The 72,089-nt window shown below is 44.9% G+C and overlaps 1 protein-coding gene and 1 pseudogene across 1 annotated transcript; one reads left to right on the top strand and one right to left on the bottom strand.

The window, feature by feature from the left end:
- Window positions 1-15,905: 15,905 nt before the first annotated feature.
- On the bottom strand, window positions 15,906-60,203 carry TGM3 (transglutaminase 3). Its single transcript, XM_068987009.1, has 13 exons — window positions 60,153-60,203; window positions 47,185-47,352; window positions 46,609-46,851; window positions 45,877-45,995; window positions 44,370-44,498; window positions 41,160-41,337; window positions 40,917-41,052; window positions 28,741-28,844; window positions 26,709-26,951; window positions 22,668-22,976; window positions 20,240-20,397; window positions 16,904-17,037; window positions 15,906-16,538 (listed from the first exon to the last, which is right to left on the bottom strand). Exons 1-13 carry the CDS (start codon window positions 60,157-60,159, stop codon window positions 16,391-16,393), a joined length of 2,076 nt encoding a protein of 691 aa, XP_068843110.1. The 5' UTR covers window positions 60,160-60,203; the 3' UTR covers window positions 15,906-16,390.
- A 9,820-nt stretch (window positions 60,204-70,023) lies between these two features.
- The window catches only part of LOC138091132 (small ribosomal subunit protein eS4-like), a 5,434-nt pseudogene continuing 3,368 nt past the window's right edge, over window positions 70,024-72,089 (top strand).

The following is a 72,089-nucleotide window of genomic DNA, read 5'->3' on the forward strand; positions in this document are numbered from 1 at the left end:
GAGAAAGAGAGCCAGGCAAGAGCCATATTGTCTTTTATGCTTTAGAAGTCACATAATACTACCTCTGCTGTATTCTGTTCATCAAGGTGGTCTCAACGGATAACTCTTTGACAAGGGGAGAAATTAGATTCTACTTTTTGATTTAGTCTGCAAGAACACGTGAAACTATAATTGTGGTCTAGTTTGGAAAATATTATCTGCCGTACTGTTCCTCTCCAACTCTACCCTGCCAAGTTGAAATGAACTCTGGCCGGTCAGAGTCAGGCTTTTCCAAGTCTTCATCTACTTGCCTCTCCAGCCTCACATCTGTCAAGTTTAGCAACACATCTTCCCTTCTCATGTCTCCCTATGCCAAGGTCCAAGGCCTCCTGCCTAAATGAGAGGAAATCCCAACATCTTTCAAGGTCAATTCATCTGAGAAGTCCTTCTTGATTGCTCCAGTCTCCCATCTGCACCTCAAGTCTTTTCTCTCTGAAACCTGCTCTTCCTTCCAGGACTGCTCTGGAACTCTGAACACCTGGGACATCAATCAAAGAAGATGCTTCCTGTGTTTAGGCCAGGGTCCCAGCACAGTGGGTAGGGAGCTAGACACAGAGAGGTGGCCAGTGGGGGGGTCAGAGTGAGCCTGGAGGGAGAGATAAAGAGCTTCTATTTTACAGTCCCCCACAGCTCACCTGGTGGTTGTTCAGTCACTCAGTCGTGTCCGACTCTTTGCGACCCCATGGACTGCAGCATGCCAGGCTTCTCTGTCCTTCACCATCTCCCAGAGTTTGCTCAAACTCATGTCCATTGAGTTGATGATGCCATCCAGCAATCTTGTCCTCTGTCATCCCCTTCTCCTCCTGCCTTCAATCTTTCCCAGGAAGGGCAAAAGAGCTTGCTCCATAAGACCTGGAATCACTGAATTGCTCAGACTAATAGATGTTGGTGTCAGTTACATGCCTCCTTTCTTCATATCCCACATCTTACCTTTGGGATGTGTTACGGGTTCTGTTTTCTCCACCACTCCTCAGTCAAGGCATTGCTACCACCTCTGAGCTACCATCACCTGGTCTGAGCTACCATCACCTCTCACCTGGGTGGTTACAGTAACCTGATTACTGGACTCCCTGCATCAGCCAGAGGGTTTCTTTTGAAACACAAGTTAGATCCTGGCACTTCTCTGCTCAAGCCCCTTCTGGACCGCACCCCCCATCTCACTTAAGATAGAAGCCAAAGTGCACCGATGGTCTCAATGACCCTGTGGAAATCTGTGCCCCCCACCCCACCTCTCTTTCTTCATTCTGATTACACTCACCCCCCGCTTCTCCCCTACCAGAGTATTGCTTCCTTATGTTCTGATTACATACCAGGGATACTCCCATCTCAGGGCTTTGCCCTGCTGTTCCTGGCACTTACCCTTTTAGATCTTTACATGGCATTCCTTCACAGTTAATTTTAGGTTTCTGTCTAAACATCATCTGTCAGAAGGTTGTCCCACCCAGTCCCTCCCCAACCCATACCCCCATCCTGACTTTTATTCATTAGTGTACTAGTCGTTACTTAAAGATATATTTATTTATTGGACTGTGCATTTTATTATTTATCTTCCCACATCTACTCCCATACCTCTGTCTCCCCATGAAAACAAACTTCCATAAAACACAGATGATCATCTGTGCTGAGTCCCTAGAGCCTGATCACAGTAGGGGTTCATGAATCATCTATGATTCAATAAAATCTTGGAATTTAATGGCTTGGTGACCTGGGAGTTTACTCACATCAGGTGACATGGATTGCCCATGTTATAAACAAAAATGCCAAAATCTTGTAGAGTTATGCCCCTGGTCTCCACAGGCGTATCAAGATTAAACAGATGGTGGGACTTTCAGTCTGAAGTGTGGACCATCAGATGATTTTACAAAAGCCTGTAATTCTCACCACAGCACAGTAGGAGACTTTAACTTCCCTCCCTCAAGAGCCCAGAAATTGGAAGGTGCATGCTCCAAACTGACAACTTACGTGTTTTCTGGAAAAAAAGAGCAGAAGAGTGGGGAAAAGAACTATTTTCCCACTCTCTTACTTGCTTAAGCATTTAAGGAATTTTTATACTGTGACTATATCTGTATGAAATATTTTAATAAATGTATCTGTATATGTTAAATATATAAAAATGTTGAAGCTGAAGCTCCAATACTCTGGCCACCTGATGCAAAGAGCTGACTCATTAGAAAATACCAGGAAGCTGGGAAAGATTGAAGGCAGGAGGAGAAGGGGATGACAGAGGACAAGATCACTGGATGGCATCACTGACTCAATGGACATGAGTTTGAGCAAGCTTTGGGAGATGGTGAAGGACAGGAAAGCCTGGTATGCTGCAGTCCATGGGGTTGCAAAGAGTCAGACATTACTGAGCAATTGAATACCACCATCAACAATTTACTACAGGTTGGCCATCAAGTTAAAATACATAAGCAATATTACTTAATTTTACTCCAGATTGAGAGCACTTGGTTATGTCTCCTGAAGCATGCTAAAGCTGTGGGTTTATTCAGCGAAAGTCGGAGACACAGTTCACCTGGGAAAGCATGCAGGACTCCTGGAATTGCTGTGTTAATGCTTTAATTTCACTGCAGTTTTGCAGAAGACAAATTATGCTGTACAATAATTCAAACATGTTGAACTTATGCAATGTCACTGAATAGATCGTATATTATAATATGATATAAATAAATCATTTTTATACACATTTGCCTATGTTTCTACCTTGCATAATGGCAACTATTGACAGATAAATGACTGCAATAAAGGTGATCATAAAGGTGTGTGAAGGCTAGTATGAGAGCAAAGAATGGAGAGAACTTGCTAAACCTCTGTTTCCATACTGGTATAAGGTGGGGGGAAATAATGTCTGCCTAAGAAAGCTGCAAGGAGGAGAAATGACTTAATGGCAGGAGGACCCCTTACTTATGGGGTAGGTTCCAGGAGATGCTGGTCGAATTCAGCTGTTTGAAGTTTGCTTCTGAGGCAAATGTGATCAAGGTTGGGAGGAAAAGTGGCCTGGAGCCAAAAGCAGGGCGGGTGAAGAGGCTGCTTCTGGGAAGAGGGACTCTTAGCTCCCCTGCTAATGGCATGTATTCAATGTGGAAAGAGAGAGCCAGGAATCAAGTTGTTGCAGGAAAGTAGCCTGGGAGCAGGCATCCAAGGATGCCTCTCCAGGGCTGGGTTCTATGGCAGAGGCACACTTCCTTGAGTTTCTCGTCTTTTACCTCCTTATCTCTTTGTAAACCTGTGATGGCATTTATTACTGGATACCTTTTCAGAATTTGTGTAGGGAGTACAGCATAACATAGAGGTTAGGCATTAGAGCCAGCCTACCTAGGCACTAGCACTGCCACTTACTAATTCTCCTGTGACCTAATTAAGTCTTGAAGTCTTGGTTCCCTTATCTGTAAAGTGAAGATTATTGTTACTCCTTTCCTCAAAGATTTGTTGGGAAGCTTAAATCAACAAATACCTATAAAATGCTTATAACAGACTTCTAGCTTCCCAGTCTAGCATGTAAGAAGCTTAGAAGTCACCACTCTGTACTGTCAACAAGTAAAAATCTGAACAAACTGATAAAAAAACCATAGATCCATAAGAGATGTGAGGTCACACGGCAAACTGCTGTCCCCTAAATTGGAGAGACTGGTGAATACAGAGAAATCCATGAGCACAACCTCTATTGGAACCAGTGTCAGAACAGGAAAACCTGAAATATGTGACTGTTTTGTTCTTTTTTTTTTTTTTTTTGCTTTGTTTATAAGATTTTAAAGGTAACTCATCTTAAATGAAGTTAGTTTTTACAGGATTAATCTAAAGTAAGTAGCTACTGAAGGAGTGCTGTTCATCACAGCACTGTTTACAATAGCCAGGAAATGGAAGCAACCCAGATGTCCATCGGCAGATGAATGGATAAGAAAGCTGTGGTACATATACACAATGGAATATCACTCAGCTATTAAAAATAATGCCTTTGAACCAGTTCTAATGAGGTGGATAAAACTGGAGCCTATTATATACAGTGAAGTAAGTCAGAAAGAAAAACACCAATACAGTATATTAACGCATATATATGGAATTTAGAAAGATGGTAACGATGACCCTATATGTGAGCAAAAGAGACACAGATGTAAAAAACAGTCTTTTGGATTCTGTGGGAGAAGGCGAGGGTGGGATGATTTGAGAAAATAGTATTGAAACATATATATTATCATATGTGAAATAGCTCACCAGTCCAGGTTCGATGCATGAGGCAGGGTGCTCAGGGCTGGTGCACTGGGATGACCCTGAAGGATGGGATAGGGAGGGAGGTAGGAGGGGGGTTCAGGATGGGGAACACATGTACACCTATGGCTGATTCATGTCAATGTATGGCAAAAACCACTACAATATTGTAAAGGAATTAGCCTCCAATTAAAATCAATTAATTAAAAAAAAACACTCCAGGGGGACCCAGTCATAGAGGATCCCAACACTTCTGTGGGCTTTCCCTCCAGAAGCCTTACCAAATTTTCTTGGTGAAGATCAGAGAAAATTCCCCTAATGATTTTATTGTTTTTATTATTATTGATTGATCTAAAAGATAGTAGTTTATTCAAAATAATAATGGCAATAATATATTTGATTGTGTATTTATTTATCATGTATATATATATATATGCTTGCATAATAACAAAATGAAGGATAGCAGTGATATGAGGGACAGGAAGAAAGACTTTGGATTATTATTATACTAAGGTACTTGCACTTAAAAAGAACAAAGGTTATGCTATACCAGGAGATAAAATGGAATAATACAAAAGGATCAATTAAAAGCACAAGAAGCAGGAAAATAGTGAGAGAAAAAACTAGGAACTATGAACAAAGAAAACAAATAGAAAACAGTAATAAATATGGTAGATAGTAACCCAACTATATCTAGTTACTTTGAATGTCAATGATCTAAATACACCAATTAAGGCAGAAATTGTTAGAGTGGATTGAAAAACAAGAGGCAAATATACTTTGTCTAGAAGAAATCCACTTTAAATATAAAAATGTATATAGATAAAAAATGAATGGAGAGAGATACACTATATTAACACTAATCAAAATAAACTGGGAGTAGCTATATTATTTTCAGGCAGAAGAGATTTCAGAACAAGATAAGTTATCAGAAATGATAGGGGGCATTATATAATGATAAAGGGGTCGGTTCTCCAAGGAAACATAACAGTCCTCAACATGTATGTGCCTGTCAATGGAGCAACAAAATATGTGAAACAAAAATGGATAGAACGTGAGGAGAAATAGATAAATCCACTATTATAGTTGGAGACATCAGCATGTCCTTATCGAAATGGGCAGATCCAGCAAGCAGAAAAGCATAAGGATTTTCAACAATGCCATCAATCAACTGGATATAATTGGCAACTATAGATTAATATACCTAACAACAGACTACATGTTTTTCTCAAGCTTATATGGAATATTCACCAAGATATAACATATTCTAGACTATAAGATGAGATAGATCATATTCTAGACCATAAAACACCTAACAATTAAAGGAATAGAGATTGTGCAATGCATGCTCTCAGACAATACTAGAATTAAATTAGAAACCAAAAACAGAAAGATAACTGGAAATCCCAAGATGCATGGAGATTAAACAACACAATTCTAAATACATGAGTCAAAGAGGAAATTTCAAGAGAAATTTAAAAAAATTTTGAGCTAAATTAAAATGTGACTTAAAATTTGTAAGATGCAGCAAGCCAGTGCTTAGCAGGAAATTTACAGCACTGAATGCATATATTAGAAAAGGAAGATCTATAATCAACAATCAAAATTTCCACTTTATGAAACTAGGAAAAGAACAAATAAAATCCAAAGTAAACAAAATAAAGGAAATAAGACTTCAAGAAACTGAAAAATAAGAAATCAAGAGAGAAAGCCAACAAAACCAAAAACTGGCTCTTCGAAAAGATCAGTAAAATCAATAAAACTCTAGCCAGGCTAAATAAGAAGAAAGAGAGAAGACACAAATTACTAATATCAACATGAAAGAGGGGACATCATTAAGTCCCATGAGCACTAACAGGAAAATAGATAAATATTATGAATAACTCTATGCCCATAAATTTTATTAATATAATCTAGATGAAATGGACCAATTCCTTGAACACACAATCTGTCAAAATGCACAGAAGGATCTGAAAGGCTTATATGTATTAAATTTCATCAAAGAAATTGAATCAGTACAAAATAAAATGCAGCAGTCCAGATGGGTTCACTGGTGAATTCTACCAAACATTTAAGGAAGAAATTATACCAATTCTCTACAACCTCTTTTGGAGAGTAGAAGCAGAGAGACTACTTCCTAACCCATTCAATGAGGCCAGACAAATACCAAAACCAGACAAAGACTTTACAGGAAAAGGAAATTATAGACCAATATCTCTAAGGAACATAGATGCAAAAATCCTCAACAAAATAATAGCAATATAAATCCCACATTGTGTAAAAATAATTATGTACCATAATCAAGTGGGATTTATCCCAGGTTTGGGAGGTTGGTTCTACATTCAAAAATCAATTAATGTGGAAGGGATAAATTGGGAGACTGGAGTTGACATATACACACTGCAGTATATAAAATAGATGACTAATAAGGACCTAGTACATAGTGCAGGAAACTCGACTCAATACCCTGTAATGACCTATACGGGAAAAGGATCTTAAAGAGTGGCTGTTTGATCCCTGTGTCAGGAATATCCCTTGGAGGAGAGAATGGAAACCCACTCCAGTATTCTTGCCTATAAAATCTCACGGACAGAGGAGTCTGGTGGGCTACAGTCCATGAGGTGGCAAAGAGTTGGACACAATTCAGCAATATGTATAGGTATAACTGATGCACTTTGCTGGGCAGCAGAAACCAACACAGCATTGTAAATAAACTATAATCCAATAAAAATTAATTAAAAATCAATTAATGTAACCCATTACATCAATAAGTCAAAGAAAAATCACACAATCAAATCAATAGGTGTAGAAAAGGCATCTGACAAAATGCAATGCTCAATTCAAAGCTTCAGTAAACCAAGAATAGAGGGGAATTTCCTCAACTTGATTAAAAAAAAAATCTACAAAAGCCTACAGATAGCATCATACTAAAAGTGTTCCCACTAAGAACAAGAACAAAGCAAGGATCATACTATAAGCTTTCCCACTTCTTTTCAATATTGGAAGTTCTGGCTAATGCAAGAAGAAGGAAAAAAAAAAAAGAAATATATACAGATTGGGAAGGAAGAAATAAAGCTATCTTTGTTCATAGATAACATTATTATTTACGCAGAAAATCTGAAAGAATCAGTCACAACAACTGCAAACTCCTGGGACTAAGAATCTATTATAGCAAAGTTGCAGGATTTAAAGTTGATATAAAAGTCAATCATTTTCTTATATACCTTCAATGAAAAGCTGAATTTGAAATTTTAAAAATCCATAATATTATTTAATTCACCACCCTCCAAAATAAAATAGATAAAATTCTAAGAAAATAATACAAGGTCTATATAAGAAAAACTATAAAACTCTGATGAAGAAATCAAAATACTAAATATAGGACACATAGTCCATATTTATGGATAAGAAAACTTAATACTGCCAAGATGTAAGTTCTTCCCAATTTAATCTATAAATTCAAAGCAATTGCAATCAAAATCTCATTGAGTTATTTGGTCTATATCAACAAAATGATTCTAACGTTTATACAGAGAGGCAAAAGACCCAGAATAGCCAACACTGAAGAAGAATAGCCAGCATTGAAGAAGAAGAAGAACAGAGTCAAAGGACCGACACAACTCAACTTCAAGACTTGCTGTAAAGCTGCACTTATCAACACAGCGTGGTAGCGCTGAAAGAATAGACAAATAGATCAGTGGAATGTAACAGAGCCCAGAAATAGACCCACATACATATGGGGTCTGTACACAAAGCTAACCTTTGACAAAGGAGCAAAGACAATACAATGGAGAAAAGATCTGAAACAATTGGACATCCACATGTAAAAAAAGCGAATCTAAACACAGACTTTATACCTTTTACAAAAATTAACTCAAAGTGAATCACAGACCTATATTAAAGATGGAAAATGCTAAAACTCCTAGAAGATAACATAAGAGAAAGTCTATGACCCTGGGTTTGGCAATGGCTTTTTAGATACAACTCCAAAGGCATGACACATGAAAGAATTAATAAGCTGGACTTCATCAAAATTAGTAGTTGCTCATCTACAAAAGACTGTCAAGAGAATGAGAAAATGGCCACAGACATTAACAGAAAATATTTGCAAATGTTATATCTAATAAAGGACTATTATCCAAAATATACAAAGAACTCTTGAAACTCAGCCTTAAGAAAATAAACACTCTGACTAAAATACTGGCCAAAGACATTTACCAGGCAGTATACCAGGGAAAGTATATAGATGGTAAACATGCATATGAAAGGATACTCCACTTCATATGTAATCAGGGAAATGCAAGTTAAAACAATGAGTTTATGGAGCAACAGGAACTCTCATTCATTGTTGGTGGGAATGATAAGGTATAGCTACTTTGGAAGAGAATTTAGCAGTTTCTTATAAAAATAAGTATACTGTTATCACATGATCCAGCAATTAGACTCTTTGATATTTGCCCAAAAGAGTTGAAAACTTATGTCCACACAAAACTCTGCCAATGGATGTTGACAGCAACTCTATTCATAATTGCTGCAAGTTGGAAGTATCCAAGATGTCCTTCAGTGGGTGAATGGATAAACAAACTGTGGCACATCTAGACAAAGGAATATTATTCAGCAGTAAAAATAAATTAGCTATCAAGTCATGAAAACACACAGAGGAAACTTAAATGCATATTACTAAGTAAAAGAAGCAGGGCTGACAAAACTACCTATTGTATGGTTCCAACTATATGGCATTCTGAAAACGGGCCAGCTATGGAGACAGTAACAGGATCAGTGGTTGCCAGCCATTAGAAGAGATGGAGGGAGCACAGAGGATATTTAGGACAGTGAAGCTACTGTGGTACTACAGTGGTAGACTGTACCTCTGCATTCTAAAATTATCTGAACCCATAGAATGTACAACAGCAAGTCCAGTTCAGTCACTCAGTCGTGTCCAACTCTTTGTGACCCTATGAACCGCAGCACACCAGGCCTCCCTGTCCATCACCAACTCCTGGAGTCCACACAAACCCACGTCCATTGAGTCGATGATGCCATCCAGCCATCTCATCCTCTGTCGTCTCCTTCTCCTCCTGCCCCCAACCCCTCCCAGCATCAGGGTCTTTTCAAATGAGTCAGCTCTTGGCATCAGGCGGCCAAAGTATTGGAGTTTCAGCTTTAGCATCAGTCCTTCCAATGAACACCCAGGACTGATCTCCTTTAGGATGGACTGGTTGGATCTCCTTGCAGTCCAAGGGACTCTCAAGAGTCTTCTCCAACACCACAGTTCAAAGCATCAATTCTTTGGTGCTCAGCTTTCTTTATACTCCAACTCTCACATCCATACATGACCACTGGAAAAACCATAGCCTTGACTAGACGAAAATTTGTTGGCAAAGTAAGAGTGAATCTTAATGAAACAGTGGTCTTCTGTTGATAATGATGTGTCAACATAGGCTCATCAGTTGTAACAAATGTACTATTCTAGTTGTTGTTCAGTTGATTAGTCATGTCCAACTCTTTGTGACCCAATGAACAGCAGCACACCAGACTTCCCTGTCCTTTGCCATCTCCAAGAGCTTACTCAAACTCATGTCCATTGAGTTGGTGATGCCATCCAACCATCTCATCCTCAGTCATCCCCTTCTCTTTCTGCCTTCTTTCCAAGCATCAGGGTATTTTCTAATGAGTCGGCTCTTTGCATCTGGTGGCCCAAGTACTGGAACTTCAGCTTCAGCATCAGTCCTTCCAATGAATATTCAGAGTTGATTTCCTTTAAGACTGACAGGTTTGATATTCTTGCAGTCCAAGGGATTCTCAAGAGTCTTCTCCAACACCACAGTTCAAAAGTATAAATTCTTTGGCACTCAGCCTTATTTATGGTCCATCTTTCACATCCATACATGACTACTGGAAAAACCATAACTTTGATTATACAGACCTTTGTTGGAAAAGTAATGTCTCTGTTTTTTAATATACTGTCTAGGTTTGTCATAGCTTCTCTTCCAAGGAGAAAGCATCTTTTACTTTAATGACTGCAGTCACCATCCACAGTGATTTTTGGAGCCCAAGAAAATAAAATGTCACTGTATCCCCATCTATTTGTCATGAAGTGAAGGGATCAGATGTCATGATCTTCACTTTTTTAATGTTGAGTTTTAAGCCAGCTTTTTCACTTTCATCAAGAGGCTCTTTAGTTCCTCTTTGCTTTCTGCCATAAAGGTGGTGTCATCTGCATATCTGAGGTTATTGACATTTCTCCTGGCAATCTTGATTCCAGTTTGTACTTCAGCCAGTCCAGGATTTCCCATGATGTACCCTGCATGGAAGTTAAATAAGAAGGGTAACAATATACAGGCTTGACATATTGCTTTCCCAAATTTGAACCAGTCTGTTGCTCCATGTCAAGTTCTAATTATTGCTTCTTGACCTGCATACAGTTTTCTCAGGAGGCAGGTAAGGTGGTTTGGTATTCCCATCTCGTTAACAATTTTCCACAGTTTGTTGTGATCCACACAATCAAAGGCTATAGCGTAGTCAATGAAGCAAATGTTTTCTGGAATTCCCTTGATTTTTCTACGATCCAATGGACATTGGCAATTTGATCTCTGGTTCCTCCGCCTTTTCTAAATCCAGTTTGAACATCTGGAAGTTCTTGGTTCACAGCTGTTGAAGCCTGGCTTGGAGAATTTTGAGGATTACTTTGCTAGTGTGTGAGATGAATGCAATTGTGTGGTAGTTTAAACATTCTTTGGCATTGCCTTTCTTTGGGACTGGAATGAAAACTGACCTTTTTCAGTCCTGTGGCCACTGCTGAGTTTTCCAAATTTGTTGGCATATTGAGTGCAACTCTTTCACAGCATCATCTTTTAGGATTTGAAATAGCCCAGCTGGAATTCCATCACCTTCACTTGCTTTGTTTGTAGTGATACTTCCTAACACCCACTTGACTTCTCACTCCAGGATATCTGACTCTAGGTGAGTGATCACACCATCGTGGTTATCAAGATGTTTTTGATCTTTAAAAAGAACATCAAGATCTTTTTTGTATGGTTATTCTGTGTATTCTTGCCACCTCTTCTTAATATCGTCTGCTTCTGTTAGGTCCATACCATTTCTGTCCTTTATTGTGCCCATCTTTGCATGAAATGTTCCCTTGGTAGCTCTCATTTTCTTGAAGAGATTTCTAGTCTTTCCCATTCTATTGTTTTCCTCTATTTCTCTGATCACTGAGGAAGGCTTTCTTATCTCTCCTTGCTATTCTTTGGAACTCTGCATTAAGATGGGTATATCTTTCCTTTTCTCCTTTGCCTTTTGCTTCTCTTCTTTTTTCAGATATCTGTAAGGCCTCTTCAGACAACCATTGTCTTTTAGCATTTCTTTTTCTTGGGGATGTTTTTGATCACTACTTCCTGTATAAAGTTATGAACCTCCGTCCATAGTTCTTCAGTCCCTCTGTCTATCAGATCTAATCCCTTCAATCTATTTGTCACTTCTGCTGTATAATATTAAAGGATTTGATTTAGGTCTTACCTGAATGGCCTAGTGGTTTTTCCTACTTTCTTAAATTTAAGTCCGAATTTTGCAATAAGGAGTTCAGGATCTGAGCCACATGAGTTCATGAGCTGAGCTGATCTGAGTCAGCTCCTGGGCTTGTTTATGCTGACTGTATAGAACTTCTCCATCCTTGACTGCAAAGAATATAATCAGTCTGATTTTGGTATTGATCATCTGGTGATGTCCATGCCTACAGTCATCTCTTACATTTTTGGAAGAGGGTGTTTGCTATGACCAGTGCGTTCTCTTGGCAAAACTGTTAACCTTTGCCCTGCTTCATTTTGTATTCCAAGGCCAAACTTGCCTGTTACTTCAGGTATTTCTTGTTTTCCTACTTTTGCTTTCCAGTCCCCTATGATGAAAAAGATGTCTTGTTTTTGGTGTTAGTTCTAGAAGGTCTTTCAGGTCTTCATAGAACTGTTCCACTTCAGCTTTTCCTGCACTAGTGGAAGGGGTATAGACTTGGATTACTGTGATATTGAATGGTTTGCCTTGGAAACGAACAGAGATCATCCTGTCATTTTTGAGACTGCACCCAAGTACTGTTATTTTGGACTCTTTTGTTGACTATGAGGGCTACTCCATTTCTCCTAAGGGATTCTTGTCCACAGTAGTAGATATAATGGTCATCTGAGTTAAATTCACCCATTCCGGTCCATTTTAGTTCACTAATTCCTAAAAGGTTGATGTTCACTCTTGCCATCTCCTATTTGGCCACTTCCAATTTACCTTGATTCATGGACCTAACATTCCAGATTCCTGTGCAATATTGTTTACAGCAATGGACTTTGCTTCCATCACCAGTCACATCCACAACTGGGTTTTGTTTCCACTTTGACTCAGCGTCTTCATTCCTTCTGGAACTATTTCTTTGCTCTTCTCCAGTAGCATATTGGGCAACTGCCGACCTGGGTATTCATCTTCAGTGTCATATCATTTTGCCTTTTCGTGCTGTTGATGGGGTTCTCAAGGCAAGAAGGCTGAAGTGGTTTGCCTTCAGTAGGAATATTTATAATGGGGGAGGATATGCATATATGGGACCAGGGGATATGTGAGAAATGTCTGTACTTTTTGTTCAATTTTGCCATGAATCTAAAACTACTCTAAAAAATAAAATCTATTTAAAGAGAAAGGAAAAGAACAAAAATAAGAATAATAAGGATTGCTACTCAAGAATGGTATATAGGATTCGGTAAGATAATGGATGTGAAATATTGAGCACAATATCTGACAGATAACAAGCACTCAATAGATTTTCAAGAATCCTTAGAACAGTGACTTACAGATTTACCCTCTCAATGAAGGTTAGATATTACATTTTTTTTTTAGTGATTCCAATTGGTCACTTCATTCATTCATTCATTTATTCATCTACAATACCATTCACTTCTTTGGTCTTTAGTGAATATATATGAGTACTTCATCTACACCAGACACTGCTAAGTGTGGAGGACGCAGGGCTAAAGGAAACCTGGTTTTTGCCCATGACAAGTTCTAGTCTAAGATGGGGAGAGATGACCCAGATGACTTTAAGCCAAGTGGTCTAAAAAGACACAGTGAAGGGAGTCATAGATGAAGGAGACGCCAACTGTGTTTGGGTGCAGCAAGTTGGGAGGGAAATGAAGGTTTCTCAGAAGAGGAAACATTTTTCCTGGAGAGCACATAAATGTATGCATGGAAATGGGAAGAAATGGATCCTTTCCTGTATAACAAACTGCAGGAAAACATACTGACAAAACAACCACCTGCTCTGTGGCTGGTTAGGCTTCTGAACGGTTCCTGCTGGTTTTCACTCCAATTTCAATTTCTTCAATAGATATAGGGAATACGTACTTTTCTTGAATGAATTTTGATATTTTGTGTCCTTTAAGGAATTCATTTTATCTAAGTTGCCTGATTTATTGACAGAACGTTGTTCACATATGCCTCCATATGCTTTAAATAGCTGTAGCTTTTCTCATGATATTTGTAATTTGTATATTGGTTAATTTTTCCCAGTCAATTTGGCTAGAAATATATCAGTGTGATTCATTTCAAAAAAATCACTTTTAGCTTCACTGGCCAATGGGATGTTTGCCGAAGTGAAATGTATAATTTCAACTTTTGACTTTCAGATTGTCCCCTCAATGGGAAAGAGGGTGCCCATCGATTTGCCTTTTCTTCCTTCCTGCTGGACAGCCTGCGGCTTTTGCCTTGAGCTGTAACAGTCACCTGGAGCCGGTAGGTGGAAGCTACACGTGGAGGATAACAGTGAGGTAAGACAAGGAAGCCTGTGTCCCTCTGTTTCCCTTGGCTCTTATACAAGAGCAACTAACGCCCATCCTGTTTAGGACCCTGGCCGTTTGGGTTTCCCTGCTGTGGTCGCTGAGCATAGATCCTAACCAACGGAGCAAGACCACCTAATTTTGGGGTTCAGTCAGCAGGCTCACAAGTCAGTACCACCTCTAACTTTAAGTCTACCAGAAATAAATGTGGTGCTGAGGCCTTGGCCTGCTATTACTTTGTTTTATTGTTAAATTCTTCAGAAGCCAAGTTGCAGAGGGGTGTTTAGCTATAGCTCTAAGACACATGTGCTTGGGGTTGATTAGAAATTCTACATGGACTTTTCCCATTACACGTTAGGAGATTTCCCTGAGGATGGAAACCCAAAGGCAGGGTCAAGCTCTTGTTGATTTTTCATCTCCCTGAGAGAGACTGGCAGAAAGGACGCACTCAGGAGACACTGGCTGATGCTTGACAGAGTTAAGGTCTGGGACAGGCCTCATGGAGATGGGAGGAAACGGAAACCTCTGGATTTCCTTGTTTCTGATAGAAACCAGAGCCGAAGTATGTCTATTTAACCCTGCCCCTCCTCACTCTGACCTGGAGCCCAGCCCCAAGGGGCACTTGAGAGAGGGGCAAAGCTTCAAGAGATGAGACAAGCTTCCCCCTCCACAGCTCAGAGCCTGCTGTCCTGCAGAGAATGGGAGGCCCAGCTGCATTCAGACACCAGAAATGGACCCTGGTGAGAGCTCCTTGACACTGGGAGCAAACATGAACACAGATTCTGATGCTGACTGCCCACCTGGGGAACTTGAATTGGGCAGTTGAGGCTGGACCAGGTTGAAATGAGAAGGGAGAGAGGAGGCAGCTGGGGCAGGGCAGTGGAGCCCACAAACGGAACTGGCCTCAAGCCATCACTATAGAACCACACTTCCAGTGCAGTTCGAGGTAGGGGAGAACTCTGGGGGCCCAAATCTGGGGGGACACACAGTGCAGAAAGTCTGCATTATCACTCCAGCCATGCGGTGGGCTTCCATGGCCAGACTACATCAGCACCAGTGAAATGGAACTTCATGGTTTTTCTCTAAATTTCCTCTCTCCCTGCTCCAACTCTAATGGATCCAGCAACAAAAGAAGGAGGAAGTAAGAGGAAGGCATGGACAGTGCTTCCTACAAGCCTGGGTCAGGCCTGAGTTGAGCATAGGGAAGAAACTTCGAGCTGGATGTGAGGCTGAAGCTTCTGTTTAGATGGGACTGGTCCTTTATGTCCCAACAGTGAGGCATGGTCGCCAAAATGAGGTTAGTCAGCACCGGTGACGGAAGGCTATGGGATCTGCTTGGGGCGATTTCAAGGAACCACAAGAGCATGTGTGAAGGTAGAGGAGGTTCCTGTGGAGTTAGCATTGCTTTGGCTGCAAGAGGAGGAGTGTGGCACAAGTTGGGGTGAACCCAGTGTGAGCAGAGACCACCACCCACAGCTGCTCTGCAGAAGGTTCCAGTGAAGACTGAAGTCCCTTCTCACTCTGATGCCTGTAGAGGGTCCTGGAAGGGTTCACTTTGCCCCACAATATCTGAACCTGCCTAGACAAGTCACTCCCTCCCAAGGCAGTCAATTGATTTTTGGACATCATCTTAGTGCAGTTTCCTAAACTGACTTGAAATGTCTCCCTAGTTTTGCACCTGGAGCCACAGGGAACCAGCCCACTCCTTTTGGATATTGGGACGTGGGGAGCACGGCTTCCCCAATGCCATCCCTCCTCCAGAAGTATATGGCCCCAGCCCCACGGTCTCCTTCTCCACCACCTTAGGTGAAGCAGCAGTCTTGTAGTCAGTGCTGTGTGATCACACTCTTTTTAATATTTATTTTGAGGGTAGTTGTGAGTGTCACAATGGATAGCTAACCATCATACCCCCCACCTCCACAATGACCCGGGGGAGGAGCAGGAAAGTGCCAACTGCAGGCTGGGGATCAGCACACAGTCCAGACCACCTTCTCCCCCAGTATCCATTTGGAGAGTCGCTGGGTCAGGTGCCACTCCGTGCCCACAACATTGAGGGTATGAGGGCTGAGCAGGGCCATGGGGCTCACACACCAGGCAGCATCGGGGGAGAAGCTCAGGGAACGTGCAAAAGTGATCAAGTGATGGGCCAGGGTGGAACCAGCCCAGCCTGGCAGCAAGGAGGGGGTGTGTGCTGGAGGCTGGAGTTTCGGATCCAGGCCACCTTGGGGGACAGAGTGAGTTTCCCAGGCTGGATAATGAGTATGGCAGGGGCTCACTCCACAGGCAAATCCTGCCTGCTCCGTGTTCCCAAGTTTGTATGGGGCTCCCTGGGCCCTTCACTCAGCCACATCAACGGACAGCATGGCCTTGATCGCGGGAAACTTGTTGCAGGAGAAGTTGGCGAGGAGCTGCTTGGTGCCACTCCGGGTAGGCAGGATCTCAAAACGCACACGGGACCGCTCTTTGGGGCGTAGCGCTGGCACGCTGATGGGGAAGGGCAGGAGTCAGTGTGAGGCCTCAAGTCCTGCTCTGGTCAAGGTCACTGCTCCTTCAACTCCCTCTAGCTGCCACCCTGGGTCATCGAGCCCCTTCAGCCCTGGGACCCCTCAGTGGGGAAGGTAGGGGTCCCGTGAGCTCCCAGATATAAGGACCAGCTCCTAGCACTGAAGACCTGGACTTCTCTTAAGTTCAAGTTTGGTGAACCCCTAAACCAAATGCAAGTGTGCATCCTATGGGCAGAGTCCCAACTTCAGAGGCTAGCAGAGTTCTGTCTACCCTGCCTGGGGTTCCAGGGAGGTCCCTCTGACCCCCTCCCGCATCCCCTACCAGCCCTTCAGTGTGGGACTCACTCGATCTTGAGGCTGCCCAGCAGCAGGCCGCTGCCCTCCACCATCAGCACGCAGTCCTTCACCGGCTCATCCAGTGGGTTGGAAAAGAGCATCTGCACATTCACAGGCTTCTGCACCCGGGCCTCGTCCAGCACCTGTGGGGAGAGGGCTTGACAGAGTCAGGCTAGAGTGCTCATCTCATCTGCTCTTGAAAGCCGATGAGGTGGTGCCTGAGACTTGGTCATGGGAAAGATATCGCTGGGGACAAAGGAAGGGAGGACCATTTGGTTTAGTCCTCCTAAGTGCCAGTGCCATCCATACAGGGGGTTCCTAAGAAATTGCTGTCATCCCCAGGCTACAGACAGGACACCCAAGCCCAGAGGGAGAGGCGGCAGGTCGCAGCAGCTGAGAGCACTTAACTTCCCAGCTGGGTTCGTGGGCCCTTTCTCAGTTCATCTAGGGAAGGGCAGCCCCCACTTCCCAGACATGTGGTCTGCACAGGGTCCTTTATCAAGGGCCTGGTCAGAGAAACAACCTGGACTATCTGTTTGCTCCCAAAGATGAAAGCTTGCACTCCTGCTAAGAAGCAGCTAAGCCTGGGCAGATGTGTCATCTCCCCGGGCCTTGACCCCCTCCCCGATAAAGAGGGCTCATCCCTCCCCTCCTCCTTCCTTGGACTAGAAGGGAACAAATGAGATCATGGATGCAGAAGAGAGCACTTTGGAAACAGAAACCGAAACTAGGTGGTGGGTGGATTTTTCTTTTGAGGATCTCTAGAGGTAGCTGCTTTTTGTTCATTTGGTGTTCCTTTTTGTTGTCACCGATTCTTCCTGCCACCCTGTTATAGTAATAAATCTGCAGTTCAGATTGACTCAATAACTGAGAGATTTCTGGTCCCAGAGCAGTTTTCTCTTCTTGCTAGACTTTGCAATGCCTGCCAATAATTTGTGCGTAATTGCAATGTTTTAGAGACCACGGTCTATATCACAATTTCTCCCATGGAACTCATTTAAGTGTATGACATGATTTGAAGGGTGAAGCATAATTTTATGCCATTGGGACCCAAGAATATATATAAATGTTGTCATATTTTTCACACTGATATTCAATTTGAGACTTTCCTATATTTGTTTTCCTTTCTTTGTGGCTGCTTACCACTCTATCCTATTGACCTAAATCTATACATACACCCAAAGAAGAGGATAAGAGCCACCCCAGAAACCTGTGTCTGTTATTGTCAGTAGGCCAATGTGAAGGACCTCAGCCTTTGAAATAAAGTTCAGATTGTATGATCTGGTTCAAAAGTCCTCAATGCCTACTCCCAATCATAAATAAGGCAACAGGGTGTTGCCCAAATTATTATCTTCTCATACAGATCACCCACGTGCCCTGCTCTGAGTCAGCTATGCATTAATTCATTCGGTCATGATTAGATCGTCTTGATTCTCTGAAGGCTAAAGTAAAGGAGAAGTTGTGTTAAGGGCAAATTCATACAAAGATGTCCAAGAGAAGAAAGGGCAGATATTTTTTAAAAGGATTAAATAATTTCCAGGCTGCGTGTATTCTGATTTCCTTTTAAAAGATGTTAGATTCTCTTGAAAGATGAAGCTGATTTGATCTAAAAGATGGAAAGCAAAATTTTGAAAAAAAGAAAAAGCTATAAGCAAGTTTGAGGATACAGGATAAGGGAATATAATGGTGGAGAAACTAACTTTATCAAACACCGATAACTTCCACTCAGAATGTTTCATTTCACAGCCTCAAAAATGGCAAACGGCACTTGCTCCCTGTCATTCTACAGGAGTGGGGCACGATTCTTGGAAACACCCTAGGGAACAGGAGAGGCTTCTACAATCATGGATGAAAACTTGCTGGGTGGGAGAGAAGGCAAGCCCAGAGCCCAGAGGCTCTGTTTGGTCCTACTCATGGAGAAGCCTCTTTCTGTTTCACAACCACTGTGATGGGCCTAGAACAGGCGTGGCTCCATCTCCCTAAGCTTGGAGAAGATGGATCACTCTGGCCCCCATTCTGAAGCACAGCCCAGACTAACAGGACAATGAGAGAGCTCTATTTCAGGCTAGTGTCAAGGAGCAGGCCCTGGGTCCCCCTGCCCTCTGTCTGACATCAGGAATCCCCGAAGCTGGGGTGTAGCTTAGGGAGGGTGGGACGAGGGCAGTCACAAGTTACTCTAGAAATCTGGGGCTAGGGACACTAGTGACATTGTGATGGAACAACAATAACAAAAAAGGCAATTGCTGTCTAGACTGCTGGGGCAGATGGTGCTACAGACTTGTGAGGAGTCTGACCCATGAAGTTCCCTATGGGGTCCCAAGGGAAGGCCCCATCTCCTCATCCACTCATCTGCCTGTCCTTGCCTGCCAGCCCCTCATCCCTAGATTTATGCCGTCTGGCTCTGGCCGCCTCCACCCTGGGCTGAGGTTGGTGTGTGTAGGGACAGGCTTGGAGTCAGCCCCATACTTCTAGCACCAGTGCTGAGGAAGGGACAGAGTGGCCCCAAGTGCCTCCCACAGACCTGTGAGAGCCCACATCCCTGCATTCCTGAGAGGGAGCCTGGGAGCAGAGCCTGCTGCCAAAAAAATGAAGCATCCTCATTGTCAACTACTGGGAAGATGCTGCTGCTGGGTATGGACTGGCCAGATGTCCTGGAAAGGGCCTGAGGTCTAGCCCTTGCTCTGGTAGTATTTGGCAATTCTTTTCTCTCTGGATCTCAGTTTACTCATGTGTGAAATGGAAGGGCATGAAAGCTTGAGACCAGGTTTCTAAGAGTCTACACTTCTGTAACTCTGGGGTCTAGAGTCAGGAGATGCATATGAGTTATGACCATTTCTGATTTGCTCTACAAATGTGTCTGGGGGCTGGGCTGTGGGTTCCCTGAAGGCAGGACCCAGCCCTTGAGGTCTTCTGTGATTCCTGAGCCTAACACAGCCCAGGACACAGCAGATGTTCAGAGCGAGTGAGCTGAAGAGCCCTCCAGCTGCTCCTCAGCTGGCACCCCCAATGGGTCTAGAGCTGCAACCAAAGAAGCCGCAGGGCAATGTGCCCGTGGATCCTTCCAGAGAGGGAGCAGGGGCATGCTGTGCTGCGCCACTGGCAGGATCTTAGTTCCCTAACTGGGGGTTGGACCTGCATCCTCGGCAGTGACAGCATAGAGTCCTAACCACTGGACCACTGGGATCTCCCAAGGACACTGCTCTGAGCAGAACTCTTGGCTGATCCTTTTGGCAGAGGCTGGATCCGAGCTGGACCCTGTGCTTGGCCTGTTGGCAGAGAGGGCTTTCCCTGTGGTCTGGGAGGGCTGGGCTAGCATGGAGCAGTGCCCCTTCAGCATCCCTTTACCTCAAGGGTCAGGGTGGGGTTGTCCAGGATGACGTCCCTCTCCACCACCACCTCAGGCTCGTCAGTGACCTGGCACACGGCTGTGGCCCGGATCATGTTGTCCGCCTTCAGGTACTTCTCGTACTGAGCATATGTGATCTTTACAGGGTGCTCTATTTCTGGAAGAAGAAAACAGGAAGCAGTGTGAGAGGAGGGGTTGGCTTCTGAAACCTTAAAAGCTGATGCCAAGCCGAGTCAGTGTGGGCTGGCTGGGAGCACCTGAAGCCCAGGCTTGCCTGAGTCCTCCCTGCTGGGCCCTGGGGGAACACCTGCCTGCTCCACACCTGCTGCAGAGCGGGGGCCCTGAGACCAGGATGCCGGCTGGCTGGGCGGATTCCAGGAGGAGGAGCTCACGAGGGCTCAGACTTCCTCCCTGTCCTGGTAAATATCAGAGGGCAAATTTCCATCTAAGGGGCAGGGAAGAATATGAGTATTAACTCATTGCCAAGTAAAGAAAACAGTAATGATGGCAGCATGATAATAACTAGCAAGGGAAGCCAGGGCCTGTCTACATAAGAGCTTGGTCCTCTCAGGTGACCGTATAGCCTGGGATCCTATTGCCACAGCATCTGAACCACCACCCTGCTTCTGGTCTCTCCAGCTTCTAAGTCACACACATGCACCAGTCAGGTGGGCTTTAGAAGCACTTTTCCCCCAAATCATGTCACTCTTCTTCTGTGTCACCTGAAAAATCTCCTGTGGTCCCTCGCTGCCTCAGGAATAAAGTTCAGACCCCTCAGTATGGCCCTGTGTCTCTCTCTTCCTCAAAAGAATGTTCCTTCCCACAGTTCTCTTTGTCCTTGTGACAACACAGGTGCCTTACCACCTCCATGCTCTGAGTCACAAGGTCCCCTCAGATGGAAAGGCCTTCCCCAGCTTTTCTCCATTTCTCTGGCTCCTCTCCAAACTTCAAGGTCCCTCTCTGACTCACTGGGCAAGCAAGGGGGGGCCTTGGCTGCCTTTGGGTGCTCTCCCCCTTCCTCGTGCAGTCGTGCTAGGTGGTTGGGTGGTGCCCGGCACCTACAGGTCACACACTCCTTGAGGTGAGGCTGTAAGGAGGGAGCTGTCTCTGCTTTCAGCACTGGAGGGATTTACCCAGCCTGCTCCAAATATGGAGACAACAGGCCCTGGCATCAGCTGGTCCAGCTCCCTTGAACAGTGAACCCTGAGGCTCAGGAAAGGAGGGAGACTTAACAGGGTCATCCAGAGAGTAGGTGATGATGTCAGGGCTCCAAGACCACTTTGCCTGCTTCCTCCTGCCTTCCCATTTAACTCTGTTGCTTCTTGCAGAAGTACAGCTTTTTAAAAAAGCATTTCCCTCACATAAATTATTTTTGGCCTACAAAAATAGCTCTTCCCTTGAGCTTTGAAGGTAAATAACAGCCAGCCTTTGTTATAGGGAAGATTTCTGCTCAGTTCTGCCAGAAGACAGGTTGCTAGGGGATGCTGCCTCTGACAGGTGTGACAGCTCTCAGTTTCTCTGCAGACAAAATCTTTTCAAGATGGGCTGTATAAGTAATCAGTTTTTATTAGTTCCTTATGTGAAGCAAATAGCCACCCCACCCTTATTAATCTGCTTTGTAAGTCCAGACTTTTCATAACAGCTTGAAGGATTTTGCCAACTTGGGCAACACCTGCCTTCTAATCCTTCCACAGCCCCAGCCTCTCTCTGCTCCACCTTGTTCCCCTCCCATCTGTGCTATCCAGGAGAACCAACTCACTCTTCCTCCCAGAGGCTCAGGCCTCCAAGAAAACCCATCACTGTCACTGGAAATCAAGGAATTTCACCCACCCACTGGCAGCTGTGGGGGAACACTGGTGGGGATTCAAGCCCTCGTGGTATATTGCAACCCTTCTAGGGTGAAACCCAGAAAGTGATTCATTGTGGGATGGGGGTAAGGTAAGGTGGGAGCTGGAAAGAGGAAGGGGTCGCAGCAGTAAAACCGAGAAAATGGGTGGTGGCACTGGATTTCACATCAGGAAGTCCAGGACCAGGATCTGGCCACCTACTAGCTATGACACTTAATCTTTTAAGTGAATCACAATCTCTCCAAGCCTCAGTTTCTGGCTCTGCAAAAGGAATGCTGAAATCTGTCCTTGTAGAAGGTCAAATGTGATAGTACATAAGAGTATATGAGGAAGCACTCTGCACACTGGGCAAAATGGTAGGTAAGGGATACTGTGGTTTGTCTTTAACTGCCAAAGGCCTTTTCCTTTCTCCTCCAGGGCATGAAAGTATTTTGGTTGGCACACCCCCACTTGTACTGCTTACCATGTGCTATTTCCTTCCTTAATCAGTTGATTTGGTTCCAATAGGAGCTCTCCAACCCCAAGAGGATGCCAGCTACCATGAGTGTGTGGCATCCCAGCAGCCTACAGGTTGAATTACCTTCTTCGGGATTCAGGGATTTAGCGACAGAGTCCTTCCACACCTCGTGTACGAGAGTGCCGTTATAGACGATGGTCCAGGCTGTCATATTCACTGTCACTGTCTTTGTATCGCTTGTTAGGTTTTTGAGTATTAGGATCAGGTTGACTTCTTTGCCCACGGCCAGTACACCAGCGACCTTGAACCTCCCAGAGATGCTAGGCTCCTGTTCGTCTCTTGCCAGGCTGCTTGCAGATGTTGCGCTAAATGATGCTCTGGGTTTAAGTTTCCTCAAAGCCTTTTCAAATACTTGTCTTTCCTGGCTGGAACCTGTGTGGTGGGAAAAGAGAGAAGTATCTCAGAGATGCAGTGGCAATGAGAACAAAGAGCAGTTCCCTGCCTGGAAAGGCGGCCTGGAACTAACCCTGGTTCTGCTGCTTGCACAATGATTCTAATCCAAGCAAGGGTCTGACCTCCTCCAGGTCTCCATTTCACCCTCCTTAACATTTGTCTGACCTCCAAGCAAGTGTCTGACCTCCCCCAGGTCTCCATTTCATTCTCCTTAACATGAGGCTCACAGCCCAGCTCTTCCAATCAGCTCAAATTTCCATTAAGCTTAGGGAAAGCTGCATAAAATACATAGCTTGATGTTTTGCTTAGGTTAATTAGGTTAGATCCCTTCCTTCCTTCACTCTCTCCAGCTCTCCCTGCCTCCCTTCCTCCATCCCTTCCTCCTTCCCTCCTTTCTTTCTTTTAATAAAATGTCCTTTGTGAGACTTAAAGAACAAAGTGTGTGTTAGTCGCTCAGTCATGTCTGACTCTTTGCAACCATGGACAGCAGCCCACCAGGCTCCTCTGTCTATGGAATTCTCCAGGCAAGAATACTGGAGTGGGTAGCCATTCCTTTCTCCAGACTATCTTCCTGACCCAGAGATTGAACCTGGGTCTCCTGCATTGCAGGCAGATTCTTTACCATCTGAGCCACCAGGGAAGCCCAAAGAACAAACTGATAATTTAAAAAATAACAAGTCTGAGCTTAAAAAGATTAGAATGAGTTCATAAGTGAGAAAACTATGATTTAGAATTACCTCACTGAAATAAATTCCAAACCACTTTATCATGTTATTCTGCTTTATTTCTAATGATGCTTTGAGAATCGGAGAGTGGAACTTTTGTCTTTGTCTGTTGACAAGAACTTCCCACAGTTGGTATGGTTCCAGGTTATGACTAGTTTAAATTGTTGAGAGTTCAGTTTTCAAAAACACAAAGGGTGAACCACAGGATGGGTTTAGCCTTTGTTGCCGGTGCTGCTGAATGTGATACTATAAATAGTCCCCAGAAAATGGCCAAGATCATGGCCAAAAAACCACAGCTCTTGGGGCACTAAGAGCTGATAACCAACTCCAAGCCTCTGAGCCAGGGTAGACCACACAGGGCACATAAGTCTCCTTGTCTTGACCAGAAGATAGACCCAATAACAAGGAGAAGATGTTGACCTTCCAGTAACATGGACAGAGAAACACAAAGAAGAATGACCATGTTTACGCTCCTGCCCCTAACCTCCCCAACAAACCTGTGAAATTTTAAGATGAGTTATTAGAAGCACTTTATCATTTAGTGAAATCTTTCCTATAAGTTACATGTAACAACTGGCAGAGACATCTAAGCACATCGCGTTGGAGTTAAGGTCCTAAAGAGGAGGAGTGTCTGGACCAAGTGGTTGGTAATCTGAGACTTAGGGGTGCAAAGAGGGCCAGTCCCCAGAAGCCTAGACCTGAAGTCTAGTAGTTTCTCCCACACACCCTACTGAAAAGAAGGCAGGCAGCCAAATTACCCGAGTTGATAGCTCCTGGTGGGCTGGGTTCCTTTTGGTGCCTTCCCATTCTCTAGCCGAGCTGTAAATCCACACCCAGGTCTGATGGCTGAGCAGGGAGCTGAGCCTCTGTGCCCAGAACCTTGAAGCAGTTGTGTTTGCACAATGAGGCTCAGAGCCTAGATACCTATATAGGTCACCTGCCAGGCTTACTCAAGACTAAGCTTCCTGCTACTGTTTTTTCCTTTGGTGTTGCTGTTGCGCAAATGCTTAGCAACCCATTTTATGGGCTTTTCCTCCCTCAGGCCATCAGACACAAGCTAGAATCATTAGGTAAGGGAGAATGGGCAACAACAGGTGGGGTGATCAGTCCTGCTGTCACACAAGGGCTGGGGCATTGCCAGGGGTCTGGCGGGGATCTCTCCACCTGGCTGGGGCCCCTCCTCATTGCTCAGGAGGTTTGGCTGGGACAGCCAGAACCCCCAAGAAGTGGAATTAAGGTGTGACACTCAGATAAGGGGCCCCACAGAATCACACAACTGTATAGGCAGTGCGTTTTAAAAGTCCCTTTGGGAGGTCATTCTGATGAGGCTGCAGATGTTCAAGTTGATAAAAATCATCACTATTTATTAAGTCCTCACTATGGGCCAGGCACTGCTCTTGATACTTCCTATACACTGCTGCTGCTGCTAAGGCGCCTTAGTCGTGTCCGACTCTGGGCAACCCCATAGATGGCAGCCCACCAGGCTCCCTTGTTCCTGGGATTCTCCAAGCAAGAACACTGGAATGGGTTGCCATTTCCTTCTCCTTCTATACACTAGCTCATTTAAATTCCATTGAAGAGAGGCCTTGCTCTTCTCATTTTACAGGTGAGGAAGTGAGGGATCAGAGTTGCTAAGAATCGTACTTGAGGTTGCACAGCTATAAGGGGTAGGGCAGAGTTCACCTCCTGCCTGGGGTTATCAGTTCCTTGGCCCCTACCCTGGTTTCTACATCAGAACACTGTTGAGAATGCTTGTCACACTCAAGCCTGACCTCCAGCCTGTGAGCTCTGGAGGGGCAGGCGCCCATCTGCAGGGTGCTTCCTGGCCTCCTGGAGTTGAGCAAGAATGGGCACTCGGGGAGGTCTCAGTACATGTTTACTGACTGAGAGAAAGGCCATCTGACCCCAGCGGGAGGAATGGGCTGCAGAAGTGCACTGGGGTCTAACGGAAAGCACCAATCTCATTACTCTGGTGCCTCCAAAGGACCCACACCCAGCAGCTCATCCACCTGGAGTTGGAGCCTACCCCCCTGCTCAGCTTTCCTCTTTTGTATACGGCAGCCAGCAGCAGCCATCCAGGGCACCGAACTGTGGGGTTTACTTTAGGGTGCACATGGGTACCTTCTCAAGAGCACTTTTCTTGACATCTCAGAACCAGCAGTGAGGACCCGCTAAAGTAACTATTTCAAAGCGTTTAGAGTGACATGTCGATCCCATTAAGGAGTGACTGGCCTGCTAGAGCAAGCATTAATTCACTTTGGCCTATTTCTAAAATGAACATCACCTTCAAATGTAGAATTTTGTCACTATTGAGATTCCTCAGAGATATTAATTTGCTAACACTGAAAGCAACTTCTGAAACAGAGCAACACTCGTAATTTGTGTTAAAGGTAGCCTCCTACCAACTAGGCTTCTAGGTGACTTTAGGGGGATCAGCACTCAAGTGGATGGTGACAATTTCAGGGACTTGGGCATTGTCCTCATGGTGTAGGAGGTGTCCCCACCTCATCTGGCTTTCAGGGAGCCACTGAAGCAGACAAAGCAGTCCCCATGTCTCTGGGGACTGTCCATTTCTTTTTTCAGAGGATGTTTCCTGCTTGCGCTTCTTGGAGGCAAGGGGAGTGGACTGACAGAGACCCCTGGGGGTCTTCTGTGGGGGCCATGTTTCTCCCTGTGATGCTCAGTCATGGTGCTGTCACCCTAATGGTGCAATTGGCAAAGGGACACAGCTGGAGACGAGCTAGACTGACAGCCGCCTGAGTCCTTCAGCGCATTTCCGCTGGCACTGTGTCTGCCCTTGATGGTTTTATCCCCACAGGAAACAGTCTGGGGAACTGGGCAGTAGATGCTAGGGAGCAGTCCTAACATTCAGGCACAGCAGGCTGAGAAAGAGGGAGGAGCATGAGCAAGTTTTCCTTCTGCCGCCTCAAAGCTGTCTTCCCACCGTCAGGCCCTGGGTGGCACAGCCCATCCAAGCCCCTCCTACCTTCTGGATACTTGTACTTTTCGGTGACATCCACGCGAGAGTTGCTGCCCACCGCCTTGGTACTGATGTACTTGCCGACGCTGTGAGTGTCTGAGGAGTTCTTCTTCAAGGCACCACTCGACTCGTAGATCCACGTGATGCGGTCGGCATTGACCTCCGCAAAGATGAAGGGCATGTCGAAGTCCCAGTCGACATTACCCTCTCGGATAGCGATCACCGAAGCAGGGCCGCACTGGAACACCCCTGGGGGCCAGGGTGCAGAGGTTGGATGTGTGCCAAAGCCAGACCCCTCTGCAACAGCCCGCCTCATGGCCTGCTCCTCTGGGGGCCGTCCCCACCGCCCAGCTCCCCTGCTTCTACCCCAAACTCCTTCAACCCTGATTGTCTGCTCTCCTCTTTGGGCACTCAGCAGGACCCTCTGGGGCTACTGTTATCTTGTCCAATAGCACTCTGGTCAGACTCCAGCTCCACAGAAGACGGCCCACTCCTGCATTCTGTAGGTGCATAATTTGTGCTAACCCCCTGCTTTCAATCTGTTTCCTAAAGAGGAAAGTCTGACTGTCTTGTGCTCAGGGCTGCTTCTTTTCTACTCTGCAAATCATTCTTCCCAAATCATCCGCCTATTTTGGAAGGCTTCTCTGCAAACCCAGCCTACAGAGATGTCCTGCTTCTTTGGGCTCCCAAGCCCTGACCATCACCTCCCTTCTTGAGCACTCAGCATAGCTAGCTCAGACAGATAGGTAGGTAGGTGGGTGGATACATGGAGAAATGGACAGATAGGTAGACAGATTCATAGGTGGATGGGTGGATGGAAGGACATAAATGTAGATGCAGGTATAGATACACAGATACAGCTTCCTTCATGAAGTGCCCAGACGATAAAAAGTAAGTTACAGCAGAATAGAAGAATATTATTCCATGTGTGTTTATAAAACAAACACACGCACTTTTATATGCCTGAAACAGTGACAGTGACTTTCAGCTTTTTTTTTTTTTTTTTTTTTACCATGATCTCTAGAAATGTTTTTACATCATGGCACATATGTGGTCCTGAAACAAAAATCCCACAGGAAAATTCTTATTCTTAATGTCCAATACACTCCGATAGTTTCTTTTTCTTTCCTTTCCTCACTCCTTTCCATGCTATTCTATTTCATTTCTTAAAACAATGGTCACAACCCATTAACTTGATTTTATAACCACTAATGAGTTGCAGTGAGAAGTTTGAATAGTGGCCTAGAAAATATCTGGAAGTTACCCTCCTCACACCCAAGTTCCCCGAATCTCATTGCCTCTGGTAGAGATGTTGCAGCAAGGGAGGGGGTAAGACTTCATTTTCATTGTAAATCTTTTAGGAATGATTTGAATTTTTTTTTAACCATTTTTAACCATGCATATATGACTTTTATAATTTTTTTGTTTGAAAGAAACAATTGAAAATGAAGGTAATGGATAAGAATGCTCTGGAAATCAGGGAAGGGACGAGGAAAGGTTCCCGGAGAGCCCAATGCCCGAGATCTGATGGGAGAGTGGCCATCAGGGGCGGGGAAGGGCCAGCCTGTGAGAAGGAGAGCTCAGCCTGGCGGGGGACACCCAGAAGGTGAGAGGGGTGCTGGGGACCGTGACCACAGAGGCCTGAAGCTGAGCCAGGGAATCTGGACTAAATCCCAAGGCAAAGGGACACGGAAGGTTTCTATGCTGGGAGGGATGGGCTACTAGAGGCTGTGTGGGAGAATCAGTGTTGGCAGGGACAGTTCCCTTCCCTATTGCCGGCCATGGGCCAGGGCCTTTGCAGCAGTCATGTGAGAGCAGGGATGGCAGTCATTTAAACAGCAGCCTGAACTAAGCCAATTAAGAGGAAAATCTACTTTGAAAATGCTTCTGTTTTAATCCCTCTCTGCACCCCCAAAGGCAGAGAAGATTTAGGTGATCTTGCTGTGCCGCTTTCCACCATTGTAAAGATTGAGAAGTCATGACTTAGAGCCAAACCCAGAGAAGGGGGGCACCGGCAGGCTGATGGAAGAGTGGTTACCTTGGCTTCTCTCCTGAGGGGTGGCGTCCAGAACCTGCCATCCATTGTACGAAGGGCTCAGGTCAGGCCGCACAAACCAGGCTTCATTCCAGACGTGGAAATTCCTGCAGACAGAGCCACACACTGCAGAGTTTGGCCAAGGCCACACAGCAGAGGAATGGCGAAGCGCCACATCTCTGACCTGGCAGGGCAGCGCCCTCGCACTCAAGTGAGTTTACTCTGGGCCAGCTATTGTGCTAGACCTTGGCAAGCACTGTCTCCTCAAATTCTCACAGCATGGTTAGATGGGTACTGTTTTTATGCTCATCTCATAAAAGGGGAAACTGAGGCTCAGAGAAGTCAAGCAGCTAACAATGCAAAGTCAAAGTGTGGCCCCATGTATGCCTAACTCCAAAATCACCATGTTCTCCTGCTTTTCTGAGGAGCAGAATGGATCTAGGTTAGAGCCAAGACCCAGTGAGCAAACCCACACAGCTTTCTCTTGCGCATCCTGCTGAGGTACACTACTGTATTTCATGTGGGATGAAAGTGAATGGGGTGCAGCAAGAGTGACAGGTCTGGCTAAGAGCCACAGAGCCCTGAGGTTGAGGTCTGGATAGAAGAATGCACATGCCGGTCCTAAATGTTCTAAATCAGTGGCGCCCTCATCTCCCAATCTGCAGGCTCTCAGTCATTGGTCCCCACTCTCACCAGGTGTAAACAGTTATCCAAAGCTTTCTTCATTCTTTATTCTGCCCTCTATTCTCCTCCTCTCCAATACCACAACAACCACATTAACGTTGGCAGTTTTAGGTCCAACTTGGAAGAAAATGTAAGTCTGACATAAATTCAAGTTCTATTCAACTTGAAAAAAATTTTTTTATATTCCTGAGGTGGAAAAGATAGTTTTAAGCAGAGAACTGACTTCAGAATGATACATATGGCTAGGTAAAAATATTAAGCTTTCATATACCAAGTAAACAAAGAGACTATAGTTCTGTTTCCAGCATGGAAGAATAAGCTCATAATGGATAGTCTCTTGTGCAAAAACAACAAACTGACAAAATATAACTATCTGGGAGTACAAAGTAGGAGGATTTTGGAAGGGTGTCAAAACTTTGAGGAAGAGACTAGCACGGAGCGAGTTGTGCTTTGGTGACCTTGCTCCTAAGGACAAGCTGCAGTAGATGGACAGTGCAGGGCAGTAAAAGTTCCAACAGACAGTCCACTTCTTTCTGACCTGAGGAGTTAAGAAACAAACTCTGGGTTAACTAGAATCACTAGAGGGTGTGGCAGAAGTCTTGGAAAGGAGAGTCGGAAAGTGGAACATAGATTTGTATATTAACTCTGCCTAAGCTTCTGGATGACCCCTGAGCTAGGCATATACAAGGCAAACCACAAACAGTCCAGATAAAAATTTAAAAAATGAACTGAAACTTGAGCTGCTGCCTACCGCAGGTGAGACAGAGTTTGCAGTTTGAGTCTACCCCAGGTAGGCTCCTAAGACAACATGCAGAATCAAGACATAGCCAATGACCAGGATACAATCCTCAATTAATGAACATCCAAAGAACCAGAAAAATGTCACTTATCCTCAAGGCAAAAGACAATCAACAGAAATTAACCCTTAGATAGCCCAGATGTTAGAATTACTGGGTAAAGACTTTAAAGCAGTTATGATAATTATGATCAATGGAGTAAAGGGAAATATGCTCATAACAAATGAAAAGAGGAACCTCTTAGCAGAAAAACAGAAAATATAGAAAAAGAACCAAATGGGTAATTTTAACTGGAAAAAAGTCCAGTATCTGAAATTAATTCAGTGGATGGCTTACTAGCAGGATAGAGATAACAGAGGAAAGAGTAAACTGGAAGTCAGATCAGTATAAAGTATCCAGTCTGAAGAAGAGAGAGGAAAAAAGGTTGAAAAAAATCAATAAAATAGGGAAAATATATGCAACATGTATACTAGACAGTTACTATAATGAATATTATAAAGTATTTACAAATCAATAAGATACAAAAGAACCTGTTCCCAGGTGGCTCAGTGATAAAGCCAGATTCTCCTATCTGCAATGCAGGAGACATAGGTTTGATCCATGGGTAAGGAAGATCCCCTGGAGGAGGAACCCACTCCAATATTCTTGTCTGGAAAATCCCATGGACAGATAAACCTGGTTGGCTGCAGTCTTTGGTGTTACAAAAAAGTTAGGAACTAAAAACAACAAGACGCAAAAGAAGTCAAACATGCCAATAATGGACAATGAACAGGCAATTTTCATAAGCAATAAAAATGATCACTAAACATATGAAGATAGTTTTAACTCCACCACAATTAAAAGAAAATTAAGGCTGATTTGTGTTGTTGTATGGCAGAAAACACAATAACATTGTAGAGCATTTATCCTCCAATAAAAAATTAAAATGACAAAGAGATATTATCACACCTATTAGACTGACAAAGATGAAAGCATAGGATGATACCCATTGCTGCGTGGGCAAACAAGCACTGTCATATACTACTGGTGGGAGTTTAAATGTGTATGACATCTGTGAAAGACAATTTGGTAATCAGTGTGAAAAACTTTTAAAAATCTACATACCCACTGAACCAGTAATTCCACTTCCAGAAATTTCTCCTATAAAAACCCTCACATACATGCACATGGATGTACGTGGGAAAATGTTCACTAAAAGATTGTTTGTAATAGCAAAAATAATGGAGGAAAAGTTTACCAATAAGGCGATGGTTAGATAAATTGTGGCACAACCATCCAACAGAATATCATGCAGCTGTCCAAAAGAATGAGCAAAATCAATCCAGCATTTACACAGAAAGACGTCTAAATTATATCACCAAGTAAGAAAGATGCAGACGGTGACTGCCGCCATGAAATTAAAAGACGCTTACTCCTTGGAAGAAAAGTGATGACCAACCTAGACAGCATATTCAAAAGCAGAGACATTACTTTGTCAACAAAGGTCCATCTATGTGGGTGATCCCCATGCACCAGCCCCAAGCATGCTGTATCCTGCGTCAGACATAGACTGGCGATTCAATTCTTACATGATAGTATACATGATAGAATGCCATGTTATGGGGAGGGAGGTGGGAGGGGGTTTCATGTTTGGGAACACATGTAAGAATTAAAGATTTTAAAATTTAATAAAAAAAAATAAAAAAAAAATACAAAAAAAAAAAAAAAAAAAAAAAACAAAGGTCCATCTAGTCAAGGCTATGGTTTTTCCTGTGGTCTTGTATGGATGTGAGAGTTGGACTGTGAAGAAGGCTCAGCGCCAAAGAATTGATGCTTTTGAACTGTGGTGTTGGAGAAGACTCTTGAGAGTCCCTTGGACTGCAAGGAGATCCAACCAGTGCATTCTGAAGGAGATTAGCCCTGGGATTTCTTTGGAAGGAATGATGCTAAAGCTGAAACTCCAGTACTTTGGCTACCTCATGCGAAGAGTTGGCTCATTGGAAAAGACTCTGATGCTGGGAGGGATTGGGGGCAGGAGGAGAAGGGGACGACAGAGGATGAGATGGCTGGATGGCATCACTGACTCGATAGACGTGAGTCTCAGTGAACTCTGGGAGTTGGTGATGGACAGGGAGGCCTGGCGTGCTGCGATTCGTGGGGTCGCAGAGTCGGACACAACTGAGCAACTGAACTGAACTGAACTGAAGAAAAATTACAAGAGTGTGTATGTGTATGCATAAGCTTATAAAAATATATACTGATATGATGAACCTATTTTGATTTAGAAAATATATTCTTGAGATTTCTTACAATTGTGAAAAAAAATCATCATAAAAAAGTAGTGGAAGTCCCCCATAATTCCATTATCTTAGATAACCACAGTTTAAGTAATGGTTTGGTGTAAGTATTGTGCATATGGGCAGATTTTGATGCATATGAACTAAGTTGTACCTTATTTATTTCTCCAATGTTTTCATTTTCTATAATGAAAATTACTTATTACTTCTATAATTCTGTAATTACAAAATATGTGTGTTAAGTTGTTTCAGTCATGTCTGACTCTCTGTGACCCCATGGAGTTTTAGCCCGCCAGGCTCTTCTGTCCATGGGATTTTCCAGGCAAGAATACTGGAGTGTGTTGCTATGCCCTCCTCCAGGGGATTTTTCCAGTCCAGGCATTGAACCCTCATCTCTGAAGTCTTCTGCATTGGCAGGCAGTTCTTAACCACTAGCACCACCTGGGAAGCTCTAATTACAAAATAAATGAATATTTTAAAATATGTATATTATATAAACACTAATAGCTAACACAGTTAAGTATCAACACAGAATAATACTAAGTGTCTGCGTTATATCTTAATCTTCACAGTGTTCTTATAAGGGAAGATAAGAATAAGTGTTATCCTCTTTCAACAATTCTGGAAACTGAGGCATAGAGAAGTAAAGTGACTTGTTCAAGGTCTCAAAGTCAGTAAATAGGCAGAATGGGATTTTAACCCAGGCAGAAGGGCTTCAATGTCCCTGCTTTTAACTACCAAATGACATTCTCTCTAAATTTTAATGTATTGATACAGGAAGATATTAAATGTTATAAAACAGACCATTTAATTTGGTCCCATTTGGGTAATGATTATTTAACACACATACATCTGATGTGTGTGAGTATAAACAGCATGAATGTCTGGAAGGCTCTAACTCATAATATTATTAGCATTTTCTTTGGGTAGCTATATTACTATAACTCTCATTAATTTATTTTTTATTGTTTTATAATCAGGAAAAACTGTTTTCATTTTACATGTTGTAAAATGAAACTTGCAAGCCTTCCCATAGGGACCAGATCCAGAGTTCTACACTATACAGTTGTCAAGAGTTAGAAGTGCTTCCTAAGTACCTATCAGGTGCATTATGACCCTGCTAGATTTTCCAGGGGAAAGGGGAAGAGCTAAAAGGTCAGTTCCAAAACAAGACAGAAGGGATAAGGCCATGAGAGGTGAACGAATAATGAAAAAATATCAACCAATGATAGGAGTGGGAAGAACACAATCCCTTACTCACTCCTGTAATGAAACATAGCTCATTACAAAATTTCTGGAAGGCAATAGCAATAGGTGTCATAAGCATTTAAAATGTTCATTCTCTAACCTAGGATATACCATTTCTAGGAATCTTTCTTATAGGGCTAATCACTGATATGTTCAAGATTTCCATACAACAATGCTTGTTACAGTGTTATTTAAAGTAGGAAAAAAAAGGGGGAATAGATAGGTAACAGGGAATAGGAAACAGTTTACCATTATTAGTGGGAAAAGAGATAATGGCTTAACATTCAAAGGAATATAATACATTAAAAATCTTATTTTTGAAGATTAATGACATTGGGAAAATGTTCCTAATACCCTGTTTAGTCAAAAATACATGGTTTAAAACTATGAAGTGGTTGGTTTCCAACTACAGGGAAAAGCAGGATGTGTCTATTACATGCTCTGTCTTGTGCCCAAGTCTTCTAAAATGCATGATCCCAATTCTATAAAAACAACAACTCATAAAGATTGCATAGGAAACTAGCAAATATTTAAAGTGTGTGAACAATAGGATTATAGATGATTTTTACTTCTTTATATGTTTTGTGAGATTTCCTACAGTTGTAGGGGAAAAAAGGCATCATAAAAATTATCTCCAGGCAGACCCACAAAATCTTTTTTGGGCCCTTAAAATTGGTTATATTTTACCCAGGAGAAAGCAGGAAGAGTGTGGGAAGATGATCTTAGAAGGGTGAGAGGGAAAGAGAGGAAGAGAAAACAGTAAGGACACCAAATTTCAGATTCATCTTGTTTCTGGCAAAGAACCTTAGGAGAAGGGTGAGTTGGTAAAGATATACAGGTGAGTAGCTATGTTTGAATACTTATTTGCAAGGCAAGAACTTAAGACAAAGTAGATAACAAGCACATCCTGGCTCCTCCCTTGTTTGAAAGCCAGCACTTTGCTCACACTTACTTGGATGTATGTGCCTTTCAAGTGCATCATCAAGCATGTGCTGGTCTGTTCCTGGTTGTGTGCCACACTCTTTCCCACCTCCCAACCTTGGGCTCCGCTCCTGTCTTGAGTGTTTCCCCAGCAAGAGTGCAGGAAAGTGCAAACTGAAGCATTTATTTTATAAGAAGCTAATCTCTGCCTCTCCTTGCTCATCCATTCAAGTCAATTCTAATTTGATCTTTGAAGCTTCTAAACCACTGTCCCTAGAGACAGCAACTGAGTTATGCTGACCTTTGAATTCATGGGGTTAGGGGACCCTCTCTAGATGTGACCCAGATTTCCACCACTTATGCTGATAAAAGCTTATTTGTCTTTCCAAATGCAGTTCAGATACAAACTCCTTCAAAAAGTCTTGTCCTAACATACTCAAGAAAATTAGAGATACCAAGGCAACATTTCATGCAAAGATGAGCTCGATAAAGGACAGAAATGGTATGGACCTAACAGAAGCAGAAGATATTAAGAAGAGGTGGCAAGAATACACAGAAGAACTGTACAAAAAAGATCCTTATGACCCAGATAATCATGATGATGTGATCACTCACCTAGAGCCAGACATCGTGGAATGTGAGGTCAAGTGGGCCTTAGGAAGCATTACTACAAACAAAGCTAGTGGAGGTGATGGAATTCCAGTTGAGTTATTTCAAATCCTAAAAGATGATGCTGTGAAAGTGCTGCACTCAATATGCCAGCAAATTTAGAAAACTCAGCAGTGGCCGCAGGACTGGAAAAGTCAGTTTTCATTCCAGTCCCAAAGAAAGGCAATGCCAAAGAATGTTCAAACTACCACACAATTGCACTCATCTCACATGCTAGCAAAGTAATCCTCAAAATTCTCCAAGCTAGTCTTCAACAGCATGTGAACCAAGAACTTCCAAATGTTCAAGCTGGTTTTAGAAAAGGTAGAGGAACCAGAGATCAAATTGCCAACATCTGCTGGATCATCAAAAAGGCAAGAGAGTTCCAGAAAAACATTTACTTCTGCTTTATTGACTATGTTAAAGTCTTTGATTGTGTGGATCACCGCAAACTGTGGAAAATTCTGAAAGGAATGGGAATACCAGACCACGTGACCTGCTTCCTGAGAAATCTGTATGCAGGTCAGAAAGCAACAGTTAGAACTAGACATGGAACAACAGACTGGTTCCAAATAGGAAAAGGAGTATAACAAGGCTGTATATTGTTACCCTGCTTATTTAACTTATATGCAGAGTACATCATGAGAAATGCTGGGCTGGAGGAAGCACAAGATGGAATCAAGATTGTTGGGAGAAATATCAATAACCTCAGATATGCAGATGACACCACCCTTATGGCAGAAAGTGAAGAAGAACTAAAGAACCTCTTGATGAAAGTGAAAGAGGAGCGTGAAAAAGTTGGTTTAAAACTCAACATTCAGAAAACTAAGATCATGGCATCCGGTCCCATCACTTCATGGCAAATGGAGGGGGAAACAGTGGAAACAGTGTCTGACTTTGCTTTTTTGGGTTCCAAAATCACTGCAGATGGTGAGTGCAGCCATAAAATTAAAAGACGCTTACTCTTGGAAGGAAAGTTATGACCAACCTAGACAGCATATTAAAAAGCAGAGACATTACTTTCCCAAGAAGTCCATCTAGTCAAGGCTATGGTTTTTCCAGTAGTCGTGCATGGATGTGAGAGTTGGACTCTAAAGAGAGCTGAGTGCTGAAGAATTGATGCTTTTGAACTGTGGTGTTAGAGAAGACTCTTGAGAGTCCCTTGGACTGCAAGGAGATCCAACCAGTCCATCCTAAAGGAGATTAGTTCTAAGTGTTCATCGGAAGGACTGACGTTGAAGCTGAAACTCCAATACTTTGGCCACCTGATGTAAAGAGCTGACTCATGTCTGACGCAGGATACAGCATGCTTGGGGCTGGTGCATGGGGATCACCCACAGAGATGTTATGGGGAGGGAGGTGGGAGGGGGTTTCATGTTTGGGAACACATGTAAGAATTAAAGATTTTAAAATTTAATAAAAAAAAAAAAAGAAAAAAAAAAATGAAAAGACCCTGATGCTGGGAAAGATTGAAGGCAGGAGGAGAAGGGGACAACAGAGGATGAGATGGTTGGATGGCATCACCAACTCAATGGATATGAGTTTGGACAAACTCTGGGAGTTGGTGATGGACAGGGAAGCCTGGCATGCTGCAGTCCATGGGGTCGCAAAGAGTTGGACACAACTGAGCGACTGAACTGAACTGAACTGAACATACTCAGAGAGTGCCAACCCTACCTCTATACCATCTCTGATTTAACTTTTGTTCCACAATCATCTAGCTTCCTGTGCAGCTGGGAACTCCTCTACTGAGGTTCATGTATCTCACTCTGCTTGGTGCCCAGTGTCCAGTGCAGGGTCTGATGTGCAATTCATGCATCATGCTCTCTGAATTGAATTGTTCTGGAACCCTGCCACTCTTACAGTCTTGGTTTCCTTGCTGTGGGTCTAAGCAAGCTGCTCCAGGTACTTTAGGGACTGGCTAACTAGTAGTGGAGGCTGGTGGTCACAGAGAGATAGATGCCTTAGGAGTTAGGGCTCATGTAGGGGTGTGGGTTATGACAGTTCTTCTCCATTACTGACCAACACCACTTTCCCGACCATAAGAATGGGCAATCTCCATTTGCCTTCCACCTCTGAGCTCTGTAAAGGCTACAAATAGAGTCTGTGACTTGAGAAACTGGGGGATCAAGTCAAATGAACCAAGAAAGCAAGCCAGAAATGTCAAGATTAAGATAACTTTGGCCAAACTTTTTTAAAACATTTGTTTGCAGGCTTCAGAGATCTCCTTCACAGTGGTACAGAGGGGAGCCGTAGTAAAGAAGCTTTTCCCAGAGTGTCCCGACTCGAAAGAAGTGAAAACTCCAGAGCCTTGTGCCTTTTAAGTCAAACCACCGGCATGAGCAGAATGGCTTAGAAGGAAACGGACCCCACTGGATGCTATAATGTGATTCAAAGAGAGCTCTAGAAGAAATTGCTGAGGTCCCCTGACCTAGCCCTTCATTTTACAGACAGGAAACTGAGGTACAGAAAGTTAAGGAACTTACATAAAGTTAGACCCTTATTGAGAGCACCCAAACGTCTTCAGCCATTTACCAGTGCTTCTCCCTGGGCCTCTGGTTTCTCGGTTATGAGATAAGTGGGTCCCTCTCTAAGATCCCTCAGAGATCTTAATGCTCTTTGACTTGAAATAGTCCTATTGAGAGACACCTGTGTTCACCTCTAGCTTGGACATTATTTCAGTTCTACTTTGGGCAAATCATTTCTCCCCACTGAATCCTGAGATAGCATCTAGTGTCATAGAACATTTTCATTTTCCACCTAAGTGTGAACCAAAGAACCCAGATTCTTCAGCTGGTTGGTGTCCAGCCACTGCCCCAACCCCTATTCTGGAAAATCTCAAGTTATGCGATCAGGTTTCTCAAACATCAGTCAGGAATAGTGATAATATTCTTTGGCATCTCTCTGGTGCTTCATAGTTTACAAAGTGGCCTGGTTCAAATTCATGCTCCACTGTTTCCAAGTTATCTGCCCTTGAATGAATGACACTATGTCTCAGGTTCCTCAGCTGTAAAATGGGGTGATCACAATAGCGCCTACTTCATTGTTCCCGAAGAGTACATGCAGGCATTCAGAAAGGGACCTGAAGCACAATTGCTCAGCAAATTATTAGTTGCTGCTGTTTTTATTATTAAGCATTCTCAGGTGCTTAACCTCACTTGATCCTTACATTCTATTACTTTAGGCAAATCTGAACAAGGTTCTAAAAGCTTTTAACATTTGCAACATACAGATTCAGATCGAAGAATTTCTGTCCAAACTCAAACTGTCCTTTTAATAATAGGCAAGGAAAAAAAATAGGTTAGTAATTTCACTCCAGGCAGAAAACGACTTGTGAGCTAATTCCCTCCAACCCCTGGCAGGAACCACGTTGAAGGGACTCTTGGGAGGTGTAGCTCTAACTCAAAAAGTAGGGTAAGCTGAAGATTCACAGAATCAAAAAGTTAAAGAGGCTGAAGTGAACATCTAGTTCCAAGCCAACATTTACATTTCACTGATGGGGAACCTGGGGGTCAGAAAGATGGAGTGGCTTATACAAGTTCTAGAGCTGGATGGTGAGTGGGACTGGAACTGGGGCTCAGGAATCCCTGTGTACACACCATCCAGTGCTGGTTCACCACCCACAGTTGCAGGGAAAAGGGGGAAGAGAAGGAATGCTCAGCACCCACTGCTTTCTGAGGAGGGTTCTGATGAGGAACCCCAGGAAAAATCAGAGTTTTACGGCCTGACACTCTGCAGCAAAGCCAACAGAAATGACAGTAGAGACTGTCTCCAGGGGTCCACACTTGCCCCAAGGTGATTACATTTAGAATAAATTATGAAGCTAATGTGTAGCATGAACCAGTAACCAAGAGATCTCAGGTCTAATTCCAAATTCAGCTTAAAGGCCCCAACTTTCTGTTCCCAGCAGGTCTTCCTTGATGGCCCCCTCCCTGAGTTCCCACAGTACTGTCTGACACACAGCTGGCACACTGCATCACTAAATAGTCTCTAATGGCCTCCCCACTTTTTGTCCCCTAACAGCACCAGACGTGCTCTCGGCAGAAGGACTGAGCCTCATGCTTTCTGACCCCTCTGCAGTTCCTAGTGTGCAGAATAATCACAGAAGGGTTAAGCCGAAGAGGGCCACTCTTTCCCCAAAATCAGTCATCTTGTTGGAACAAGCATCTCTTTTTCTAAAGGAAGACAAAGCCAGGAATGGCATTGTCCCAAGGATCAGAAAAGGTTGCAATGGGATTTTGGACACAATAACAAAAGGAAAAAACAGGGAGAAGAAAAGACATTCATTTATGAGAAGTTGGAAAACAAAACCTCGCTGTAAGTAGCAGCATCACTAGAGAGAACATTATGTGTGTGTAGATTAAGGAAGAACATCTGAAATAAACTTTCTCTCCCCCATTAAACCCTAGCATCCATGTGACCTTGGGTGAATTACATACACTTCCCTCCCTTCAGAGGGGAGAGGATGCTTACAGTATTCAGTGCCATTATTGGTGCGGGCTGTTGTTTATTTGTTTTAATATCTCTTTCGGTTAATTTTAATATTCCTTTGACTTTATTCTATTAGTTACCCTAAGTACATTTCAGTAAACTTGCATCTACTTATTCTGGGAATAATAAGCAATAAAGAATTTTTTATACAGACTTTCTCAAAGTTGAACATCTGGAAAAAAGATGACATCTGTTATTAAGTTATCTAGAATACATATATTCACATGTATATGCATGTGAATGATTATTATATGTATATCCTTTGAAATGGATTCAAACAATGGATTATTGACATATGCATGTAGTACTTTATATACGTAGACATCTATGTGTATACACACATATAGACATAACTATTTTCAGTTGTCATCTGGTAATAACTCGTCATATGGTATAACCTTAAATAGCTGTAACAATATCTATTTTATGTATATAAGCAGCTATACAAAGTTATAGATATATGTCTGTAAATTTTAGATAACCTACTTTCAGTTGGCATATATTATATATCACACACACATATGTGCATGTCATATTTATGGTTTAGAAATATATATTTCCAGCTACTTATAAAGTTTCCTATTTTCAGTTGAAATCCAGAATAAGCTAACATTTTATTCTAGCAATCAAGATACTAAGCAAGTGTATATATATATGAGAAAATATGTCACTTTTCTTTAAGAAAGCCCATTAAGTCATATGGGTTGCCCGAAATGACATACATTATTCGTCTTACTAGAAAATCAATGATTTCAATGTTTCGCTTCTAAAATATCATAGGGTCTAGGGGCCCCTATAAACTCAGGGCAGTTTCACAGAGCCCAGGAATCATATTTTTCACTGGTATCAGAGCCTTCATCTGGTGGCAAGATAAAATGGACCATCAGCGTTTGCAGAACTCTGAGAAGGGTTGTTTTGGGTCTTGCTAGCTTCGGCATTTCCATTCTACACTTGATCTTAGCCAAAAGGCCAAGATATGATAGCATTTCCATTCTAAACGATGTGTTGACATGGTACTTGCCTCCTGATTCCTGTTTGGAGCTGGTCCCAGGAGCTGGGGAGAGCTAGGGAGAAGCTGCTTGGATTTGGTGCTCAGAAAGGATCAGATACTCACCACACGCTATCACTGCCTTTTTCCACGGGCCGTCCCAAGGAGTCGTAGTAGACATCCACGCTGAGGTTTCTGTCTGTGTCATGAGCTGAGTTGAAGTTGGTGATCACTCGGGAGGGAATCCCCAAACATCGCAACACTGCAAGTCAAGGGCAGTCTGAGGACTCGAGGTGCAGTGGAGACAGTACCTGGGGGCACCCCACTGCTGCCCATCCATGCAGCAAAGGCACACCTCATCCAGAATACCTGTGTTGAGGGTTCCAGCAAAGACCCAGCACTGGCCGTACCGGACGGGCCTGAAGCCAGATCTTTGCCACTCCTTGAGGATTTCCACGCTGCCATTCCAGTTCCTAGGATCCCGGCCACCAGTGTAGCTACCGCTCCAGTTCCCAGAAATCACGCCATTGTCATCATTGGCATTGATCTGGGCAGGAATAAACCCCAAAGGAATCAGCACAGAGAGTGACAGGCAGAGTTCAGGCGGCAAGGTAAGGAGTCAAAGAAGGAAGCCAGGGAGACTCCCTCAAGTCTCTGTCTTTCTGGGCAATTTGGATGATAATTGTGATAATGGGTATCAAGAAGTTTATGAATTTGAAAGTGCTTTCCTTAACAGGCCATGCTTGCCCCTAATTCATATGTTATTCCCAGCTCACAGAGAAAATCAAGCCTCCATGGCTTGTCAGTGATGAAGCAAGGGTAGAAAATCAGCCTACAATCAAGTCCTGGCCAGAACTCACAGGCTGCTGCCACCTGACTTGGGGATCCATAGTTTGAAGCTCTCTTTTGGTGTCCTGGTCTTCTGAAAAGATCACTGTAAAACTTTAGCAACTAACTTATTCTTGAAAAGAATAAAGATGGACTTTCGCTTTTCATCCATCCATTCATTCATTCACTCAGCTTAACGCATGATTCTTGTATTTGGGTGTTTTTGTGCGTGCTCAGTCACATCTGACTCTGCAATTCCATGCCAGGCTCCTCTGTCCATGGGATTTTCCAGGCAAGAAGACTGGAGTGGGTTGTCATTCCCATCTCCAGGGGATCTTCTTGACCCGGGGATCAAACCCATGTCTCCTGCTTCTCCTGCATTGGCAAGCAGACTCTTTACCACTGTGTCACCTGGGAAACCCTTGATTCTTGAATGAGTCACATGAAAAGAGCACTAGACTAGGAATCAAGAGACCTGAATCTCTTCGTCTGAATCTTTTAGAGACTCATATTGAAATATTTAGGGACAGAATGATGTGCTATCTGGAATTTATCACATAATGCATGAAGAAGGGGACACAGATGAAACAAGACTGGCCTTGTGTAGGTAACTGATGAAGCCGGTGACAGGCACATAGAAGTTCATTTTACTTTTTCCTCTCCTTTTGTGAACGTCTGAACTTTTCTATAATAAAAAGTCAAAAGAGGGACTTCCCTGGTTGCCCGGTGGTTATAATCTGCCTTGCAATGCAGGAGATGTGGGTTTGATCCTTGGTCAGGGAACTAAGATCTCATGTGCTGCAGACCACCTAAGCCTGGGAGCTGCACTGGGTCCAGGCACCACAACTAGAGAATCCGTGCACTGCAACAAAAGATGCACAACTGTGTGCCATGACTAAGACCCAAGGCAGCCAAATTTTTTAAAAAAGTTAAAAGAGAAAGAAGAAGGAGAAACTTGAGTCACGAGCCTACCCTGGCTGCTTGTCAGCTGGTTGATTGTTGACAAGCTGATTCGTTCAAGCTCTCCTTCCAACACAGGGAACAGAAGGAGCAAGTATGCCCTCAGCTGTCTCCCAGCAGCCAGGTCTTCAGTTTATGAAACTGAGTAGCGTTTACCCCAACCTCACAGTGAGAACTGCTCCCTCTCTCTGCGGGGGTCACAAGGCAAGGCTTGTGAGAACCAGCAGTCTGGAAATGGAAGGATCCTTGCCCACGACCAGCTGACCCAGTCTTCGCAGCCCCTCTGTGTGCTGGGTGAGCTCTGCACCCCCTCCAGGACGGCCGGGCTGGAATTGCAGGATCAGGGCCACGGGGCTCCTTCAAGATGGAAGATTGCACGGCCCATCTCCATCTCTTGAGTCACAGGTGCTCCAGCCTCCAGTGTGGTAATCACAGGCTCATCTCTGACTGAAAGCCGAGTGTTTCAAAGCCCCACACAGGCCATAATTAGCTCGTGGTCCAGCCCAACCAGGAGGGCTGGAGAGAGAGCAGGGAGGTGCAGCTGAGGAGCCTGGCTCTGAGATCAAGTGTTTTGTCCCGAGGGCTGGAGTGAGTCAGCAGCTGCTGGAGCCAGCTGCCTCCCCCACCCTCTCCTGAGCTGAGGAGGCTCAACTTTCTAAGTTGCCTAAATACCAGCTTTCCTAGACCTTGGCCTGGGCTTTAATCCTACCCTTCTAGGACCACTTAGTTTTCACGGTTCAGCCTGGGTCCACTCCCTCTCTGGACTCTTCCTGCCACCCTGGTTCCCATCGTGTCCTCAGTGCCTCCACATTCTCTGGGCCTCCCCACACCTGTCCTGCCAGGTTCAAGTTGAGAAGCCCTGTCTGATGACCCCCAATATCTATCATGTAGTCAGGAGGTCATTCAATTAACCATGTAACTAGCTCATTAGCTTGGATATTCTCCAGCTCAAAAAAGACTGGAAATGCCTAGTCCATTAATCACACACACACAAAAGGTGACACTTCTGAGTAACTGTTTAGTTTCAGAGGGTTAAAGTTCAAGAACTCTCTGACTTTTAGCTTTTTAGTTTATAACTTTTGAGCAGGTTATCCCTTGTTTGGACATTTTTCTGATGGAGAGGTTTTCTACCCACTGAGTATAGAGCATTCCCCCAGCATTCAGCTTGTGTATATATCCAGCTAATGTGTGTGTTTGGATAGGTGGGGTAGGTTTCTCACGTGGAGGGAGTGGGTGAGTGAAGGTGGCCCCAGGCAGGCAGTTGGAGGCCTTATTCTGGCTGGACTCACTCGAAGGCTAAGTTGTGTGTGATTCCCTCCAGCCCCCTGGCATCAGGTTCCCCATCTAGAAGATGACCATGTCAACCTCTGCCCTCCCTGCTGGCACTCAAGCTCTCTGTGCTGAGGAGGGGATGGATCAGAGCAAAGGAGAGTAGCCCCTTCCCCAGGAGCCCCAGGGATGGAGCGATGTCTCAGCTTTGTGTCCTCCCAGCCCTGGTGGACCCCCACAGATCAAATCCTTGTCATCTGAGGAAGGCCTCACAATACAGTGGGAAGGGCTTGGAAGCCGGCAGCCTGGGTCTGGTTTTGCCTCTGCCACTCACTCCCGTGTGTCTCAGGCAAGTCCTTTAATTTAGAGGCGTGTCATACTCTGTGTGTACAAAATGGGGATGTAATAACCACCAACTTTATTTTGTGAGACATCAACCAACAAGATGAGTGGTTGTGCCTAACCCATAGCTGAGTTTGATATAGGGTAACAACTAGTTATTATGGTTTTCTCATCACTCACCATTGCACTCAGAACCCGGCCAATATATTTGGGGTCATTTCTGTGGGCCACATCCGTAGCAGGGTCACGGCGAAAATTTAGACTGTTATCCAGGACTGAGAGGCAAATGTTCAGAATGCCTTCTTCAAACTGTTCAAAATGGGGCCATATGTTACGATGAAAGAAATTACAAGTAGTATCAGCTAATTGAGGGCATGGAGGCCATGCTGGTAAGAGCCACGGGCACTGCCCATATCTCCCCCCACTCCACGGCCCCCAGAACTGAGAGACTGAGGAACAACCACCCACCTGGCCTTTAACCCTGAAAACTCATCCAGACCTCTTGCTGTACACAAGGCCCTGTGCTGAGGCCCCTCAAGTTTAATGAGACTCCCTCACTGTTACGAACTTGAGAGCAGTCACTTGACCTGTCTGGGCTTCAATTTCACCAGCTGTATAACAAGGGATCAGGCTGAGCACATCTCAAAGTTTCCATCTGGTTCTGACATTGATCTCTAGCATATCACTTAGACTTTTGGGAACTGATTATAAAGTGTCTCACTAAAATTGGAATTTGAAGCCATTTTCACAAAATGGAGAAGGCCAAGCTCTTTCTTGCCTTTGAGTCTTCATATATGCTGTCCCTTCTTCCTCCAACGCTTTTCCCCAAGATATCTATCCAGCTCCCTTGCCTCCATTAAGTTTCTGATCCTAAGTTCCTTTCTAAGCAAGGCTCTCCCAGATCACCCCATCAAAAATATCCTCCCTTCCACCCCACAGTGCACCCTATGCCCTTACCCACCCCACCCCTTTTTCTTCTTTTCTATGAAATTTAACACAGAACACAACATATAAAACTCAACATATAAAATATATGGCATTATACTGAAGATAAAATACATGGCAGATATGCCCTGGTTGACTGCAGAAAGGGGTCTGGACATGGCAGAATGTGCACCTGTCCACCCTCTGCTGGACATCCAAGGCACCCCACCCAAGGTACTTCATTGTAATGCTTCATCTGTCTGCTGGAAAGAAGAAAATATGGAGGGAATCCCTGGATGTGGCTAGCTGAGCAAACTCGGGAATTCTGTGGACTCAGACATCATAGTACTATAGGGCCCTTGGAAGGTCGAATGCTCACACCAAGGAAATTTCATCACATTATGACACGGAATGAATAACAGATACTATACTGTTGTGCAAGTCTCTACTGGGCCTTATCTTCGTTCATGTATCATGGTACCAATAACACGTTGTTGCATCAATTTAGTTATGTGTCTGTTTTGCCCATGAAAGTGTGACCTCTTCAAAGACATGAAATATGTCTTATCCATCTCCTGTATCCACAGAGGCACCTTGGCTCCTGGCACATAGTAGGTCATCAATGAATGTCTTCTGAATGAATGAACAAATAAGAGGCAGGCAAATGGACAGATTTGGGAACTGCCACCTATCTGTGGGGTCTGCTGCGGAGCTTCTTTGGGTAGAATAGGGACATTACTGCCAGCCTCTATGACCCTTTTACCTGTCCGTAGTTCCAGCCAATCATGCCAATTCGATTTGTGCTTCCCACAAAGATGATGCCAGCATCTTCCTGAACATATTCCTCTCTCTCAGCATGGTTACTCATAAAGACACCATCAGCTGTTTGACACCAAAAAAACAGATAGTAGGGGATAGAATCTTACAGAGAACTATAGAGACTCAACCTTGTCTCAGTCCTGAGTACCCACATGGTGGCTGGAGCAAGCCACACCTTCAACCCTTCGCCCAGCTCCACTGAGGAGTGAAGTCTTGGGCTAAAATGCTTCCACATCATATCATGAGAACTATCAACTTGAAAGAGAAGCTGAGATGACCTAAGAATCTGAAAATAAGACCTCCGGAAATGAAAAACTTGCTTCTTCAGGCACAAGTTGTCTCCAGGCTGCAGAATGGTGCTGTAGTCAATACACCATACTATACAGTTTTCAAAAACTCATGAGATCCTTGCAACAGCCCCAGAAATAGCAAGCTGTCCATCTAATGGTGAGGAATTTGAGGCTCAGAAGGGTAGAGAGACTGCCAACTCACATAGCGGGTTCAGAGGCAGAGCTGGACCAAAACCCCTGGCTTCTGACTTCTAGCTTCTGTGTTCTTTCCTTATTCCACAGACTTTCCGTAATCAAACCTGAGCCCATGAAAACCATTCCCTCCATCTCTTTTCCATGGACATCCCTTAGCTGATGGCTGGGAGTGTGGGTGGTTGGATGCCTACCTTGCAGCCAGGGATTAAAGAGCAGTATGAATGTTCCAAGTTTCAGCATGGAGTCACTGCCCTGGGAGGAGACCTGCATGTTTAGTGTGTACCTCCCAATGGGTGCATTTGCAGGGCTAAGGATGGAGATGTTCAGAACATTGTTCCTGTTGGACACAAGTTGTGCACCCCAGCCGCTGCTACTTGTCCCATCGGAGAGTGGAAACACAGCCTTTGTCTTGGCCGACTCTGAGGGGTAAGGCCCTGGAAAAAAGACATAGGACAATGGAAACCAAGTAGCGTTGGCTGACTGTGGAGAAACCAGATTCCAATATAACTGCAGGGATTCTTTGGGAGACGTTATACAATGAAGCAGCACGTTATGGCACTGGAAGCAACTGGAGATCACATGGTCCAAACCCCTCTTGAAGTTAAGACTGTGACCCTCAGAGGTAGGTGAAACTGGACTCTACTAAGTCAATGGTAGATCTGGGTTAGAGCCTGAGGCCGCCACCACCACCGCCCCTTGGATGCACAGCCCCAAGGTCTCCTCAAGGTGTGTATGTGGGAGGGGGGCAGGGAGCAGTGAGCAGGTACCTGTGGAAACTGTGAATGTCACACTTCCTCCAGAGCTGAGACCTCGGGATAAGGTCACTGACATATGGAAGGGCTGGCCTCTCCGTACGATGAGATCCTGGCTGTAGAACCTGTCTGTGTGATGTGCCTGCCGGTTGGAGGCTGTCTGCCAGTTGACACTCTGGAGTCCTAAAGCCATGAGACAGAAAAGAGGACTTGAGATACTGGGAGAAAAGGGATGGTGGCCTATGGGAAAAGGTGTAAGTTACCGAAGAGACAGCTTTTGGACAGGGCTTGCTGGGGAAGAAGCTTCTTGGAAAAATCACATTAAAATGCAAGGTGGCAAGCACTTCACAACCTATTCCCACCTGCCTTTTCAGGTGGCTGACGCTTGGCACACACTACCTCACCTCCCCTTCCACCTGGCTGATTGTCACTCAGCCCTCAAGGAAGTAGCTTCCCCCAACCAGCAAGGAAACCGAGTAAGCCATTCTGTCCACGTTATCCTCCTTCCATTGTGGACAGTGATGCACGGACTGGGAGGAAGCTACTTCTCTTGGATCTACCACCCTGCTTTGGCTTCCTTGCTTTTCCCTTTGTGTCTTCCCAGACGCCAAGTGCCTTCTATGACGCCAACACCCAGCAAATGATTACCCATGTCATCTATACTGCATATGTACAACACTTTGGTGTTGGCCTGTGCCCCTGATGCTGAGAAGGACCATGTGATTCTGGGAAGCATTTCGAGGCTCGGAGACTGGGAAACCACTGGCCTGGAGAGCCTTTCAAAGGCTCATTGGCAAGAGTGGTCTCAGGCCATGAGATCCCTGGATAAGACCCTGAGGACAAACACCTCAAAATCTACCCTCAGCTTCTCAGATGATCGTGTAGGTAAGGGAGCTAAGCTGAGAAGGGTTATGAGAGATTCCATGGGATATGAGGAGTTCAACCTTTTTAAAACTTTTGAAGTATTTAATCCCTTTGAGTTATGTTTGAGACATTACAACACCCAATCTTCTGCAAATGAAACTGGTCTCTATCTTGACGATGTGGTTACAGCTATGATGGGAGTGTGATGATGCAACTCTTCTTTATATGTGTCTGCCTCTGTTCATTGGAATGTGCCTTCTTTATCTTTATATTCTAACGCCTGGCACATTGCTTGACTAGATTAGGACAATCAGATAAACAAATGAAGGGCTAAATGAACAAACACACAAACAAACATAAAACTAATGTCATCCAATGACCTTCATGACTAGGGCTCCAAATTTAGTCTATAAAGAAAGGTGTATGTGGGGTATTCCTTAATAAACAGAGAGATCACCTGTTATTTGTAGGACAGTATATAAGGCACATGTTGAGGTATGAAAATGTATGAAAATTAGTTTTAACCCCCAAAGAGCTTCAGCAGTGCATAAGACAACATGTCAGAATGAATGATGAGGGAAATCCAATCTCCTCCCCCCACCCAGAAAGATGTCTAGGAGATGCAGGCAAGAATCACTTTCAGTTGTAGGAATCAGAAAAAAAAAAAAAAATCACTGAAAATGCCAGGCCTTGAAGGAAGAGAGAATTTTGTCAAGCGCATTTCAGACAACAGGCAGAGAGACCGAAGGCCCAGAAGAGCAGGTATTTTTGGCTAGAGCAGAGGTCTTGTCTGGAAGAGAAAGGGGAGACAGAGGGCATGGCTCCAGGGCAGGCCTGGGGCTGCGGATCTCCCCAAGCAGCTCCAGGGATGGGCACAGGCTCATCATCGACTTGAGTGGGATGCAGAATCTGGGGTGATGAACCAAGATCGCTGCTGAAGCAGGCTGAGAAGGTGATCGTGCCACCTGCTCAGTGTACCAAAGAGTCATTCATTCACACGTCCACTCATTTATTTATGCATTGAGCAAATAACTATTGAAAGAATAAATTAAAAAGCTTTTTTTTCTTAAACTCAGGGAAACGAAAACATTCATGCAGCCAACAAGTATCTACTGATTGAAGAGAAAGGCACAGAGGGAAAGGTGGCACAGAGGGAAAGGTGGGACAGAGGGAGATGAACATTCCTGCACATAAATGTTGAACGGTGAGAGCTCAGATCTTGGGTGGTCTCTGGTAAGCATCAAGCTCTATATGACCTGCAGAGACCTGGCTTGATGAAAGTTAGGACCCTCTAGGGCAAAGTCCTCACCTTCTAAACCCCTGCCTCTTACCAACTGCACTTACTGTCTTCTGTGCATGGGATTTGGTAGAGATTTACTCACTGTCTTGCTTTAGAAAAAAGAAGAGCTCTTAGATACAGTGGTCTGAGGTCACACAAGTCTCCCCAGAGATTCCTCCCCACTCCCAAATCCAAAAGGATGTATGTCTTCTCCCCAGAAGAAGCTCACTATTCTTGACCATGGGTTGCGAACAGAAAGTATGGTCCCTGGACAGCCCTCTGAGAGCACAGGTTAAGGAATGGGGGGCAGCAGGGATTCCCATCTGTAGCTGGTTTCTGCCAGTGCTTAAGCACTGTTTGCTAGAGCTGTGTCAAGAGCAGAGGCGTCTCCACAAATAACAAGTGTTGATGAGGGTGTGGAGAAAAGGGGATTCTTGTACACTGTTGGAGGGAATGTAAATTGGTACAGCCACTATGGAAAACTGTATTGAAGGTCCTTGGGCTGGAAGAAGCACAGGCTGGAATCAAGATTGCCTGGAGAAATATCAATCACCTCAGATATGCAGATGACACCACCCTTATGGCAGAAAGTGAAGAGGAACTAAAAAGCCTCTTGATGAAAGTGAAAGAGGAGAGTGAACAAGTTGGCTTAAAGCTCAACATTCAGAAAACAAAGATCATGGCATCCGGTCCCATCACTTCATGGGAAATAGATGGGGAAACAGTGGAAACAGTGTCAGCCTTTATATTTGGGGGCTCCAAAATCACTGCAGATGCTGACTGCAGACATGACATTAAAAGACGCTTACTCCTTGGAAGAAGGAAAGTTATGACCAACCTAGATAGCATATTGAAAAGCAGAGACATTACTTTGCCAATAAAGGTCCGTCTAGTCAAGGCTATGGTTTTTCCTGTGGTCATGTATGGATGTGAGAGTTGGACTGTGAAGAAGGCTCAGTGCCGAAGAATTGATGCTTTTGAACTGTGGTGTTGGAGAAGACCCTTGAGAGTCCCTTGGACTGTGAGGAGATCCAACCAGTGCATTCTGAAGGAGATCAGCCCTGGGATTTCTTTGGAAGGAATGATGCTAAAGCTGAAACTCCAGTACTTCGGCCACCTCATGTGAAGAGTTGACTCATTGGAAAAGACTCTGATGCTGGGAGGGACTGGGGGCAGGAGGAGAAGGGGACAACCGAGGATGAGATGGCTGGATGGCATCACGGACTCAATGGACGTGAGTTTGAGTGAACTCCGGGTGTTGGTGATGGACAGGCAGGCCTGGCGTGCTGCGATTCATGGGGTCGCAAAGAGTTGGACACGACTGAGTGACTGAACTGAACTGAACTGAACTGAAAAAGCTAAAAATAGGACTATTATATGATCCAGAAATTCCACTCCTGGGTATCTATCAAAAGAATACAAAAATGCCAATTCAAAAATATACAATGTTCATAGCAGCATTATTTACAATAGCAAGCTATGGAAGCAATCTAAGTGTCCATTAACAGATAAATAAAGAAGATGTGGTATATATGCACAATACAATACTACTCAAGCATAAAAAAGAATGGAATTTTGCCATTTGCAATAACATGGATGGACCTGGAGGGTCTTATGAAATAAGTCAGACAGTGGAAGACAGATGCTGTGTGTGTGTGTGTGTGTGTGTGTGTGTGTGTGTGTGTGCATGCGCGCGTGCGTGTGTGCTGTCACTCAGTGGTGTCTGACTCTTTGTGACCCCTATGGACTTTGCCCACCAGGCTCCTCTGTCCATGAAATTTTCCAGGCAAGAATACTGGAGCATGTTGCCATTTCCTACTCCAGAGAATCTTCCCAATCCAGGGATCAAACCCACTTCTCTTGCAGCTCCTGCATTGGAAGGCAGACTTCTATCACTGCACTACCCGGGAAGCCAAATACTATATGTTATCACTTCTATGTGAAGTCTAAAAAAATGAAACGAATGAATACAACAAAACAGAACAGACATAGATACAGAGAACAAAGTAGTGGTTACCAGTGGGAAGAGAGGGCAAGACAGAAGTAGGGGATAAGAGTTACAAACTGTTAAGTATAAAATGAATATAAGGATAGATTGTACAGCACAGGAAATATAGCCAATGTTTTATAGCAACTTTAAATGGAATGTAATCTATAAAAATTGAAATCCCATGTTATAGATATGAAATTAATATAATATTGTAACTCAGGCACACTTCAATTTTTAAAAAGAGATCTGCAAGAAAAAGGGGGAATCAACACACAAAAGTACACACAGCCAGTTCACACAGGTTTGCCTAAGTCCTGAAAAATAAAACAATTCTAATTATTAAAAAAAAAAAAAAGAAAGTAGAGGTGTGTCTCTTTCATCCCAGAAACCAGTCTGTAGGGAAAATGATGAAGAAAAGACTGGGCTCCAGGGTTCCTTGACTGCAGAGACACTGAAAGGAGAGAGAGGGAACTTTGTACACACTAGGTGGGGTCCTTGGCTGAGAGAAGATCATTCCTGCCTCTCCCATCGTGAGCGCTGGATGAAAGAGTCTTGCTTCTCCCTGGAGTGCTTGTGGGGTGTGCAAGGCTTCTCTGAGCTGCAGGGTGAGTAACACCAGGACTCATATTTGTCATTGGTGTCCTGTGTGTCAACTGCTGTTAACAGTACACAGAGCAACTTACACACACCGTGGATGAAATCTTTACAGAATAACTGGGGTGGGGGGGATAAACTAGGAGCTTGGGATTAGCAAATACACACTGCTACACGCAAAAGAGATAAACAACAAGTTCCCTGGGTAGAGCACAGGGAACTATATCAATATCCTGTAATGACCTATAATGAAAAGAATATGAAAAAGAATATACATTTATGTATAACTGAGTCATTTTGTTGTACATCTGAAACTAACACAACCTTGTAAATCAACTATACTTCAATTGAAGAAAAAAAGAAACTGGAAACTAACACTCAGAGAGATAACTGTCTTAAACATTTTCTTTAAATTTTATATTGGAGTATAGCCAATTAAAAGACGCTTACTCCTTGGAAGGAAAGTTATGACGAACCTAGATAGCATATTAAAAAGCAGAGACATCAAAGGTCCGTCTGTGCCATCAAAGGTCCATCTAGTCAAGGCTATGGTTTTTCCTGTGGTCATGTATGGATGTGAGAGTTGGACTGTGAAGAAAGGTGAGTGCTGAAGAATTGATACTTTTGAACTGTGGTGTTGGAGAAGACTCCTGAGAGTCCCCTGGACTGCAAGGAGATCCAACCAGTCCATTCTAAAGGAGATCAGTCCTGGGTGTTCTTTGGAAGGAATGATGCTAAAGCTGAAACTCCAGTACTCTGGCCACCTCATGCAAAGAGTTGACTCATTGGAAAAGACTGTGATGCTGGGAGGGATTAAGGGCAGGAGGAGAAGGGGACGACAGAGGATGAGATGCCTGGATGTCATCACCGACTCGATGGATCTGAGTTTCAGTGAACTCCGGGAGTTGGTGATGGACAAGGAAGCCTGGTATGCTGCGATTCATGGGGTCGCAAAGAGTTGGACACGACTGAGCGACTGAACTGAACTGAACTGATGGTCAATTAACAATGTTGTGATAGTTTCAGGTGGACAGCAAAGGGACTCCACCATACATTTACATGTATCTGTTCTCCCCCAAACTCCCCTCACATCCAGGCTGTCACATAACACTGAGCAGAGCTCCCTGTGCTTGACAGTAAAACCTTGCTGGTTATCCAATTTATTAGCAGAGTGCACATGTTGGTCTCAAACTCCTTATCCACAGGAGATAAATATCTTATTTAAGGTCATGTACCTAGACAGGTCTTACCCTCCCTGTTGCCCTGGTCTTCTGTTCTCCACCTGGGAGGGGAGAACAGATGGTGAGGAACTTCACTACACATTGTCCTCCTGTCTGGCATTCGCATCCTGATACATAGGAGAGAATGAGTCACTGGAAGGCCAGTGTATCCCAAAGGCATTCTACATGAGACATGAGAGAAGGGGGGCATCCATGGACCCCCAAGTGGGATGGGCAGGTTGAGAGCACACTCGCAAAGCTCCCAGGTGGTCCCTGAAACCCTTCTCCTTCATCTGGCTGCCTTCAGTCATCACCCCACTTTTGCCAGTCCAAATCAGGGATCTGATGATCCTGTTTGTGGATTATCCAGGGGACTTTGTTCTCCCACCTGCCACCCCTTCACGTAGCACTAATCTCAGCCTGAGTTTGTTCTAGAAAGGCAAGGGCAGGGGGATAACCTCAGATATGCAGATGATATCACCTTAATGGCAGAAAGTGGAAAGGAACTAAAGAGCCACTAACGGGGGTGAAAGAGGAGAGTGAAAAAGCTGGCTTAAAACTCACTATTAAAGAAAGCTAATAAGATCATGGCATCTGGTCCCATCACTTCATGGCAAATAGAAGGGGAAAAGGTGGGAGTAGTGACAGATTTCCTTTTCTTGGGCTCTAAAATCACTGTGGATGGTGACTGCAGCCATGAAATTAAAAGATGATTGCTTCTCAGCAGGAAAACTATGACAAATATAGACAGTGCATGAAAAAGCAAAGACATCACTTTGCTGACAAAGGTCTGTATAGTCAAGGCTATGATCTTTCCAGTAGTCATGTACAGACCCGAGAGTTGGACTATGAAGAAGGCCGAGTGCCGGAGAAATCATGCTTTCGAACTGTGGTGCTGGAGAAGACTCTCAAGAGTCCCTTGGACATCAAGGAGGTGAAACCAGTCAATCCTGGTTTCAGAGAAATAACCCTGAATACTCATTGGGAGGACTTATGTGGAAGTTGAAGCTCCAATACTTTGGCCACTTGATGCAAAGAGCCAACTCATTGAAAAGACCCTGATGCTGGGAAAGATTGAAGGCAGAGGCTGAGGTCGACAGAAGATGAGTTGGTTGAATGGCATCACCAGTTAAATGCATATGAACTTGGGCAAACTCCAGGAGATGGGGAGGGGCAGGGAGGCTTGACTTGCTGCAGTCCATGGGGTCACAAAGAGTCGGACATGCCTTGGTGGGTGAACAACAGGGCAGGGAATAGGGGAGGTGCACAAACATCCAAGTTTTTTCCCGAGTTTACAACTTCATGGGTGTTTATGAGCTTCAGAGCTGTTCTTTGTGCCTGCTTGGATGAAGGGCAGGGATGAAAGGAGAGTGGCTTCACCCCTATAATTGACTCATCAACACAGACTCTCAGAAACATCAAAGAGAGTAACGTTTTAGAGACTGAGCATCTCCCCCGACTCTTATTCTGGCTGTGAGGGCATGGAGGCCCAGGAAGTCATTTGCCCACAGTGGGATGTCTCTGGACTCTCATCCAGGGCCCGTCTCACAATCCCATGCTGCCTCTTTGACTCACTGCTTAACTCCACCAGCAGGCCAGGGGCAGTTTCCCCACTTTCTTTATCCTGAGAAAATCAGTGCCACCAGCACCACTGATGTGATCGTGACTGCTAAATGTCTATCCCAGTATACACTCACTCCTTCTTTCTTGGTAATAAAATCCTTCATGTTAATGGCCAGGCTCCCTTGCAGCTGGGGGTCATGTGAATGAGTTCTGGCCAATGACTTATAGGGGCAAGTTAAACGTATTAATTCCTAATTCCCAGGAAACCTCTTTTGTAAAAAGTGAGGTGAAATTCACCATTTTAACCACTTAAAGCACACAATTTGGTGCCATTTAGTACATTCACAATGTTGTGCAACCATCAACACTATCTAGTTTCAGAACTTTTTCTTCAACCTCGAGATAAATCCCCCAGCCACTAGCACTCACTTCCCACCTCCCCAGCTCTAGCCCCTGGGAACCACTCATCTGATTTCTGTTCCCATAGATTTGGCTGCTCTGGTCATTTCGTATCAGCAGAGTCATACAGTCTCTGAGTCTGGTTTTTCACTTAGCATTATGTTTTTAAGGTTTATCCACGTGGTAGCGTGTATCAGTAGTCCATCCCTTCTTTATGGCTGAATAATATTTCACTATGTTGATATACTGCATATTCATCCATTTATCAGTGGATGGATCTTTGGGTTGTTTCTGCCTTTTGACTCTTATAAATAGTGCTGCTCTGAATGTTCCTTTGCAAGCATTTGCTTGAATGCCTGTTTTCAATCCTGAGGAAACCTCTTTTTTCAGAATAGTTGGCAAAAGCCCTTAGCCTGCTTATTTCCATCTTCTTCCCCCTGCTGTCCCAGGTCTGGGTGTGATGCGGACTCAGTTTAAACCACACATGCCTTTGGGATGACAGAGTGGGGGCCTGCAAGAGCCCAGGCCCCTCAGGATTGTGCAGCTGCCCCACCCACCAGAACTGCCTACATCCACTAAACTTCTGTCTTGTTCATTTCTCTAAGCCATTGTTATTTGGGATTCACTGTCATTTACAGCCAAACCTAGCTGCATGTGACTGATAGTGTAATGCCCTCCCCTCTTATTCTGTGGTCCACTTTTGGCAGGGATAAAAAGAGAAGCACAGAACAGATTCTAGACTGTGAAAGGTGACTCACAGGACAGATATATTAAAAATCATCTAGCCAAATGTCAAGTTTTTTGTTAGAGACTGCTTTAAGAAAGACATTTTGTACATTGCTTACACACATGGGTTTATAATTGATGTGAAGTTTTCCCAAAACAGTATGAACCCTTACTACGCACAATGCACAGTGATATTTTCTACTTCATTTTTAAAATGATTTGCTGGTCACAGTCCACTCAATTGATTTTACAGCTTGCTAATGGTGAAAACTGGCAGCTTGAAAAGCAGTGATATGATGCAATATTCTCATGTGACAGGTAAAACAACTGAGGTCCTGGAAGGTCTACTGAGGTCACCGGTAGCTGAAAGTCAGAGCTTGGCCCAGAAACCAGGTCTTAGATCCTGGTCACTGGGAGGCTGTTATTTGCAACATGCCCCCCTCCTCTGGGCATCAGGACGTCTCCAGCTCCTGGCAGGTCCTGCCTCACTCCAGCCCTCACCAGTCTCTTCTTTCTCTCTCCAGCCTGTACTGCTTCCCTTCGTCTTTCCTCTGCATTCAGACATTTTCAACCCCTGTGCAGCATGGGTGGTACAATCTCTTGGTGCTCAGGTGGTGGGGAAATAGGGGTTCCCCGGGGGGCACTGAGCAAGGGGCTGGCAAGGGTGCCAGGGCAAAGTTGAGTGAGCCCTGAACTGGTGGTTCGAGCAGCCTTGAGCAAGGTCTCAGCCTCTCTGTAGAAGAGAATAGTGAAACTGAACACCCTCCCTTGTAGGGCATTGGTTGGGACCCCAGATGCACCCATCACTGGCACCTGGGCTCCTGTCCGTGGTACAGATGTCTTAGGATCCCACGCATAATAGCACCAGCAACACAGGTGAGAGAAGGGTTTGAGCTTTTCCTGGGCTGCCATGGAGGACCTCAGATGGGCAGACAAAGTGCTGAGTGTTTTTCTTGCATATGGCCTTTCACAGTTACAAACCTGTCTGATGTGGTCATTCCCATTTCACAGATGAGGGATTTGAAAGTCCAGTCAAGTGTCATCACTTGCCAAACATCGCACACTCAGGCAGAGACTGGCCCAAGCTCACACTGACGCCGGTGCAGCCTGACCACGTGCCACTCCTGGCTGCACCCTGCATCTAGCCGAGGTGGTGGTGGTGGCAATGGGCACGAGTCCAGGAAGCTGCCAGGGAGAGGGGAACACCCACAGCCTCCTCCTTGCCTCGACATTACACGGTTCGCATGAGAGAGGAAGGAAGGACTCCTGGGCCCCCTTCACTTCCAGAGAGAGTTTCAAATTTCTTAAACCCTCACCATGCACGAGGACCACCTGGAGAGTTCATATTAGCCTAATCCCCACCACTTGGACGGCGCTGGTTTCTTAAACTCTACTGGTGATTCTAATATGGAACCAGAGCTGGAGTTGAGAACCACTACCTTAAGCCTACACAGTGTCTATTTACACTATGCAATCAAAGCTACTTTCCATGAATTCTCTCCCCCAAGACACATGGCCACTCTGAGCGGGAGGCGGGGGAGCAATCACTATCTCCTATTTACAAAGGAGGAAAACAGGCTGAGACGGAGGACTGCAGATCCTTCTGAGCACCTTTCGGCCCCTACCAAGATGAGGGGCCTCATTCCTTCGACTTCCATACAACGGGGAAAGCTTTTCCTCTCTTCATCTCACACCCAGGCTGGCATGCGGGCCCTGGGGACGAGAATGATTGCCCCATCTGTGGAGCACAGCCCAGCGGGGTGGAGGCTGAGCTGGGAAGTTATCTGAGGTGAGCAGAGCAGCAGGGACACAAGCGTGGGGGCCTGGAAATGGAGAAGGAGCAGCCAGCCTCTCAGCTCCCAGGAAACGTGCAGACCCACAGCCCAGAATGACACAGGTCCTCTGAGGCTGGGGCCTGAAGCCAGAGAGGGTGGGTCCTGAAGCCAGCACTCTGCCCAGCTAAGCTGCTGATGGGGACACTCACCGTCCTAGTGGGACAGGGCGCCTGTCCCCGACACAGAAGTGCCGGGCTCCCAAGGCAGAGGTCTGCATCCGTGTTTGACCCTTGAGGACTCTGCCACAGGGCCTCCGCATGGCCTCGAGGATGGGGAACCCCTTCACACTGGGCCCAGCATCTCTGTCCACAGCTTGCGTGTCTGTCCAATGTGGGGCTCTGGCCTTGGTGTGTGGAAGGCAGAGGGTGCCAACCACTTTGGGTAGAAGGCTGCCAGGCCTTCCTCCACCATGTCATCCACCCCAGCCCAGGCTGCCGTCTCCACTGGGAGGCGGAATAATCACACCCCACAGATTCCAACAAGAACCTTAACCTGGGAGCCAGAAACAGCCCTCTTGCACCAGCACGCTGCAACCCTGCTAGTTCCCTGGGTCACACGCACCCGACCACCCATGTTTCTTTTCCTGTTCCCTCCTCCCAGAATACTCCTCACCCCGCAAAACTACTTCTGACCAAGTCCAACTCATCGTCCATACCAGTGCTACCTGGTGCTACCTGGGGCCTAGGGCCTCCCCACCTTAAACCGCCCCCAGGGTTAATCCCTTCCTCCTCTTGGCCCCTGGTAAGTGCTTGGACATGTAACACAACCTAATGACAGTCCACTGCGAACCCACCATGGAGAAAGACTGCCCTCTCGATCTCTATGCTCCCGCTGCGCCTTGTGGCTCCTTCCCTGAGTGTCCAGTAAGCAAACTCATTCATTCAGGAACTCAGGAATTCATTACTGAGCCCTGCCTGGCTGCATGACTGGGACAGGCCAGGAACCACAGGTGTGACAGCTTCAAGGGAATGAAGATGTTTCCTTGTCTCTCTTTTTTAAAAATTGATTTTCTCTGAATTGACCATTGTCCACATTTCTCTGCGACCTTTGGGCATCTGGTGGAGCCAGAAGTTGAGTCTTAAGAGCACAGTGTCCCTAGGAGTCACAGACATGGACACACTGGGCCCCTGGGGATGCCTGCAGGGTTCTCAGTGGGCAGGCTGCTGTGGGTGCACGCGCCCCAGGGCTGAGCCCCTGCTGAAGCCCATCGCCCTCTGCCCCCTGTTTCCTTTCATGAAAGAGCACAGTCAGTACTGGAAGGAACCTGGAAGTCCCCCCATTTCAAGCTCTTCATCTTGAATCGGGAGCTGGAGGCTCAGCAGCAGCAGTTGGTAACAGAGTTCAAATGAGAAACCAGGTTCAGTATGGCTTTCCATGTCACAGATTTCACCCGCGGTCATGGATGAGCTTGGAACTGGTGGCAGAAGAGGTGCTACTAAAACCTAGTCTGGGCCCAGCTACCAGATTTCTGTGGTCCCAGGTAAGGGCCAACTCATCCTCTGGCAGGAGGGAAGTAGGGAGGGAGATGGCCTATCCTCTCTTGCTAAAGTCTGCAGAATCCAAGGTTCCCTTCTTAGCAACCCAGCACTGTTGCATGTTCATGGGAAGAAGTCCAGGATAAGGGAAGAGTCCATTTTTGCAGCCACCTTGTCCTGGTCTTTGTGATCTCTGAAGTAACCAGCAGGCCCCTTTTGCATCATGCTCAGCGATTTCTTGGGCAAACCTTCCTGCAGCCTTAACCTCCATTCACAATATTTTACTGGTTTGACTCATGCCTTGTTTGGATTTGGCGTCGCTGCCAACCCACTAGGCTGAGCACCCACGACAGGCAATAATTAGCCTGCTGCTGAGCAGGGGCGCTGTCTAAGCAGAGCCCAGTCCTCACAGTGGCCACAGAGTCAGAGAACCCGTGCTCGCCAGCAGTGCTTTTTCACTCCCTTCCCTGGTGCCGCTCTTAGGAACTGTCCTCGGCATACCTGCTCCTTCTGCTCCTGGTGGTTTCACTCATCAAGTCACTTTCAAAGAGCCTGCCAGTGCTTGCGGATGTGTAGTTTACTTAGGAGCGTTCCAGCACCGCTGATGGTTTCTGTTAAATCGACTTACACGCTGTCACTCCCTCCCTCCCTTGTAGCTCTGAGACGTGCTTTTCTTTGCCTATATTACTAACAGCTGGTAAAATGACACTGAGAAACACGGGAAGCAGGTGCCAACTGGCTTGAAAGGGCAAAGCTTGTCTGTCTAGCTAAGGGGATATGCCTCTGGCTGCACTGAAGAACCTGCCCTTTACCCAGGACTTCGTCCCAAACATGCTCTAACCCTGAGACCACACTAGAGGGACTAGGCAGGCATGGAGAAAGAGTTGCCTCTGAAGAGAACCTTCAAAAAAAAACCAGGCTCTAGCTTTCAGAGCCCCGAAGGCAGCTGTCACGAGCTGGGCACTCTGGCCTCTCAGTTGGCCCAAGAGAAGCATGGGAGTCCAGCGGGGACTGGCAGAGAAGATGCCATGCACTCACCAGACATGTTTCGCTTTCCTCTGCCTCCTCTCTGGCTCGTCTGGGAAGGGCACGGATGGTGTGGGGAGACTGACTGCCTTGCTGGGATCGCCTTACCATTTATAGAAGCCTCTCCTACACACCCCAATTAGAATTCTAATGAGGTAGGTGAGGCACCAGGTCATTCCTGTAGTGCCTGTAAACGTTTCACTTACGACATACTTGTCACCCAATGGAAGGTCATACCTGCTTGTGCAAGACCAGTTTGGGAAGAAAAGGGGAGATAAGGAAAAAAAAAAAACGCAGAGTTTGATTTTATTATTTGTTTCAAGATGAACTACTTCCTGGATCACAGGATTCAGGAAATGATGTAATGCTTTTCTTGAAGTAGCTTGTCCAGAGCAGATGCTGAGAAGTCCCTTGGGGTCAAAGAAAAGTCTCTGCAGAACCTAAAGCAGAAAATTGCCTGATGGTTTCTCACCGTCCTCATATGCCGGTGGTCTCCACTTGCACGAGGGGCGTGAGATACTCATTACAGTTCACTGTACAGGTTGCTGTGTGCCAGAAATGGCGTGTGATTGGTGGTTAGAAGCACTCGGTTCCAGTGCTGGCTAGGTCCTGGGCCATCACTGGACCTTGAAGTCTTGGAAGCCTTGTCTGTGACTTGAGGGGAGGCCCCACCCACTCTTCTCAACTCAAGATGTGGGGGAGTAATCAAATGAAGTGATGTGAGTGGAAAGTGCCTGGATGTGTTCCACATGGATTAAATCCAGTTGTCATCTGGAATGAGATGTCAGTTTAACTACAGATGTGGGGTAGGGGTCAGTGTTAGTCATTCAGTCGTGCCCGACTCTTTGCTATCCCTTTAACTGCAGCCAGCTAGGCCCCTCTGTCCATGGAATTCTCCAGGCAAGAGTGCTGGAGTGGGCTGCCATTTCCTTCTCCAGGGGATCTTCCCAACCCTGGGATCGAACCTGGGTCTGCTGGGAGTGGGGGGAGGGAGGATTATTCTTTTCAGTGAGGCAGTGAGGACAGCCAGTGAAGCTATACTGTGACACGACTTCATTCTGTTCTGCCACGTGTTGTCTGTAAAACTGGAGGGCAAGTCACAGACCTTCTCTGAGCCCAGCTTCTACACCAGTTTTAAAAAAATAAGAGGGGGGAGACTCTCATTCTACATTTTTTGTTTGCTTGTTTGTTGTTTTAAGGGTATTAAAAAAAATATATATCTAAAGATCCTATGGTGGCTGTGTACAAGTTCCAAGCTTTCCTGTGGTAGACAAGGGAGTTTTAAAAAATAATGATAATGCTCCAAGGGTTTGTGACCAAGAGGACACTTCTCAAGGCCTCCGCCAGACTTGGAGTGGAAAGGAAGCACCATGACACAATTAGGTCTTTAGGGAGAAGATGGGAACTCTGGACCCTGAGAAGGATGAGACTGAATAAGGCGGATGGGAAAAAGGAAACCCGCATCATCTCCCTGTCATCTGGGCTCCCACAGCACTTGGTACACTTTAGGGCCTCTCTTACCATATGCGTCTGCCTGCACTGGGGCAATCTGATTACGTCTATCCCCATCACTCACTCTCAAAAGGTCCAGGCTATGTATTACTCACATCTTCTCAGAACTGAACATGGGCTTGTCACATGGCAGGAGCACACCTATTTTTGAGTGAGTGGATCAATCAATCGATGTAAAGATGGAAATAATTCCCATCAGTGTAGAACCCAACCTGGGTAGACATTGGCTAAACACTTTACATGTATCACCTTTTCTTGTCTTCAGATCAGTCCTATGGCACAGGTACCATTACTCCTGCTGTCCTACAGGAGGGAGAAATTCCCACCCCTGTGTGAGCGACTCCAGAGTCTTTTTGCTTAACCTGGAGGTTGGCTAACTAAGCGAGGTGGTACGTCAGCCTTTCCCAGGCCTCTGGCCACTCTGCATCCGTGACCCCATGGAATGTGGCCACTGCTGGCTCTGGCAGATGACCCACAAGAGAGCAGAGCGTAGAGAGGTGACAGCAAAGTGAGCTGGACCCTGATCAGCAGCTGGGTGTGTGGCGTGGGTCCTGGCGCCTGCCATGGGATTGGCTGAGACTCTGGGCAAGGGTCCCACTACACCGAATCAGTCCTGCCAGAAACCCAAGAGCTGTGTGAATCCAAGGGAATGAGTGGATGTAAAGGGCTGTGCATGCCCTCAAGAGAAGGATAAAGAAATGGAGGGGGGAGTTGCTTATTACTGCTGCTGTTGTTGGTCTGAGAGCCAATAACTAGACCCTTGGCATCCTTTTCAGTGAACTGGCAGGGAAACCTGTCACATGACAGGCAGGCAGCTCTGCCCTTGTACTCTGAGATCACACAGATCTGGGTCCAAACTCTGGCTCTGACATAGACCTCCTCTCAGAGTCCCGGTTTCCACATTGGTAAAGCTTAGCTAGAAGCTCAGGGAGGGTCAAAGGAGAGCATGAACCTAAGTGCTCAGCACCGCCTCTGGCACCACTTAGTGTAGCCCCTTAGTGCTGATGTTATCGGTATTCTCACTGCCCTTAAAGCACTCCCAAGTGTCATAGATTTTGCAATGGGACCCACAGTGTGGACAGTGGTGCCTGCCCACCGACCTCTTGGCCTCCTCTTGGAAGGATCTGCAGCTGATTGACCGCAAGGTGATGTGGCAGAAAGATGCCCACGCTGGATTCAGAAACCCCGACTGAAAGCCGAGCTCTGGGGCTTGCCTACTGTGTGGTTTGGCAGAGTCATTTTCCTTCTCTGAGCCTCAGTTTTCTCACCAGCCTACCCAGACACCTCTCAGCACTGTCGTGAGGCTTCAAACCCTGAAGTCACAGATATGACACTCCCCTATAGATAGGGTGGTGCCGGGTTGCCTCCTCCCTGCCTGCCACTTGCTTGCTGGGCTCCCTGCAGCTTCTAACTGCCCAGCAGCAGGGCCTTGTGTCCTCAAACTGAGTCGACTCCCTGTTAGCAGCTGGAGGATTGCACCACGGCTGCAGCCGCAGCCCCAGCCTGCAGGCGGGCCGTAATTTGCACGCTGTCACAATTTCAGCTAAATGATTTTCAGTTCACAGGTGGAGTCACCCAGCTACACGCAGGATGAAATTCCTGCTTGGCCACCCCCTTTGCGCCTCAGACTCCAGTTAGAATGGAACATGCAAATATGGACTTCAAAAAAAAAAAAAGAGAGAGACACTAATTGATCATTTGCCTGTTTTCTCCCTGTAATTAAGAGATTTAGAGTTGCTGAAAATTTCACAACACATGTAAAGGTACAGAACCTTATAAGAAGTCATCTAACCCCCAGCCATTCTCCCATAGTAAGAATCCTGTTTCCTGATACATTTCTCTTGCAAACTCCGGTGACAGGGAATGCACAGTCTCAAAGCAGTCCCTACATGAAACAGGCAGCTCTGCCTGTAACATCCATGTCGGGGATGATTCTGTTTAAGGCACATCTTCCCCCTTCCTGTTTCACAGGAAGTCTGTGAGGGCAGGGGCTCCACTGTATGCTTCACTGCTCCATCCTCAGTGCCTCACTGTGCCCAGCACATGTGGTGGGCTCTCAGTAACTGGAGTTTAAAGTGCAATGACAGGACTAGAAAGTTCCTCCTTTTTTTTTTAAACTTTTTATTTTGTATTGTGGTATAGCTGATTGACGATGTTGTGATAGTTTCAGGTGAACAGCAAAGGGACTCAGATATACATATACATGTATCCAGGCTGCCACATAACATTGAGCAGAGTTCCCGGTGCTATACAGTGGGTCCTTGTTGGTTATCTATTTGAAATACAGCAATGTGTACATGTCCATCCCAAACTCCCAAACTATCCCTTCCCCTCATCCTTACCCCTGCGACCATAAGTTCTTTCTCTAAGTCTGTCTCTCTGCAAGTTCCTCCTAAAGAGTCTATCTCCCTTGAGCTTCTATCTGCCTGTTGATCTTCACTGCTTCTCTTCCATCCATTACTCATCCCAAACGAACCCACCTATCCCCTCTTCACCCAACAAAGATCACATGCTCCCCCAAATCTGGAAAAAAAAAAAAACCCTTCCCTCCCAACAAGTCTCTTCTTCTTCAGATTAAGCATCAGTTTCTCCAACCATTCCTGGTGAGTCACGATTTGGAGACCTCTCATCTCCTTGATGAGATCAGGTCATCCCCTCTTCTGAAACCTTCAGTGGCTCCCCAGAGCCTTTCACAGCTCAAGTTCTTTAGTCTGGCATTCAAGACCCTCCAGTGTATGTCCAACTTAATTCTGTTTTCCCTTTTCTACTACTCTTACATTAACTCTCCTATTCAGCAAAACACACCTAGTCATTTTTCCTGGAACCCCATATGTTTTTCCCTGCCTCTACACCCATTTGTAAAATGCCCCTGCCTGGAACACCTTCTCTATTTCTTCTGCATCAAGGTCTCTCACTACCAAGCCAAAGGTCTCCCCTCCTCATGCTCATTCCAGTGTGCTGTTCCGGGAAAGGGGGCTGGTGCTAAAAGAAGCAAACTGAGGTTTAAGCCTCAGACACATTCTAACTTATCACAAGGCCATATTTTTGTAATCACACAGGCCTTAGGCAAATCACTTAACCTCTCTGAGCCTAAGTTTTCTCCTCTGAAAAATGGGTCTGGTGATGCCAACACCACTCACCCTCCAGAGCATCCTGAGGAATCCTGTGATGACACGTGTAAGTGACAAGGTGCAGTGACTTCTCTCCACCCGAGCTTCTGGAACTTGCCCTGTGTTACTCATCAGGAACCTAATGATACATGATCTGACTCAGGAGGGGAGCGTGTGGGTCTGCATGGCTGGCTACCTTTTCCTGACACCAGGCTCTGTGCTAAGAGTTTCACATCAGTTGACTTTTAAGTGTCACAACAATCTTCCAAGGGAGATATTTTCAATGCAATCCCATTTAATAAATAAGAAGCCAGAGACTTAGAGAAGCTAAGGAACTTGACAAGGGTATGCAGCTAACCAAGTAGCAAAGCAGGATGTGAACCCAGATCTGCCAGACAGCAGAGGCCTGTCCATGCTGCCCTGTCCTTGATGAATCCTCCAGTTCAGTGACATCTGAGTGACTCTGGACCTTGCATTCTGGAGAGTGCTACTGATTCTGGTGATGATAGTATTAGTGACTCAGGGCTGAAGAGAAGGAAGCATCCCTGCAGAACTGATATGAAAGCCTCGACTTTAATGTGTTTATGCCTGCATTTCCCACTCTCAACCAAACAAATGAATAAAGCAAAATGCTGGAGGAAGAGTAGAAGTGTAAAAGTCCTTTATAGCTCCTGTCAGCACTGATTTCTTACAGTGCCTGTTGAGAGGGGTCAAAGGTAGTCAGCACTGCAGACACCGAGCCTTCAGGGAGCTTCCCTCAGGGAGGAAGACAGGAAGCAGTTTAGGGAGAAGCTGAATTTTTCTTAAACACAGAGACTGATAAAAGCTGAAAAGAGGTGCAGAACGAGTGATGGGCTCCAATTACAGAGATTAAAAAAAAGACTTACTTATTGAGGAGAAGGCAGGAAAAGATCAGAGAGAGGACAGCAAGCAGGTCGTTCTGGGAAAAGACTGCACATGAGGTTATGGGGAGCACCCAGTGTGAGAACAGTAGGGGAGGGTGGGGGAGGCTAGCCACGCCCCAGAACAGGGTGAAGACATGGATCCTGGGCATGAGGAAGGGACCGCAGCGGGCAGCCCCGCTCAGCACACGTGTCATCTCTTAACAGGAGGGGTGGTTCAATCTGTCCAGCTGTCACTCAGTCACCTCTGTGCATGGGGCTGGAAAAACCAACCAGGAAAAAGAGGAGGCCACAGCCCACCACTTGTAGGCTCTGAGGCCACCACCCGGAAGGCTGGCAGTTTGCCCAAGAGCATGGGAACCAGAGGGTGCCAGGAAGCAAAACACACAGAGGGCAGGTCTCCAGGGTTGAGTCAATCCTCAGAAAGGAAGCGACCCAGAGAGGTCATCCAGCCCAACCCTTTCTTTCACAGATGGGAGAACTGAGGCCTTTAGAGAAATGATTTGCCTAAGGTCACGGAATAGCTGGCCTGGGCTCAGAGCTCGGAGAGTGTTAAAGGCCATTTGCCAACTTCTTTATATGCAGAGTACATCACGCGAAATGCCCGGCTGGATGAAGCACAAGGTGGAATCAAGATTGCTGGGAGAAATATCAATAACCTCAGATATGCAGATGACACCACCTCTATGTCAGAAAGTGAAGAAGAACTAAACCTCTTGAGGAAAGTGAAAGAGGAAAGTGAAAAAGCTGGCTTAAAACTCAACATTCAGAAAACTAAGATCATGGCATCCAGTCTCATCACTTCATGGCAAGTAGATGGGGAAACAGTGAAAACAGTGACAGACTTTATTTTCCTGGACTCCAAAATCACTGCAGATGGTGACTGCTGCCATGAAATTAAAAGATGCTTTCTCCTTGGAAGAAAAGCTATCACCAACCTAGACAGCACATTAAAAAGCAGAGATATAACTTTGCCAACAAAGGTCTGTCTAGTCAAAGCTATGGTTTTTCCAGTGGTCATGTATGGATGTGAGAGTTGGACTCCAAAGAAACCTGAGCACCTAAGAATTGATGCTTTTGAACTGTGGTATTAGAGAAGACTCTTGAGGGTCCCTTGGACTGCAAGGAGATCCAAACAGTCGATCCTAAAGAAAATCAACCCTGAATATCCATTGGAAGGACTGATGCTAAAGCTGAAACTCCAATACTTTGGCCACCTAATGCAAAGAACTGACTCATTGGAAAAGACCCTGATGTGGAAAAGATTGAAGGCAGGAGGAGAAGGGGATGACAGAGGATGAGATGGTTGGATGGCATCACTGACTCAATGAACTTGAGTTTGGGTAAACTCCAGGAGTTGGTGATGGACAGGGAAGCCTGGCACACTGCAGTCCATGGGGTTACAGAGTAGGACATGACTGAGGGACTGAACTGAACTTCCTCCCTCCGAAACGAGCACTGAGGCCATGACACCTGGAACTAGAATGCTTGCTTCCCAGCTCACCACACTCTTTCTGCTGCCAACTTTCAGTTAAGAAACCCACCTTAGAAAGGCCTCTGGGTTGAGTTTGCAAGATTAGGGAAATATTTTTCAGTCTTATCAATAGCAGAAAATATTAACATTGTTAAGAAGTAAAGTGAAGTGAAAGTCACTCAGTAGTGTCCAACTCTTTGGGACCCCATGGAGTATACAGTTCATGGAATTCTCCAGGCCAGAATTCTGGAGTGGGTAGTCTTACCCTTCTCCAGGGGATCTTCCCAACACATGGATCAAACCCAGGTCTCCCAAATTGGAGGCAGATTCTTTACCAGGTGAGCCACAAGGGAAACCCAACAACACTGAAGGGGATAGCCAATCCCTTCTTTAGCGAATCTTCCTGACCCAGGAATCAAACCAGGGTCTCTTGCATTGCAGGCAGATTCTTTACCAACTGAGCTATCAGGGAAGCCCTAACATTGTTAAATACTGTACAATTATCACAACATTTGCTTTTATATCCACCATCTCCCTGATCCTTACCTGGATCCTAGGAAGCAGATTTTAGTACAATTGCTATGTTACAGGGGAGAGAATGGAGGCCAGACTGAAACCTAAAGTTCTGGACTCCAAATTTTGTCCTCCTTTTTCTGCACTTGAGGTCAAGTGCTAATAATAAATGGGAAAAAGGTGTTCAGGGTCACTCATGTGCTCGATGATTTATAGTGAGTAACTTGTATGTACAGCGTTTCACTTTTTTTTTGCCACCTGACATAAGTTACTTGATATAAATATGATTTATGAAGAATCTACAGGTTTGGGAAGAGGTAAAGGGCTACCCAAGGGAGTATGAAGGGGGAAGGAGGGCTGAGCTAGGAGTCAATAGCCTCAGGGCCCTCTCTGACACTTGCTCTGCTGCTCAGCCACAGGCTGGCTCAGAACCAGATGCTCCCTCTCAGGACCCACTTCCCCAGCCTCCAAAGTGCTAAGAGAATTGAGGCAGTTACTTTGCACAGGCCCTGCCTCTAACCTGGGCCCTTCCCACGGTGCCCAAAGAATCAACAGATCTTCCACTGAGGTCTCAAAAGAGAAGAAGAAAAATTAGAGAGAGAGGCAAAGATTTTTCTATATTCCATGCATTTATTCACCCCAATTTATTATGTCCACCATGTGCAAGGCTCTCTTTAGACACTTTGGGAAATTCAAAGATGAAAGTGTCTCATGGAGGGCAATTTGTACCAAAACATTTAAAAGTACACATATACAAATGTATTTAACATAATGATCCATACAATTTGTTAATAAAAGGAAATATTTGGGGGAAAAAAGTCAGTGTTCAATAATAGAAAGTAGATTAGATTGTGGCAGATCCACACGTTATGAGGATGCAGGACTTCCCTGCTGGTACAGTGGTTGGGAGTCTGTCTGCCAGAGCAGGGGATGCAGGTTCCATCCCTGGTCCAGGAAGATTCCACATGCCGAGGGCCAGCTAAGACTGTTCACCACGACTATTGAGCTGTGCTCTAGGGCCCGTGAGCCACAGTGACTGAGCTCGAGGGCCACAACTACTGAAGTCCCCTTGCTCTAGAGCCTGTGTTCTGAAACCAGAGGAGCCACTGCAATGAGAAGCTCATGCACTGCTTGAGAGTAGCCCCTGCTCGCTGCAACCAGAGAAAGCCCCAAGCACAGTAGTGAAGACCCAGAGCAGCAAAAAAAAATTAATTCACCAGTTTAAGAAAAAGGGATGATGTAGATATGCAAGAATTTGACACTGAAAGATGTTCATATTAAGTTAAAACACTTACATGAATGAACATATCCAAATAAGTAGACATGAGTGTGATACGTATACAAACACTTGCTCTCAGAAGAAAATCTAGTCTTCTAGCAGATGGAGGGCTATATACAAGAATGTTAACAGTGGTCTATCTGTGTGGTGTGATTAAAAGGTAATCTTGACACTGTATGCAATTTTCTATTCTCTCAATTTTTATAAATCATATCACATTTTTAGAATCAGAAAAACAACATATTTCCATTAATTAAAAATTACCATATTATCACTGAGGTCACTGATATACAATAACATGAAAGAAAAATTTTAAACTTTATGTAAAGAAGGATCCAATTTTGATACACCTATAAAGGTAGAAATTTTAAATGTAGAAATTTTAAAAAATTGACATATAGCCAATGTATAATCTATGTTACAGGTATACAATATAGTGATATAGTAATAAAGTAACTCACAATTTTTACAGGTTGTACTCCATTTATACTTATTCTAAAACATTGGCTATATCCCCTGTATTGTATGGTATATTCTTGTAGCTGATTTTATACCTAATAGTTTGTAACTCCTAATCTCCTATCTCTATATTGCCCCCCATTTTCCCTCTCCCCACTGGTATCCACTAGTTTATTCTCTACCTCTGTGAGTCTGCTTCTTTTTTGTTATTAAATGTAGGAAGTTTGAAAGCCTCGAATGTTGTGCAACAACACGCAAATGATTTGCATTCCCTGATTTTGCTTTGCTGTAATATCTGCTGCCTAGAATGAATGAGCATAAATCATTAAGAGGCGAGCAAAATTATGTAACAAGAAATACCAAAAAAAGTATTAATAAACTCAAAGAAATGTGAAAGTGTTAGTCGCTCAGTTGTGTCCGACTCTTTGCAACCCCATGGACTGTAACCTGCCAGGCTCCTCTGTCCATGGAATTCTCCAGGCAAGAATATTGGACTGAGTAGCCATTTCCTTCTCCAGGGAATCTTCTTGACCCAGGAATTAAATCCAGGTTTCCCACAATGCAGGTAGATTCTTTAGAGCCCCTGCCTCTAAAGTGTTAATGATCTAACAGAAGAGATGAGAAGAGAAATGGGATGACATGGTACAGCAACGTTCTGCAGACTCATCTGCTGCGAGATGGGAACAATCACAGTGGAAAGGGGCTCAAGGAACGATTCATGGAAAAGACACATTTGCGCCACACCTTAAAAGGTAGGTATGAACAAACAAAAATTGGAGGAAAGGGCACTCTCAGCAGGGAAAAGGCCTGGAATAGGCTTGATCACCCATGACCAGCTCCCAGTCTCTCTTTCCCACCCAACCACCATGCTTAGTCATCAAGTTCATCCACACCTTTTCAAACAAGGCAGTTCTGAATGAGTGCAAAGGGTGCACTTTCCATTCTGGTTTGATCTTATTGTATACTGGATGAGGGAAATGAACATGGATTCAACACTATGTGACTTATGAGTGAATTATTTTAGTTTGAATTATTGGTTCTTGGCAAACAGGTTTAATTGGCAGTTTTCATCTTCACCAGTTGCATCTGATACTAAAGATTCTTTAATTCTCATGGACAAGTGGGGATTTCCTAATGCATCAGATTCAGATCTTAGTTTCATGCATCTATAAAGAAAGCTGTAAATTATGGAGGGCTCAGGCTTGTCCTGGCATCCCTCTGGCATAAAGCTTTTCCTAGGCACTACTTGCTTCAAGCAGGCCCCAAACACTTGGACTCTTTTCAGCTTTGCTCCCAGCAAAGCAGCTGGGAGCACTTCCTCTGGCTCACAGTCTCTGTTCTTAATGATTACATTTAGGTGACATTTGAGCAATAAATTGACTGGAGTCTTGGGTGCTAATCTTGGCTCCATCATTAACTCAGTTGGAGACCTTGGAAATGAGGGGCTTGGTGTCCGTCAGTAGACCAAAGCTTCTCTTCAGCCCCCACACCATCACGCGTTCTACATACTCTCATCCAAATGCTTATTTGGACACAGTGATTGTCAACAAGTGTGGTCCTTTCTCTGAGCTCCCCTGAGAATCTCAACAAAATGATCTTCATATGTTTCACACCTGTAAGTCTTAAGGTTTAGGATTCTAGATTTAAATGATCATCAAAAGAGCACTGAAAAAACAGACACACACAGTGATGCCTGCACATACTTGTATGTGCTTAAACAATAACTGAAAAGGTTTAAGTAACAGTGATTTTCCTCTAGGGAAGAGACAGAGAGTCTGGTGGTTAAAGAAACAAAGATACTGACTTTTCACTGTGTACTCATTGAATTTGTTTACTGAATACATATTAAGTCAGGAACCAATTGGTTGCATGTAAAAGAGACCTGAGAAATGATGACTTAAGCAAACATCTTTAGTATTCTTACTAAATAAGAATTCTGGGCCAGGCTGCCCAGAGTTGATGCTGAGGACCCAGGATCCTCCCAGCTCTCTGTTCCTCCTTCTGAGTTTCTGGCCTGCATCAGGCCTCAAGCTCATAGACAGCTGCTCCAAGTGTGACCCCTGTGTTTCTGGCAGGAAAGTGAAAGGGCAAAGAGTATTGCCTGCTGACTGTGATCCCTTAAAAAAGCTTTACTGGGAACCCTCCTCAGCTTACTTCTGCTTACATCTCATTGCTCAGAACCTGTGTGGGTCTGTCATTTTGGACTGAAGGGAGGCTGGGACACATTGCCACATCATGCAATATTGGGACTATGTTAGTAAGAATGGATACGAGCTTTGTGATCATCAGTGTATGTGCTGTCTTTTTGAAGTTAAGACTATCTTTTACAGCAGTTTTGAGTTCACAGCCAAATTTAGGGAGAGGTGCAGAGACTTCCCATACACCTCTGCCCCAACACATGTATAGCCTCCCCCACTATTAACATCCTCCACCAAAGGGTGCATTTGCTATAACTGATGAACCTACACTGGCATATCATAATTACTGAAAGTCCACGAGGGTTCACTCTTGGTTTTATATATTCTGTGGATTTGTATAAATGAATAATGACATGTACCCCTCATTATAATAATCACACAAAATAGCTTCACTGCCCTAAATTCCTCTGTGGTCTGCCTAGTCTTCCCTCCCTTCCTCAATCCCTGCAACCACTGACCTTTTTATTGTCTCCATAGCTTTCTCCTTTCCAGAGTACCATAT

Source organism: Capricornis sumatraensis, chromosome 15 (genome assembly GCF_032405125.1).
Source record: "Capricornis sumatraensis isolate serow.1 chromosome 15, serow.2, whole genome shotgun sequence".
In the NCBI taxonomy this organism is placed as follows: Eukaryota; Metazoa; Chordata; class Mammalia; order Artiodactyla; family Bovidae; genus Capricornis; species Capricornis sumatraensis.

Excerpts from the sequence above, each read along its gene's own strand:
- TGM3 (XM_068987009.1), bottom strand. Across the intron at positions 26,952-28,740 it reads CCCTCAGGAGAGAAGCCAAG|GGGTGTTCCAGTGCGGCCCT; the intron begins GTAACCACTCTT and ends CCTGGCCCCCAG. Across the intron at positions 16,539-16,903 it reads CTGGGCAGCCTCAAGATCGA|CGTGCCAGCGCTACGCCCCA; the intron begins GTGAGTCCCACA and ends CTTCCCCATCAG.